At 37.2% G+C, this 72089-nt stretch overlaps 2 protein-coding genes and 1 pseudogene across 3 annotated transcripts; all 3 read left to right on the forward strand.

Moving 5' to 3' along the window:
• Positions 1–22477: 22477 nt before the first annotated feature.
• Positions 22478–46120, forward strand: LOC143610850 (uncharacterized). Its single transcript, XM_077085236.1, has 3 exons — positions 22478–22799; positions 22923–23080; positions 45410–46120. Exons 1-3 carry the CDS (start codon positions 22478–22480, stop codon positions 46118–46120), a joined length of 1191 nt encoding a protein of 396 aa, XP_076941351.1.
• Positions 46121–46400: 280 nt separating this feature from the next.
• Positions 46401–47700, forward strand: LOC143610944 (uncharacterized). The gene is made up of 3 exons (XM_077085308.1): positions 46401–46487; positions 46571–46999; positions 47443–47700. The coding sequence occupies exons 1-3, from the start codon at positions 46401–46403 to the stop codon at positions 47698–47700; spliced, it is 774 nt and encodes a 257-aa protein (XP_076941423.1).
• A 16579-nt stretch (positions 47701–64279) lies between these two features.
• On the forward strand, positions 64280–68350 carry LOC143611041 (bifunctional 3-dehydroquinate dehydratase/shikimate dehydrogenase, chloroplastic-like; annotated as a pseudogene). Its single transcript, XR_013149703.1, has 12 exons — positions 64280–64288; positions 64402–64584; positions 65527–65632; positions 65727–65945; positions 66023–66358; positions 66438–66501; positions 66585–66690; positions 67284–67427; positions 67513–67661; positions 67748–67910; positions 67993–68055; positions 68120–68350. The product of XR_013149703.1 is annotated as a bifunctional 3-dehydroquinate dehydratase/shikimate dehydrogenase, chloroplastic-like (transcript).
• Positions 68351–72089: the final 3739 nt, after the last annotated feature.

Raw genomic sequence — 72089 nt, forward strand, 5'->3', positions numbered from 1 at the left:
AGATGGAAGGATAAGTAGGCTAATTAGATGAAATTAATTATGGACCAAAAAGGAAAGATGGGCTTAAGGTCCATGGGATTAAGGGAGTATAAATACCCCCTAAAAACCTAATCCTTTTCATTTTTATACATCTCCACACCATAGCCTACACCATTAAAACACACACTTAACCCAATTCCCGTTTTTGAAAAAACCACCCATAAAGACACAAATATTCCCGGAGATCTAGCCGTTGGATCAGTCTCAAATTTAACTGAGTGTTCATGGTATATTAATTAAGGTTTCCACTGATTAGATCTTCGATCAGATGTAGGGAAGTCCGATTTTTATTAGCAAACCCATAGCAGCTCAAAAGTTAAGATTCCGGCAACTGTTCAGGTGTTCCGGCAACTGTAGTGGCGGCTTCCGGAGAAGGTGAACTGATGGATTTGTAGATCGGGACGAGACGGTTCCGAGGCCGCTTGAATGACTCAAATCGGAGTTCGTTTGATATGGTTTTGAGCATCTCGAGTGATTTCATACAAAAACCTCAAAGGTACGTTTTTGTTAAAAAGGCTTACTTTTCATGAACGGATTTACATGAAAATTGGTAGGATGATATATCGGGTCATGATTATTGATAAAGTAATGAACTTGATAGTAAACGGGTTAGTTGGTTCGTTTCGGGTAAAACGAGTATTGTTCGGTTTATGAAAAGGACGGGTAAACGAAGTCGGTTTTGCATGAAACTTGGTAGGATAGTAAATCGGACTCTATTATGTGAGAAAGATGTAAACTTTAACCTATATAAGTTTTTTTGAATGAAAAACGGGTAAATGGGGTAAGATCCCGGTTTTTCGGCGATGACGACGCCGGAAAGACGGCACCGGAAAAGCGTATACAAGGATGAAAAGAATATTAAAACCCTAACCCTAATTCGTTATGTGAAACTAACGAATTAAAGGTAATTCGTTAACGAACTAGCCTTAATTCGTGAACTGATTCATTAATGAAGGAATGGCTAACTAGCTTTGATTCGTTAAATAATTCGTTATAATGATTCGTTAAGGAAGAACAATGAACTAGCTTCAATTCGTTAAAGCCAGTTCGTTATAAAAGATCATTTCGTTATAGAGAGTCAAGTTCGCTATATTCTAAATCACGAATTAGAAGTTGAAAGAATGACATAAAGGTCCTTGGACTTAGAATAAATGGCTTAATTACATATTAGCCCCTGGACTTTATTAATTTATGAAAGATTAACGTGTAACAATTAACTAACCGGGTAATGACTCAATGGAAAAACATCGGCTTAGACACTTAATATTAGTTAAGTAAGCAGTAAGAAGGGCTAGAACAATATTTAATATTGTATCTATCAAACAGTTAGTCACGCACAGCAAAGGAAGGGAATAACCTTAAACGGCGGACGCAACCGAGATCAAGTGAGTTTCTAGCCCCATTCCTTGTTATGTTTTCGGGGTTGTCTGCATACTCAATGTGATAGTTAATACACTTACCTTAAGTGGTAAGTGTATGCCTCGTATGATTTATGCATGATGATTGTTTGACGGTGCGTGAACGATCTTCGGATATTGCATGTACCGACAGGTAGTAGTTAAAGATATGATTGGTATATATGTATGAATGACGTATGTATGATATATATTTATGATGTATGTAAGATATGTTGACAATACGTGAACGATCTTCGGATATTGCACGTATCGTCAAGGATAGTGTGTAAAGACAAGTATGGTACAGTGGCACGAAATGGAGGGTGACCGGACCCTAATAATATCCGAGGATTGAGGGTGACCGGACCCTAATAATATCCGAGGATGGAGGGTGACCGGACCCTAATAATATCCGAGGATAGATAGGCCAGTAAATATATAGTATGAAAATAATAAAGTATGAAAGTATGTACGACATTATGTAATGATAGTAAATCAGTATTGTAATTATTATGTATCTTCGGATGCATAATTGGTGGTAAGTGTATGTATTGTATGATGTGCGATTAACTAGAACTCACCCAGCATAGCTGACTTTTAGTATGCACGCAAGTGAATATGTTTAATGAGCTAGCTTGAGTAGGGCACATGGCATGGATCGAACGGCTGGCATATGAAGATGGAAAAAACGATGTTTTTAATATAACTTTTTATGTTATGACGTTAAAGAAAAGATTAATGTTTTGTATTGAATGATTAAAGTTAACGTTTCCGCGAAAGTTTTTAATGAACTCTGATTTGTAGAACTGTATTTATGAGTAAATCCAATGTTAAAGTAGGGCTACCGGGAACGGGGCCTTACAAAGTAACATATCAAACTGGCAAATCTTTGTATATATCAACAAACCTATGAGGATTTGTCAGTAGAATCGCATATGTTCTTAAAGCTTGCAAGCTTAAAAAAATGATATAAAATTCAGAAAAAGGAATACAGACATTGTTATAACACAATAAAAATAATGATATTAAATCAAAAACTTTAATTATATCTAGTGTTGTTATTTAATCCATTGACTTTTAGGTCAAATTCAACTAAAGTCAAACTATCCCATAACTCAACTTTTATTAAAACAAATTCAAAATTGCCATAATTTTTCCGATTATCATAATTCCAAATGTAACGAAGCTATAATCCTTCAGCCTCCTTATTTATCTATTTTTTGCTAGAACTCATCTTATCATTATTTTGTTTTGTAAAACTAAAATTGTTACTTATTATGAGGCTTCTACAACTTATTCTCTTGTTATCTTTCCAAAATGTTGACTTAGTTGCAAAATTCTTTTCGGCTAAATCTAGAGTTTACTCACACAAATACGCAATATTACCTATTTTGTGACATATAAAGAATGCAACCATTCAACAGCAACCCGTAGATCAAAGTTGTAAAAGAAAGACGACAATTGTACATTACACTTTTTACATATATGAAATGTAGAAACACTAATTAACATTTCTCATAATGAACTATAACATTAACTCTTCCAATCTCATTCAAGGCATAATAGAGATTAAACTTACAATACGATTAATTACATCAAGAAGATTTAATATCATAATAACCATCAAACCAGAAGCTTCCAATGGTAAACCTTGTACTACCTATCCATATGCCTTTCTAGCAAACGAATCAGATTCACCAATCAGGTTATGGCTAGAAACATAAAAGTAATTAAGACGTAGAATACATTAATAGAAAAAAATGCAAAAAAAGAAAAGGAAAAATGCTTACACGATCGTAAAACATCCTTTTTGTCCCCTTTAGAATTACATAATTGATGCATGAAAGAAAATAAATGAGTACTCAGATTGAGTAAATGGTTAACAAAAATCAAATGAAATCAAATAAATTACAACATTAACAAAAATCAAAATGAAAAAAGGACTTATAGTGAAAATAGTGTTGTGTTGCTGCAATATTATATTGGATGGTAAAGAAAATCATATTTTTGTTAACTTTTTTAAATATAGAAGTTCTTTTAAAAGTTTTTAAAATATATATAAATTGTGTTGAATTCAAGTCAACAATAGTAATTGTAATTGTAAAAGATGTGTCATTTGTTAAATATATGTCCGAGATTATAGGCATAACATTAAAACCATTGAAAACTTAATGCCTTTCTTAAATATATGCACAAAAAGTTGAAAATATTAAACAAAGATTTAAGTCATTTGTTGTCTTCAAAAACAAAATAAAAATATAAAGGTTCCATCTAAAAATTTAAGTCATTTATTGTCCATAAAAAATTATAATTTAATTTTGAATTATTTAAATTCCAAGAAAATCTATGAATACATAGTATATATGGAATCTATAGGAATTGATCAATATCATGAAATCAAGTATTCAAATCCCTATTAATTTAATAGTATATGTAATACATTAATTATTAGTAATTGATATTCTTTTCGATTTATTTTATTGTTAAGAAAATTAGAGAAGTGAATGATAAATTTGAAAACATAGGAAATAGACCAATAGGAAAGGGCCATGTGGAATCAATCTCAATTGTTTTAATAGTATAGGTAGATTATATGTATGTCATATATTTGTATCACAATTGTCTTTGTACATACACCTTAGACTGTTATTGTTATTGTATATAAATATAATAACAGCTAGATAAATAAATATTACATATTTTATCATATTATTAATATAAATTAAATATAACCTTAAAGAAAATGGTACAAACAAGTGAACAACAGTGAATAAACTATGTAATTTGATTATTGATATATTCACCAGCTGTAACAATACAGATGCATTAGCACGACAATATAAATTAAATACAACCTTATGACGGTTAATTTGCTCACCCCTAATATATGTTGTTCTATATGGATATTTTTTTGGATTTGTGAGTAACATTGTCTATATATGTGTAACACGACAATAAACACAAGTTGAAATTTTTTAATGCCAAAAATAACCAACATATTTGTTTTTATATTTTCTTTAGTTGCTTTGGACCTTATTTATTCATAATTGTCATCACTTATTTCTAATCTACTTTTTGCAATATAGATGTGATTGGCGTTGTAGCTAAATATGAACCAATTGAAGACAAAGTAAAATCTAATGGTGTTGAGACCAGGATGATGTATCTAACATTAAAGGGTTTGAGGTAACTTCATTTTTATTTAAAATTTTAATAAATGTTAACTTTTATATGATATAACTTGCTCACATTTTTTTAGAAACAACAATGTAAGGCCCCGTTACCGGTGCCCTACTTTGGACGTTGGATTTACTCATAAACACAACTCTAAATATCAGAGTTTATTAAAACTTTAGGCGGAATATAGAACTTTCATAACATTACAATAGTAATTCATAACATGTCTTAAAACATTCATCTTGTCTTTCAAAATCAAAACATTTATTATAAAACATAACAAGTATTCAGATGCCATGCTTTTATTCTTCTGCCATGTGTCCCGCTCACGCCAACTGTCTCATCATACTCACCTGTAGGGGTGTTCATCGGGTCAACCCGATCGGGTTTCGGGTTAATCGGGTCGGGTTAGTCGGGTTTTTCTTAAAAAATATCTAACCCGAAACCCGACCCTATTAAGGTTCGGGTTAGTCGGGTTCGGGTTATTCGGGTTTCGGGTTAGTCGGGTCGGGTAGTTGGGTTAATCGGGTTGACCATGTTACTTTATAAATTGAAGTTGATTTTTATGCTTGTAACTCGTTGGTTGCAAAATTTCTCATTCCACTCAATTTTCAATTTATTTCACAAGTAATTATCTTATAATTACATACATATAGGCTTGTAAATGAACCGAATAGACATGAACAAAGGCATGCGTGTGTTTGTTCGTTTCACTTTAAACGAATATGATCACGAACACTTAATCAAACAAATATTTGTGTTCATGTTCTTTCATTAAAAAATGAACATGTTCGTGTTTTTTTATGATTGTTCATTTACAATATAAACGAACAGTTCACGAACATAAATGAACACAATTAAACAAAGATAAATGAACTTGAAGAAACATGTACATACATTAACGAACGCAAACATACGTAAACGAACATTAATGAACGCATTTAAATGAACACAAATATAAACATATTGTGGTGATATAATTTCTAAATGCAAGTAATATTTAATAATTTTCTATTAATATGTGAACGAACATGAAAGAACGTAAACAAACTTAAATGAATGATCATAACGGAGTGTTCACGAACATAGATGAACGAGTGAAACATTTGTTCATGTTCGTTCGTTTATTTTAAAAGAACTTCTAGTCTAACGGTTCATGAACAAGTAGAAGAATAATTAACTCCTCTATAAAACTTTCAGTATTGACTTTTTAGTGCTTATTTAACATTTTCATTATTGTATTTGAAGTAAAGTATCATCAATAATCGCGTTACTCGGGTTAACCCAAAGCCCAATTATTTTCCAATAATAAACCTGAAACCCGGCCCTATTAACAATTCGGGTTATTCGGGTCCGATTAATACTTTTTGACCCTATTTAACCCGACCCTAATTAGCTTATTCGGGTTCGAGTCGGGTCGGATTAATAGGGTTCGGGTATTTGGACACCCCTACTCACCTGTGTGCATACTAAAAGTCAGCTACGCTGAGTGAGTTCTAGTTAATCATACATCATACAATGCGTATACTTACCTTCAATCATGCATCCGAAGATACATAATAATTACTTACTATTTACTTTCATTATATAATTTCATACATACTTCCATACTATATAATTACTGTCCGTTCTATCTCAGATATTATTAGGGTCTGATCCCTCTGTCCTTGTCAATCTTAGATATTATTAGGGTCTGATCCCTTTCTTGTCTATCGCAGATATTATTAGGGTCTGATCCCTTCTTCTGAGCTCGACTATCACATCGAGTATGCACACAGCCCCGCAAACATAACAAGGAAATGGGGCTAGAAACTCACCTGAATCCTGTTTCGTTCTCCGTGTTATTCCTTTCCTTAACTGAGCTCGACTGACTGTACATTAATTATTCGTATCGGTACATATATCATATCCATATTGTATTTCTAGTTTAGTTATTACCCTCAACGAACGGGGGTCCGGGGGCAGCACCCCTGGCAGCGGGGTTCTAGGGGCGGCAGCCCCTAGCGGGGTCCAAGGGGCAAAGCCCCTGGATGGGGTTAAGCTGCCAGGTCAGATTAGAAAAGTTTTATTTTCATTAACTGTCTTAACACATTTTCCATTAGGATTTTAATTTATTATCTAATCCCCTAACTCATTTGCTATAACGAATTAAGCCTGATTCGCTATCTGATTCGTTATCTTCTCATGACTTGATTCGTCATCTGGTTCGTTATCTTTTCATAACGAATTGGCAAGTATCGAATCACCTGATTCGTTTTCTGGGCATAGGCTAATTCGTTATCTAAGCATAGGCTAATTCGTTATCCGGACATAGGCTGATTCGTTATCTTTCATAGCGAGTGGATATGTAACGAATTAAGGGCTCATTCGTCATGCAGACGCACGAATGAGTCCAATTCGCTATGGTTTTCTAACGAATGACTAGCGATTAGTTTGGCATAACGAATTGATCATCAGACTTATCCAAAACTTTGACTCTAGGGTCAAAGTCAAAATTGATAAGAACAATAAACAGTCAATGCTCGTCTGATCTGCAATTAACCCTTCAAATCACGATGAAACAACATGATTTTAGTACCAATAAACTCGAAATACCAGCGCCAACAAACCCTAACCCTTCATTCATCCAAATATTCGTGTTTATATGGTGTGATTTATACATATATACCTACAGATCCTTTAATCAAATGATTAACCCATCAAATGTTAATGGTTTTCAGCAAAAATCGTCATGTTTGATTCGTTTTTGCCATATGTATACATATCTAAGATTACCTAGATGATTCCAAACCTAAATGAACAAATTGACGTTATAAACGTACCTTAAACGAGTCGGTTCACGAACACGCTGGTCTTGATGTAGGTTCGGTTCGTCACAACGTTCTAGCATTAACAAGCTCGGGTTTTCAACTTCGGATGTAGGCTCGGGTTAAAGGATAATGTTTGTGTGTGTTTTTTTGATGGTGTAGGCTATGGTGTAGATATGGATAAAATGGAAAGGTTTAGGGTTTAAGGGGTATTTATACTCCCTTAAGCCCATGGACCTAAGGCCCATTACATCTTTTATTCTATCTTTTAAAGTCCAAGCCCATAATCTTATAGTTTATTTATCTAAACCGATAAACGACACACTATTAAATAAACGAAACTTATTTATTAATTTTATCAAAATCAGGATGTTACAAAACTTACCTCCTTAAAGAGGTTTCGTCCCCGAAACCTAACTATTACATAAACAAACTCGGGTAAAACTAGCGCATCTCATCCTCAGCTTCCCAAGTAGCATCTGAACCCTTGCGATGCTTCCATATCACTTTCACTAATGGTATAACCTTGCGACAAAGTTGCTTCTCCTTGCGGTCAACTATCTCGATCGGTAGTTCAATATAGTTCAGTTTTCATCAACCTCAATGTCCATTAATGGCACATGAGATGTGTCATCCGCCAGACATTTCCTCAGATGAGAAACATGGAAGGTTGAATGAATTCCTTCCAAATCCTCGGGTAATTCTAGCTTGTAAGCCACTTAACCCACACGTTCCATAATCTTAAACGATCCAATGTACTTCGGACTCAGCTTACTCCTCTTTCGAAAACTAATAATTCATTTCCAAGGCGAGACCTTGAGCATCACATTGTCACCAACGTTAAACTCAATCGGTCGTCGCCACTTATCAGCATACGACTTCTGTCTGTCCTGATCAGCTTTCATTCTTGCCTTGATCTGATCGAACTTTGAAGAAGTTTCTTGCTCAACTTCTAAGCTTCCCATCTCTTCCTGACCAATCTCTCCCCAACATACCGGGGTTCTACATCGTCTACCGTAAAGCATCTGAAACGGTGGCATACCAATACTTGAATGGTAGATGTTGTTATAAGAGAACTCTGCTAGGTGCAGATGATCATCCCAACTTCCTCCAAAGTCTAAGACACAAGCACGTAGCATATCCTCAAGGGTTTGGATCGTCCTTTCAGACTGTCCATCTGCTTGAGGATGACACGCCGTACTGATGTTCAATCTCGTTCCCATAGCTTCATGGAACTTCTTGCAAAACCTCGAAGTACACCGAGTATCTCTATCGAACACGATCGATAACGATACTCCATGCTTAGACACAACCTCTTTAATGAACAAGCTTGCTAACGTTTCTAACGAGATGACCTCTCGCATAGGCAGAAAGTGAGCACTTTTGGTCAAACGGTCCACTATCACCCAAATGGTATCATGATGCTTAGCTGTACGAGGTAGCTGAGTTATGAAATCCATGGTGATGTGTTCCCATTTCCACTCTGGTATTTCTAGCGGTTGCATCTTCCCATAAGGCTTCTGGTGCTCTACTTTTACTTGTAAACATGTTAAGCACTTACTAACATAATCCACCACATCATTTTACACTCCTGGCCATTAGTAATCTCTCTTCAAATCTTGGTACATCTTTGTAGTTCCTGGGTGAATTGAATACCTTGACTTATGAGCTTTGTCTAAGATTTGACCTCTATGATCTCCATGGCGTCGAATCCATATACGGTCAAACCTAGTCTTAACATCATGAGTGTTTTCCATCAACTCATCTTGTTGACCGAAAATCCTTTCTTTCTTCATTTACCAGCACCTCTGACTGAACTTTGATGATTTCTTCAAAAAGACTTGAGTTCATAATCAATTGGTATGACTTCACTGTTGCAATGACTTCTTCATTCTTAAGACTTAGCGCATCGGCGACCACGTTAGCTTTACCAGGATAGTACTTAATGTCACAGTCATAATCCTTTATCAATTCTAACCATCTTCTCTGCCTCATGTTCAGCTCCTTTTGTTCGAAGAAGTACTTTAAATTTTAATGATCCGACTAAATGATACGCTTAGTACCATACAGATAATGTCTCCATATCTTGAGAGTGTGCACTACTGCTGCTAGATCTAAATCATGCATTGGATAAGTACTCTCATGGACGTTCAACTGTCTAGACGTGTAGGCTATAACCTTTCTTCATTGCATCAACACACAACCTAACCCACGATGCGAAGCATCAGTACAAACAACCAAATCCTCGTCACCATCGGGTAATGCAAGGATTGGAGCTTGCGTGAGTGTTTTCTTTAATTCCTCAAAAGCTTCTTCTTGAAACTTACCCCAACTGAATACTATCAACTTTCGGGTCATACAGGTCAGCGGTGCGGCTATCTTGGAGAAACCTTCGATGAATCTCCTATAGTAGCCAGCTAACCCTAAAAAGCTTCGTATATCAGTCGGATTCTGTGGAGCCTTCCAATTCGTTATCGCTCAATCTTATCTGGGTCTATAGTAATTCCTTCATGATTAATCACGTGACCTAGAAATTGCACTTCTCGCAACCAGAACGCGCATTTCGAAAACTTAGCATGCAACTTCTCTTTCTTCAGTGTCTCCAATACTTCTCTCAGATGCTCGGCATGGTCAGACTCGCTCTTAGAATAAATCAATATATCATCGATGAAGGCGATAATTGACTTATCCAACATCGGCCGACACACCCTATTCATCATGTCCATAAATGCTGCGGGAGCTTTCGTTAGACCGAATGACATTACGAGGAACTCGTAGTGTCCATACCGTGTCCGAAACGCGGTTTTACGAATGTATGCCTCTTTCACTTTCAATTGATGATAGCCTGATCTGAGATCTATTCGTGAGAACCAACTTGAACCTTGCAGTTGGTCAAACAGATCATCAATCCTTGGCAACGGATATCTATTCTTTACCGTAAGCTTATTTAAATCGCGATAGTCTATGCACATTCTCATACTTCCATCCTTCTTCTTCACGAATAACACTGTGCGCTCCACGGGGAAACACTTGGTCTTATGAAACCTTTGTCGAGGAGTTCTTGTAGTTGGGACATCAGTTCTTTCATCTCGGACGGTGCTAGACGGTAAGGTGCTTTCGCGACGGGTTGGGCTCCTGGTACTAAATCTATCTGGAATTCTATCTCTCGCTCCGGTGGTAATCCCGAAAGATCCTCAGGGAATACTTCTGGGTAATCACGCACTATAGGAACATCTTTCATTTCTTTTTTCTTGGCCGTAGCGTTGACAACATACGCCAGGTAGGCACCGCACCCTCGCCTTAACAAGCCATCGGCTTTTATCATCGAAATGATGTTTTGCCCAGAACTTTCCTTATCACTATAAACCCTCACCGTACTACCATCCAAAGACTTTAACCTTATTATCCTACTCTTACACACTATCTGAGCATCATACTCAGACAACCAATCCATTCCCAAAACCACATCGAACCCTCCTAAGGTCATAACATACAAGGTAACAGGGAACTCATGTCCCTCTAATTCTATTTTACAGTCCTTAACTATTCTCATTATTTTAACAGAGGCGTCACTAGCGGTTTCTACTATAAAAGTTTCAGACACTCGGCAACATTTCATTTTAGCTATTTTACTAAATGGCGTGGCTACGATACTTTTGTTCGCACCCGAATCAAATAATACTGAAGCGAAAACACCGTTTACTAGAAACGTACCTGTGACAACATCTGGAATCTGCTTGGCTTGTTCCTGGGTTAACATGTAGGCTCTGGTCCTTGACCTATTTTGATCGACATCATTCTTTCCACTCCCTCCGGCTCCACCGTCGGTGCATTCCTTGGCAAAATGGCCCGGCTTACCGCACTTGTAGCATGCGGGTTTTGCGGTACCAATCGAGAGCATAATGTCCCACTTTTCTACACTTATAACTGGAATTCGATCCCAGCCTGCATTCCCCACCATGAGCTTTACCACACTTATAACAAAAATCCGATCCTTTACTCCACTTACACTCACCCCCATGCATCTTTCAACACGTCTTGCACAATCTCTTCTCCCACACTTTCTGCTTCTTGTCCTTGGGGTTCCACAACTGAGTACCAGGTCGTTTAACAGGAATGACCCATTTCTTATTATTCTTCTCTTCTCCCACCACAACATCATCCACAGCCAGGTCTTCATAAACCATCTCCGCGAGCTCGACAGCAGAGTCAAAAGTACCAGGTTTATTCGCCCTGACTAGTATGCGAACATTCTGTGGCAATCCTCTCACATAGCACTTGATTCTTTTAGCCACAGTGTTAACCATATCGAGCACCAACCTAGATATTCGGTTGAAATCTGTTGTGTATTCACGGTGTGTCTTCTTTCCTGCCTTCAAGTTCAGGAACTTCATCTCCGCCCTCTCAAAATTCGGCGTCAGCACAGAACCTCTTTATTACCAACTCTTTCAGATCCTCCCACCTCATTGCCTTAATCTCTTCCTGACTCTTCCTTTGCTCAATCGACTCCCACCAATACATTTCTTCATCACCGAAGGATTGGGTAGCATAACCCACATCTTGGTCGGGACGGCACTCGCTAATACGGATAACCTTGTCCATAGTGGTTATCCATTGAAGAGTAGCTATTGCGTCTCCCAAACCAGTCAGCTTTGGCAGATCGCAACCTTTGAAAGACTTATAGTTGCACCCACCTCGGCCTCTTTTCCTATCATCGACTTTCACAGACTTAACCACACTTGATTCCTCCCTCTCCCTTTCATCATCCTTCTTACTTTTCTCCCAGACTTCTCAACTCTTCCATGGCTTCTAGTAGACCCTTCAGGACTCAAGTTCTTCACAACAGCGGCTACAGCTTGAGCAATGGCTGCTTGAACTGCAGGGTCAAGCTGATACCCTTCGTTGTTGCTTGGGTTTTGTCCAGCTGCACTTCCTTCGTCTCCCGTGTTGGAAGCTGTTTCTACCGAAGGTTGTCGGACAATTCGTGGCCTGCCACGACGTCCAGTGCGACCTCCTGTTCCAACAACTTCCCTAGCTCCAGCCATCATATTCTGGAAGGGGAAAACACAAACATTGTCACTCAAGGAACTATTTAGTACAAGGAAAGGAACTATTTAGTACAAGGATAGTAGAATAACAGGTAATAATAGTGGCCAGCTGTGATTAGCTGATCACGTTACTTTCCGTGTCCTATACACTTCCTCTTATGAGTCTATTTGTGCTAATTCTACTTTTAAACAGTTAATCAATCAAACAATCAAGAAATACTATACCTACAAACACATATCCTTTCTTTAGAAGTTAAGCTAACATTAACATTCATTATTTTACCATACACTTTATCGTTACTGAGCTTGCTTGAGTGACACATGGTTATCTTGAACTGGCATCTTCTTTCTTTTCTTACTTTAATTCCATTCTCTGTTCGAGTCTAAGCTTGTAGGATGCTTAATTCTCTCGAACTTTGCTCTGATACCAACTTGTAAGGCCCCGTTACCGGTGCCCTACTTTGGACGTTGGATTTACTCATAAACACACCTCTAAATATCATAGTTAATTAAAACTTTACGCGGAATATAAAACTTTCATAACATTACAATAGTAATTCATAACATATCTTAAAACATTCATATTGTCTTTCAAAATCAAAACATTTATTTTTCTGCCATGTGTCCCTCTCACACCAGCTGTCTCATCATGCTCACTTGCGTGCATACTAAAAGTCAGCTACGTTGAGTGAGTTCTAATTAATAATACATCATACAATACGTATACTTACCTTCAATCATGCATCCGAAGATACATAATAATTACTTACTATTTACTTTCATTACATAATTTCATACATACTTCCATACTATATAATTACTGTCTGTTCTATCAAAGATATTATTAGGGTCTGATCCCTTTCTTGTCTATCGCAGATATTATTAGGGTCTGATCCCCTCCTTCTCTATCTCAGATATTATTAGGGTCTGATCCCTTCTTTTCTTCTCTATCTCAGATATTATTAGGGTCTGATCCCTTTCTTCTCTATCTCAGATATTATTAGGGTCTGATCCCTTAATTCTTCATCTTCGTACATACTGCCTTTACATACCCGTAACATGCATATAATTTCTTTAATCATTCATACATATTCATATGTTGTACATATATATATCATACACATTCATCTTTCATATACATACCTCCCTTGTCAATACATGCAATATCCGAAGATCGTTCACGTACCGACAAGCTTTCATTCGCATACATAACATAATATCTATCACATAAATCATACATGGAATACACTTACCATTTAAAGTAAGTGTATTAACTATCACATCGAGTATGCACATAGCCCCACAAACATAACAAGGAAATGGGGCTAGAAACTCACCTGAATCATGTTTCATTCTCCGTTTATTGTTATTCCTTTCCTTAACTGAGCTCGACTGACTGTACATTAATTATTCGTATCGGTACATATATCCTATCCATATTGTATTTCTAGTTTAGTTATTACCCTCAACGAACGGGGGTCCGGGGGCAGCACCCCTGGCAGCGGGGTTCTAGGGGCGGCAGCCCCTAGCGGGGTCCAAGGGGCAAAGCCCCTGGATAGGGTTAAGCTGCCAGGTCAGATTAGAAAAGTTTTATTTTCATTAACTATCTTAACACATTTTCCGTTAGGATTTTAATTTATTATCTAATCCCCTAACTCATTTGCTATAACGAATTAAGCCTGATTCGCTATCTGATTCGTTATCTTCTCATGACTTGATTCGTCATCTGGTTCGTTATCTTTTCATAACGAATTGGCAAGTATCGAATCACCTGATTCGTTTTCTGGGCATAGGCTAATTCGTTATCTAAGCATAGGCTAATTCGTTATCCGGACATAGGCTGATTCGTTATCTTTCATAGCGAGTGGATATGTAACGAATTAAGGGCTCATTCGTCATGCAGACGCACGAATGAGTCCAATTCGCTATGGTTTTCTAACGAATGACTAGCGATTCGTTTGGCATAACGAATTGATCATCAGACTTATCCAAAACTTTGACTCTAGGGTCAAAGTCAAAATTGATAAGAACAATAAACAGTCAATGCTCGTCTGATCTGCAATTAACCCTTCAAATCACGATGAAACAACATGATTTTAGTACCAATAAACTCGTAATACCAGCGCCAACAAACCCTAACCCTTCATTCATCCAAATATTCGTGTTTATATGGTGTGATTTATACATATATACCTACAGATCCTTTAATCAAATGATTAACCCATCAAATGTTAATGGTTTTCAGCAAAAATCGTCATGTTTGATTCGTTTTTGCCATATGCATACAGATCTAAGATTACCTAGATGATTCCAAACCTAAATGAACAAATTGACGTTATAAACGTACCTTAAACGAGTCAGTTCACGAACACGAGCTGGTCTTGATGTAGGTTCGGTTCGTCACAACGTTCTAGCATCAACAAGCTCGGGTTTTCAACTTCGGATGTAGGCTCGGGTTAAAGGATAATGTTTGTGTGTGTTTTTTTGATGGTGTAGGCTATGGTGTATAGATGGATAAAATGGAAAGTTTTAGGGTTTAAGGGGTATTTATACTCCCTTAAGCTCATGGACCTATGGCCCAATCCATCTTTTATTCTATCTTTTAAAGTCCAAGCCCATCATCTTATAGTTTATTTATCTAAACCAATAAACGACACACTGTTAAATAAATGAAACTTATTTATTAATCTTATCAAAATAAGGATGTTATAAACAAGGAATTACCTTTAACTCTATGGGGATCATACGCGGTTAACATGTCAAATTATATTTTGTCAAATCCAGATCAAGCACCCGTAGTTGTGGTGTTACAATTTGGGTTATTCAGGATACATGAAGGTTTGATACGTTGATTATTTCTTATTGATAATGTTAAACTTAGATACCTTTTAAATTTATAATTTTTTTGACTACTTTATTATTTTTGTTTATTTCAAGGGCGTCCCGCTGTTTCCAATTCACATAATGTTAGTAAGATGTACATCAATGAAGACATACATGAAATCAATAAATTCAAGATGAGGTTTTGTTTTCATTTATAATTACTACCCGTTGTTTTTTTGTTAATTAGTATAAAATTTATTTCACATTTTATATAATATTTATTTGTCATTTATTAGGTATCTTGGTTCATTGCCTTCTGAACCTTCATCAAGTAGCCGTCTTTCTGCACCAACTATTCGTGTTCCGTATCGCGAGGAGTTTCTTAACTCAACCGAGTTCTGTCAAATCATTGAACTCGGAGAATTTTATAAGGTAACTTGATTTGTTCAAAACACTTTTAATACTTCATTACTAAAATTTGTGTTTCTATGTTTTTTCAGCCTAAACATGTTATTATATGTGGAAAGATTCTTTCTATGTCCAAATATATGCAACGGTATTACGTGAGTTGCAAGGTTTGCACAAAGTTGGTCAAAGATAAAGTCAACGAAGGTGAAATTGAGGGATCACCTATTCTGAATCAGTTTCGTGTTAAGTATATTTGTAAGCAAAAGTGCAATGGCGCTATTGTTGAAGCTGTACCAAGGTTTTTAAATTTTGTCCTAAATTCTACTCTTTTAATAATATATCTATGGTACAACTACTTTTTTTTAATCTTTGCTAAAATAAATATTTGTCCATATATGTAGGTATCGTATTAATCTTGCAGTCCAAGATGCCACTGGGGTTGTCGATTTGAGTTTTTGGGAGGGGCATGCTAACAAACATCATAAGATTAGTGCTTTTGACTTGCTGCTTAAAGTCATAAATGTATGTTTTTTAAAGAATTAAATATTTTTTTATGTTCGTACATTATACATATCAATTGTTATTAATAGTTAATTACTAAATTATACGTAGGGGGCTCCTGATTCGGACCTATTTCCTGAGGAACTGAAGAACCTTGAGAATAAACTGTTTGCTTTCAAGATTTCCGATAATCAGTTTAATTTGGATAATCAAGGCTCTCATATTAATATATCCAAGATAACTGAACTTCAAAAGAAAGTTAACTCTAACCAGGTACTAACCATCAGTTTCGTTCAACAAAATTTGTCTCGTGTTTTGGGTAATAATTATTGACAAATATTTTCCCCAATTTTATACATTTCTACTATAATTTGATCAACATTCCTTCAATATGTCCGAGGGAATCTTAAAATCTATTAAAAATATTTGGGAGTGGATTGAATTGGAAATGAAATCCATTACTATATTTACCTAATGTAAATTCAAATGTAATTATTTATTTTACATTAGGTAATTCAACTCCCACTTTTGGTTTTTTTTTTATTTAATTTTTTTTAATAGCTCCTGTATTTGTGGCTTTTAACTTTAATTTACAAAATTAATAGTCTTTTATTTTCATCAATATCTTAGTATGCTTCAATTGTTATTTTAAAATTTCCATGGTCAACCAACGCTTTAACATATAGATTTTTTATAAATTTCAATCAATTGATATTCAAATATATAATCTTTCTTAAATTCATTTGTTTAATTCATTCAATAGCATCAAGAATCCGACTCCACTGTTGTTGATGCGTCCACTGACACATTTAGTGTAAAGGTATGTCACTTTTCATTTTAAGTACTTTCCTCTGTTATACAAAAACAATAAACTAATATACAAGATTTGTTTTTACCACGTCCATTTATATTTAGTATTTAAGAGATTTGTTAATACATCTTTTTCGTATTTATTTTAATAGGATGTTATCTCGATGACCGACGACAATCTAAAAACAGTGGAAAAAAGAACAGGAAAGACCATCGCATCCAACAATGAGAAGACTTCCCCGACCTGCTCAACTCCAACTTTAAAAAGAAATCTTATTGATGTGTATGATGTGGATAATCCTCCGACTCAGTCTACAACCAAGTCTCAGTCGGTGGCAACTGTTGGTCGTGAACAAAATGGCAAGCCCAAGCTCTTGATCCCCAAAATGGAAAAATGAGGAAAACCCACATTTAAACATTTTTAATTTATTCGTACTGTCTGCATTGAATGCTTTGAATTTTTAGTACTTATCGACAGTTGGGTTTTTTTGGTTTATGCATGCACTATTTTAAATTTAAAATTCAAATGGTTTATGTTTTAATTATTTCATTTTTTAATTGTTATGGTTTATGGTTTTGTTATTTCTTTACAAAATGTTGTAACGTTCGATAACATGCTTTTATATTATAATAAAAAATTACCAATTGGTAAACAATAAATACTACTATTATGTCTTCCTACTAAGAATTGTTTATTTTACAATAAGTAGGAGTATACTATTTGACTTTACATTAATCAACAAAAGTTCATAACACAAAATTTAGTTATCTAATTTTCACAAAATAAGTATAATACTTCAATTTGTACACTTATTATTGCAAAAACTTTTGTTTTGTTTTGTTTTTTGTAGTTGGAACTTCAAGAAGGCCTTTTTCATGACATTACCAATGGTATTAGTTCTATATTAAATCTTATTAAGATTACTTTATCACTTTCAATAACTTATTTGTTAATTATGATCTATACATAAACAATCGGAAAGTCAATATAACGAGATTAAATCTTATTACAAAAATTATTATCTATACTTAAACTTAGATTATTTTTCCATTTAGCCATCGAAAACATAAGAAAACCTTTTCAAGACATTACCAATGGTTAGTAATTTACGTTACTGTTTATTATACTCACTATTGGTTATCCATTTACCATCTACCTTTTTTCATGCAAATTCAAATATTTACGTGTTTTAAATTTAATAAATCTAAACCTAGATTTTTTTGCCTTTAGCTGTCAGAAATGCACGAAGACCTTTTGAAGACACAAGTACCAATGGTTAGTAATTTGTCTTTTACGTTATAGTTTATTATACTAACTATTGAGTATCAATATACCATTTACATTTTTCACGCAAATACAAACATATAGGTAATATATTGGGTATTACACGTGCTCAACATGCACGAAGGGTTCAAAAGCTAAATTTAGACAACAAGAAACGAAAACGTATCTCATCGTCATCAAACATTCAACCAACAACTCTACGCCAGTCTCCTGCATATGTCACACAAATAAACAAGAGTAACATAATTATTCCCATCAAATTCAATCTTTACTTATAATCGAACTAAAACTAACTAATCCTTTTTTTATTTATTCGAATTCTAGGTATCCAAATTGATGTTTCCGTCTCACAAGATAATCGTAGATCGAGGAAAACATTAATGGATATGAAAAGGGGTAGAAAAATATCAACACATCAAATATCCAGTCTTCAAGTACAAGTCAGTCTTCTCTAACGACACAACAGTCAAATCACCAGCCTCAAGTAATTGTTGTTGATATTTTTTCCGGCGTGTCTAAAGGTTGTTGTAAGGCCCCGTTCCCGGTAGCCCTACTTTGGACGTTGGATTTACTCATAAACACAGTTCTACAAATCAGAGTTTATTAAAACTTTCGCGGAAATAAAACTTTAACTGTTTATTACAAAACATTTAATCTTTTCTTTAAAACCATAGAATAAATCATCATATTAAAACATCATTTCTTCCGTCTTCAAATGCCAGCCGTTCGATCCATGCCATGTGCCAACCTCATGCTAGCTCTTTAATCATATTCACCTGCGTGCATACTAAAAGTCAGCTACGCTGAGTGAGTTCTAGTTAATCAGGCGTCACACAATACATACACATATCTTCATACATACATGCATATCTTAACCTCGTATAAATATCCATAAGAGGAACGTCACATAATATCCATTAAAAGAACCATGGCTATTGTCCATGCTATATATATTTTCCATAGAAGGACACTCTGTATAAATTCTCCATAGAATGACACTCTATATACTTCCATAGAAGGAACATTCTATATATTTCCATAGAAGGAACACTATGCTTTCCATTAAAGGAACACTATGTTTTTCATTAAAGGAACATTGTACTCTCCATTAAAGGAACACTGTACTCTCCATTAAAGGAACACTATACTCTCCATTAAAGGAACACTGTACTTTCCATTAAAGGACCATTATGCTTTCCATTAAAGGAACACTATACTTTCCATTAATGGAACACTCTATATATTATCCGTAGAAGGAACTCGGTACATAATTTATTATTTAATAACCATATAAGGAGACAATCACTATTCTTGTCAATACATGCAATATCCGAAGATCGTCCGCGTACCGACAAGCAATCATCTTTACATTACATACAACATTAAAATCTATATTTATAACCTGATAGTACGTGCAATATCCGAAGATCGTTCACGTACCAAACAAGCAATCATCTTTACGTTACATACAATATTCAAATCTATATTATTAACCTGACAGTACGTGCAATATCCGAAGATCGTTCACGTACCGACAAGCTTTCATTCTCATTCCAGACATATATAGATATCATATAATCATATATGGCATACACTAACCAATTAGGGTAAGTGTATTAACTATCACATCGAGTATGCACACAGCCCCGAAAACATAACAAGGAATGGGACTAGAAACTCACCTGAACTCAGTTGCTTCTTCCGTTAATGGTTACTCCTTTCTTTGGCGGTGCACGGCTAACTGTATAACAATTACGCGCATCGATTACTATCACTCTCCATATCTCGTTTCTAGTTTAATTATTACCCTCAACGAACGGGGGTCCGGGGGCAGCGCCCCTGGCAGCGGGGTCTAGGGGCGGCAGCCCCTAGCAGGGTCCAAGGGGCAGAGCCCCTGGCTGGGGTTAACACAATTTCCACTAGGATTTTAATTTATTTTCTAATTCATATGCTCATTCTTCATAACGAATTAAGTCTGATTCGCCATCCAACTCGTTACCTTGTATTTATGAGCGGACATACATGTTAAGCGAACTTAATCTTAAGCGAACTTAATCTTAAGCGAACTTAATCTTAAGCGATCTTAATCTTAAGCGAACTTATCATCAGGCGAACTTGTATGAGGCGAACTTATATGGGTGCGAACTTAGCTGCAGCGAAGTTGTCTATGGGCGAACTTGCTTACAGCGAAGTTGTCCCGCGACGGGATGATTTTCATCATTCTAAACAAGCATCAGCGATTTTTAATACCCTGGTTACGGCTCGACATCAACCACATCGTCTCCTAAACGTTTTCGTTCATATATATATCCTGTACATACTATAAAGTTTGGACCTTTAAGCTTAAAACGTTCAATACTAGTTTTAAGGGTTCATTTAATCGAGCCGCACAGGTTTAGGGATTTATTAGCATCAAGTTTACAACTTTACGTCTCGTTTATACCCGATCTATTCCCGTTCAAAGTTTCAAGACTAAACGTTTATAAAAACGTAAACTTTAAAGGTAAAAGGCTTACCTTTATATGTTCTTCATCCTTGGCTAGCTTGTTTATGAACTCTAAATCTTGTATGTGGCTCGTATAGCAAAGATCTACCAACACCAAGGTTCGATCGATCTCGCTTCTCCTCTTTCTCGCTCGCGACCAGATGTGGTGTAGGTGTATGTGTGTGTTTTTGAGTGTGTAGAGAATAAGATGGAAAGAAATGAGGGTTTAGGGTTTTAGGGTGGTTTAAGGGAGTATTTATACTACTAAGGCCTATGGACCCTAAGCCCATCCCCCTATCTTGGTCCATTTTAATTACCCAAGTCCATAATTCTTTCTATATTTAATATTAATTAAATATTAACACTCGTTTTTAAATCATAGACCTCTTTTATTTATCATTACAAAATTCGGGATGTTACAGTTGTTAAACAACTACTACTTATGTTGTTCCTTATATAGTTTGTTCTTTACATTATTTTATTAACATTATAAAATTATAATCAGATTACTTGGATAATGGTGATCAAAATGTTGTGTGTGTGATATGTCATGCAAAACTTTGGAAAGATGAAGCGAAGAAGGGACAGAACAAAATTGCAAAAGGAAGTTACTCGCTATGTTGCCGTTATGGGAAGGTCGAATTACCAGAATATATCCCATCCAACCCTGGATATGAAAACCTATTTCGAGGCATTGACGCAACAAGCAAATATTTTTTGAAAAACATTAGACGTTACAACTCGATGTTTTCTTTTACTTCAATGCGAGGTAAAATCGATACAGCCATTAATCGAGGAAAAGGTCCATTTGTATACAGGTTGAGTGGTAAAAATTATCATTCGATTGGAAGCCTTCAACCTGAACCTGGATGCAAATCCAAATTCTCACAATTGTACATGTATGACATCGACAACGAGCTTACAAACCGACAAAAAATATTTGGGTATGTAATCACACTTACAACTATACAACAAAATATCTTTGTTTTAGTACCACGTCACTTTCTTATGCATGCGATATTACATTAGTGAAAATTTGGGTATATATTCATATTTATGTGTTTCATGTTATTTTTCAGTGACTCTAAGAATATGTCAACTGAGGCTGCAAATGCAATGGATCTTCAGATTATTCAACGTTTGAAAAAAATGTTAGATTCACAAAATGTTTTAGTTAAGATGTATAGAATGGCAAGAGATTCTTTGCAACAGAACCCTCATATTGATTTAAAATTACGTCTTATTGCAAACCGACAAAAGGATGGAAGAACTTACAACCTACCAACAACATCTGAAGTTGCGGCTTTAATCGTAGGAGACATTTCTGACTTCCTTCAGCCTCATGATATTCTTGTAACTACTATGGGCGGTAAAATAATACCTATAAGTGAACTACATCCTTCATATGCCCCTCTTCAATATCCAATCATATTTACTAACAGTGAAGATGGCTATCGAGTTGACATATATCATAGAGGTGTTAACGAGGGTGATGACAGCAAACGACCTTTTACTACAATGAGGGAATGGTTCGCCTTTAGGATTCAGGATAGGCTCAATCAGTTCTCAATTATTTTAAACTTAAGGAGGTTGTTACAACAGTTTTTAGTTGACGCTTATACGATGATTGAAAGCGAAAGACTTTTTTTATACGTATTCAACAAACAAAACTAAGATCATCAACATACGAGAACCTCATGAATCTAAAAGATCAAGGAACATCCAGTGTTTCAAAAGTGGGACGCACCGTCATATTACCTTCGTCCTTTACAGGAGGTGCTCGGTATATGACTCAAAACTACCTGGATGCTATGACACTATGCAAATGGTTTGGATACCCTGATTTTTTTATAACAGTAACGTGCAACCCAAAGTGGCCCGAAGTTACAAGATTTCTTAAAGACACCGCTCTTAACTCAGAGTATAGGCCCAACATCTTGTGTAGATTGTTTAAAATCAAGCTTGAAGCCCTGTTAAAAGACCTGAAGGATAAAGCGGTCCTCGGCAAAGTACAAGCAGGTATCAATCCTTTACATATGTTTCTTTCATCGTATTTTCTAATATAAGAGTATTACAGTTTTGTAGAAACATATAACTGAAACCCGTTAATGTTTTTATTTATAAACAAAACTTTTCATGCAGTTGTTTATACAATCGAATTTCAAAAGCGTGGTTTGCCTCATGCTCATATGTGCTTATTTATGCATGCCAATCATAAGCTTCCCGATGTAGAACACGTTGACCCTTTTATTTCTACGGAGATTCTAGATAAGAATGAGGATCCTGAATTACATTACCTTGTGAGTGAATTGATGATTCACGGTCCATGTGGTGCCCATAATCCGACCTGCTCGTGCATGTTTGACAACCAATGTTAAAATAAATTCCCAGAGAACTTTCGCGATGCAACATCTGTCGATTCATGTCACACCCCGTAACCGCAGCGGAAACGTACACGGGATGCAACAGACACATCTGATATCAACAGCATTGCTTATAAAGAAAATACCACTACATTAATTTATAACATATTACATTGTTGCGAGTTTCATTACTGTCTAGGTGTTACACACATATTTTTACCGATAAGACATTAATAAATTCATTACAAAACATAGAGCAGCAAGCTTCCAACAGGTAGCACAGATAGTTAAGCACATATCAATCATTCCAACTTGGGCATACCTAGAAAACATGTAAAGAAAACGGGTCAACTACGAATAGTTGGTGAGTTTCACTAATTTAAATAAACACTGACAAATCATTTTAATAATCATTTATTAACAATATAATCATGCTGGGAACTATGTTACCCCAGGACATTTCCATTAACTTTCTGGGAACTATGTTACCCCAGAACAATAATAACCCCTGGGAACTATGTTACCCCAGAACAATAATAACCCCTGGGAACTATGTTACCCCAGAACAATAATAACCCCTGGGAACTATGTTACCCCAGAACAATAATAACCCCTGGGAACTATGTTACCCCAGAACAATAATAACCCCTGGGAACTATGTTACCCCAGAACAATAATAACCCCTGGGAACTATGTTACCCCAGAACAATAATAACCCCTGGGAACTATGTTACCCCAGAACAATAACACATGATAAACATTTTATATATTCTGTGCATCAGACCATATATATATAAATGTACAAGTATTTCCATACGATCGGTATGTACTTAAATACTTTAAATAAGACATGTTTTCCGCCCCGGGAAAATATAATTAAAACAATTCATTAAAAGGGGCTCGTGAAAACTCACCTTTTGTGAGTCGGTGAGTAATACAAGGAACAGCTACGTGCCTGGATCTGTAATATAATATCTAGTCGTTACTATATAATTCCCATAACTTAAATACGTATCAATCGGTACATCTGGGAACATTGTTAACCCAGTACTGTACTCGATTCGGGGACTATGTTAACCCCGTGACACTTCTAAGGACTCAGATTGTGACATTGCTTAGAGTTTGACAGTCAATTTAGTTAAGGTGATGAAATTATAGCTCGGTTTGACACCCCGTTTGGCCGTGGGGCCCGTTTCCGTCATTTCGGTGCCGGAAACGGTAAAATCGGGTAAAATTACCCAAATCATCGGAATTATTTTCGGATGATTTATTTTTACTTAATTTACTTAGATTTATGAAATAGTCCATTTTTAGAGTTTTCATGTACCAGTCAGCTCGCTTATGCGAACTTTGCCGGTTTACACGTTTTAAGCTTTAAAAACTTGTTTTTATGTTCTTTTTAGCACAAATAATTACCCGATTAGTCTCGGGTCTTGAAATTTTGCACAAAACTTAATTTGACAGTAAGGAATTTTGTAAAAATTTTCCAGATTTATTTTCTTATATTTACATTTATTTATCTATTTTTAAATCTTATTAAAACACTAAATATATCAAAAATACCAAAACACTTTAGAAAAATCCCAAATTTTTCTGGAATGATCCTTGTCATCCTCATAACTTTCTGGAATTTTTACAGATTTATTTTCCTATATTTACATTTATTTATCTATTTTTAAATCTTATTAAAACACTAAATATATCAAAATACCAAAACACTTTAGAAAAATCCCAAATTTTTCTGGGATGATCTCTATCATCCTCATAACTTCCCGGAATTTTTCCAGAATTTAAAACTTATTTTTCAAGCCATTTTCACCCAAAACCGAGCTAGAAAGCCCTAGAACTCGTTTCACCGAAAAGCCTACTTAGACTTTTCCAACTGAGCTAAAATTTTGTGGGTGACTTTTATATGTTATAAAAAGCTTATCTTAAATTTTCCGGAATTTTTCATCATGTTTTGCTATTTTTCACTATTTTTGGCCAAAACCGAGCATTAAATTCACCAAATATTCATCTTTTATTCAAAAATTACCAAAAATTCACAGATCTCTTATTTTCATGTGTAGATCATCTCTGTGAAATTTCGTGACCCAAATCTAAGCACACAACAATCTGTCCATAATTCATACACACACGAAAACCGAACTATTTTGTGTTTTCTAGCTTTAGATCGCAAGGATCTCGGTTTCTAGCCTTTGCTAGCCGCTAGATACAACACTTACAAGCACATCAACACCACACCAAGCAAGTTATACCCACAATCAAGCCATTTCTTTCCTAGTGTCGGTTAAAACATCAAAACAACGATTTTGACCGTAAATATCCGTTCTCGACTCTTTTTATTCATTTCTTGGACCAAGATCCCTTGTATAACTTGTATACATCTCTTGGTCATGCAAGAGTCGGTTTCATCTTGGATTTTCACCCGTCTTTCACATGGAAAATTCATTTGACAAGATTTCAACCGTAAAAATTCATTCTAAACACTTTTAACTAATTACTTGGATCAAGATCCTTTGTATAACTTGTATACATCCTTTGATCACACGAGAATCGGTTTCATCTCGGGTTTTCACCCATTTTTCACATGAAACTTCCTTTTCTCAAGAATTATGAAATTAAAAACAAGATTCAAGCTTCAAAACAAGTGTTATACCTTCAAGTCTTTGGTAGAAATCAAGGAAATGGATGGATGTTTGAAGGTTGAGAGAGTTTGAGAGAATTTGTGTGAAGAAAAAAAAGAAAATGTAATGTGTAAAGGGGTGAGGGTGGCCGGCCTAAAGGTGGTGTGGGGGGTGGGTCCCACAAGTTCAATATTAGCCACACATTTGGATTACACAATCCGGATAATGTTGTGGATAGTCTGGTTCAGTTCGTTTCTCGTTTAAACTCGTAATTCGGCTTAAAATGAGCCTAAAATGGTCGTTTTTCGGGTTAAAACAAAATTTACATAAAACTGATTTAAAAACTTTAAAAACTTAACCCATGACGTTAAAACATCATATTATTAATAACTACGCATCTTTTTCGGCTTAATTGATCGTCTCTTGCTTGGTTTGGTGTTAAAGGTTTCGTTTAGCGTACCGACGTACCATTAAATCGAAATCCCTTTTCTGTGCTATATTTCACTTATCCCGAAGCATTAATACTTCGTGAACATCACTAAACATTATATACTTCGTCTATAATGTAATTCCCGATTCTTTCGGGTTTCAATAATCGTTCATTGGTTAGTTGTAATTCCAATACGTTTCACTATATACTCGAGTATGATTCGTACTGTGAATCATATATACTCGTATAAACGTACTATAACACATATAGTCAATATTAAATAACACGTAAATAGTATATTCCGGCTAGGGTATACCTAGATTTGCCGGAATCGTTACATTCTCCCCCCGTTATAAAAATTTCGTCCTCGAAATTTTATGCGTCAACTACTTCCTTTTGAGGAAATAGGTGGGGGTATTTCTTCCGAAATTCATCCTTTCGTTCCCAAGTAAATTCTGGGCCTCGTTGCGAATTCCATCTAACTTTGACCAACGAGATCTTATTGTGTCTAAGTTGCTTGATCTTACCGTCCACTATTTCGATGGGCTCCTCTACGAAGTTGAGCCTATCACTTATTTGAACACCCTCTAAGGGTAACACCGATGTCTCATCCGCCAGACATCTTTTCAAATTCGACACATGAAACACGTTATGAACTGCACTTAGTTCCTCAGGCAGTTCTAGTCGGTAAGCTACCGGACCGATCTTTGCAGTGATGTTGAATGGTCCAATGTATCTAGGGGCCAACTTCCCCGCCTTTCCAAATCTGACCACTCCTTTCCAGGGTGATACTTTCAAGTATACCTTTTCACCCTTCTCAAATGACAACGGTTTTCGACGGGTATCAGCATAACTCTTCTGCCGATCCCGCGCGGCTTTCAGGTTGTTCTTAATTTCAAGAATCTTGCTGGTCGTCTCCTGGACCAGATCCGATCTAATGACCTGCGGGTCACCCACTTCAGACCAGCAAAGTGGTGATCGGCACTTCCGCCCATACAATGCTTCATAAGGTGCTGCCTTTATACTGCTGTGATAACTGTTATTATAGGAAAATTCAACGAGTGGGAGATGTTGATCCCAATTTCCCTTAAAGTCCAGTACGCAAGCACGAAGCAAATCCTCCAAAGTTTGAATGGTCCTCTCAGACTGACCATCGGTCTGAGGGTGGTAAGCTGTGCTTAGGTCAATACGTGTTCCCAATGCTTCTTGGACAGCTTGCCAAAGTTTGGAGGTGAAATGGCTATCCCTATCGGAGATGATCGAGATGGGTATGCCATGACGAGACACTATTTCATTTATATAAATTTGCGCAAGTCTCTCAGTGTTAAAAGTATTCCTAATTGGAATAAAATGTGCCGATTTGGTTAATCGATCCACGATTACCCAAATCGCATCATGACCTCGGGGTGTCTTGGGGAGATGTGTCACAAAATCCATTGTGATCTGCTCCCACTTCCATTCGGGAATTTCCGGCTGTTGTAGCATTCCCGAGGGTTTCTGGTGTTCCGCCTTAACTCTCGCACACGTCGTACACTTGCCGACGTATGTGGCTATATCCTTTTTCATACCTGGCCACCAGTAAAATTCTTTCACATCCTTGTACATTTTATCTGATCCCGGATGTATGGAATATTTCGATTTATGTGCTTCATCCATGATCAAATCACGAAGGTCATGGAGGGTCGGGATCCAAATCCGATTTTTGAAATAAAGAATTTCGTCCACACGCTGTTCGAAATTCTTCTCATTCCCGTAAAGTCCTTCTTTATCCAATTGGCCCTCTTTCAACGCCTCGCGTTGAGCGACTCGAATCAAATCTGAAAGGTTCGACTGGACTATCATCCCCAACGCTCGCACACGTAGTGGCTTGACTCGATCCTTTCTACTCAAGGCATCGGCTACAACGTTAGCCTTGCCGGGGTGATATCGTATGTCACAGTCATAGTCACTCAGCAACTCGACCCATCTTCGTTGCCTCATATTCAGTTCTTTCTGATCGAATATGTGTTGCAAACTTTTATGATCAGTGAATATGGTGCACTTTGTACCGTAGAGATAGTGTCTCCAGATTTTAAGTGCAAAGATGACTGCTCCCAGTTCCAAGTCATGAGTAGTGTAGTTTTTCTCATGAACTTTTAACTGTCGAGACGCATAGGCTATGACCTTTTTATTTTGCATTAACACGCATCCTAACCCTTTACGGGATGCGTCACAATATACAATAAATCCATCGTCTCCGTCGGGGAGACTTAAGATTGGCGCTTGGCACAATCTTTGTTTTAGCGTTTGAAACGCCGTTTCCTGCTCTTCACCCCATTCATATTTCCGATCCTTTTGAGTCAGGAGGGTTAAAGGTTGGGCGATGCTGGAAAAGTTCTCTATAAATCGACGATAGTATCCAGCTAAGCCTAAGAATTGGCGGATTTCCTTCGGAGATTTAGGCGCTTGCCAATTCTTAATAGCTTCAACCTTACTCGGATCAACGTGTATTCCTTGGTGGTTTATAACATGACCGAGGAATTGCACCTCTTGTAACCAGAAGTTACACTTGGAGAATTTTGCATATAACTTCTCCTGATCCAGGAGCTCTAAAACTAACTTTAAGTGTTGCTAGTGCTCCTCTTTACTCTTCGAGTATATCAAAATATCGTCAATAAATACAATGACGAACTTGTCGAGATAGGGTTTACAGACTCGGTTCATGAGATCCATGAACACCGCTGGCGCATTTGTTAGCCCAAAAGGCATAACTAAAAATTCGTAGTGGCCGTAGCGAGTCCGAAACGCGGTTTTTGGGATATCCTCCTCTTGAATTCTAACTTGGTGGTATCCCGATCTAAGATCAATTTTTGAGAAATAGCTCGCACCTTGTAGTTGGTCGAACAAATCATCGATTCGGGGAAGAGGATATCTATTTTTGATGGTTAATTTGTTCAATTCCCTGTAGTCAATGCACATTCGAAGGCTTCCGTCCTTCTTTTTCACAAATAGTACAGGTGCACCCCACGGGGAATAACTGGGACGTATAAACCCCTTATCCAACAATTCCTGCAACTGGTTGGATAGTTCTTGCATCTCGGACGGTGCAAGTCTGTAAGGGGCCTTAGCAACAGGGCCGGCTTGAGGTAATAAGTCGATTCTGAATTCGACTTGTCGGGTTGGCGGTAATCCAGGAAGTTCCTCTGGAAAAACTTGTGGAAATTCGCGTACCACGTGAATATCGTCCACCCGTTTTTCCTCAGAATCAGCGGCCGTCAGGCTCGCTAGATACGCCACACATCCCTGACGTATATATTTCAACACCTTGAGGTGGGATATAAATGGTATCATGGTGCCGGATTTTTCTCCCTGCACTAATACCTCCTCGTCATCCGACACCCGGATCTTGACGGTTTTCTTTTCACAGTTTATTTCTACCCTATTACGTGCCAACCAATCCATTCCCACTATCACGTCAAAACTACCCAATTCTACCGGTAACAAGTCAATCAGGAAGGATTGTTCGCTTAGAATAAAAGGGCAATTCCGAACAATCCGATTAACTATCATGGTTTTACCGTTAGCGACCTCTACGGTGTAGGGTTCTATGGTTTCACCAATAGGAAGGTTTGCTATCGAAAGGAATCTAACGGAGACAAAACTTCTATCGGCGCCTGTATCAAATAATACAGAAGCGTAATGATCAGAGACGAGGAAGGTACCTGTCACTACGCTGGGGTCCTGGCGCGCCTCGTTCGCTCCCATCACAAATGCCCGGCCTCGCGCCGGATTGGACGCCGATGGCTGACCCGCGAGTTGTCTCCCGTTTCCTCCCTGATTCAGTTTCGGGCAGTTCCTTTTGAAGTGATCCGTGCTGCCGCATTCGTAGCAAGCACGGCTAGTGGTCACCATCTGGTTTCCTTGCGGGTTCTGCTGTCGGGCTGGTTGAGTTCTAAATGGTTGCGCACGAATAGGTTGCGGTTGACGGTTCAGGTTGTTCAGATTTGTCTTACAATTTGGTGCGTAGTGTCCAACCCGGCCACACCGGTGGCACACCACCTCCTTGCACACGCCACTATGGTGGTAACCACATTTCCCACATTTAGGAAACGTTCCCCTCTGCGGTTCTTGCCTTCCGCCCGAACTAGTCATGGCATAGCTCTGGGCAGCGGGCCTAGCTCGTTTACCTTGCTGTTTCTCTCGGACCCTATTGTCATACGTACCTCGCTTTCCCCCAGCCGACTCCCCCGTCGTCTTTATCGATCCGCTCCTTAAGAAATCATACGTGACAATACCAGCCTGTGTCACTGCACCCTCATACGTCTGGTGCCCTCCCGCGTTAACTATACTCCTCACTACTGGAGTAAGTCCCCAAATATAACGTTCCACCCTCTTTGACTCTGGGGTGACCAACCACGGCACTAATCGTGACAGTTCATTAAACCGGTTGGTATATCCCAAGTGGTCCGCCCCATGCATCTCTAGGTTCCACAACTCATGTTCCAGTTTCTGCAATTCATTCTTTGGGCAGAAATGTTTCAAAACAAGATCCTTAAGCTCTGCCCAGGTCATGCGGTTTGTCGCCGCCTGACCTCGAGTCTGTACTATGGTGTTCCACCATGTCAAGGCATGGTCTGTGAACGTACAGGTGGCGTACTTAACGACACAATCCTCGGGACAGTTGCTGATATTTACCACTGATTCTATTTTCTCTAACCATTTCACTAACCCATTCGGTCCTTCCGACCCGTTAAATTCTAAAGGCTTGCATAACATAAAGTCCTTGATTGAACAACCCCTGGATGGTCCAGTGCGGTTGGTCTCTACAGTAGGGATAGGGCCATTACTGTCGGTAGCGACCACCGTAGGCGGTGCGTCATTACTCGGCATAGTGTTGTCATTCCTTGGAGGATTAGCATTTTGTTCCCCGTCATTATTTATGGGCGTTTGATTGCTCGGAGGGGTTGGATTGGTCGAGTTATTAATACTGGCGGCGATGCGCGATACTATATCCGGTATCGCCGCCTCCAACTGTTGAGCAATCAAACGGCTCACATCTACTTCCGATATTTTCGTTGATCGTTTCGGTGCCATTCTACACAATCATCAAAGAAATACATATAATCAATACCATCTCAAATCATAAAACACAATACATATTTCATTCATTAGTAAACATGGATACATATTACACAAACATCAGTTTACATACTTTCCAGTCAACATTACCTAACTAAGTTTTATTACAAGGGCCCTATGTCGGTATCATCTCGACATAACCCGCAATGGGTCAGTGCTTGAATGATACCCAAAAGTATCGATAATGATATGCCCTCCAAGAGACCCCCTATGGGCCAGTGGTTGTACTGTAACTAAACAAGATTCACTCCGTGTTAGTATCACCACTAACTACTTACACGGAGTATCAAAAAGCGGTTCAAAATTCTACCATCTAACACATATACACATGGTGGTAAACCAACCCCACCAACACCGCCACCAGCACTACCAACACCGCCACCATGACCCGCATTCGGGTTTCCATCTGGCCGATCAACCAGTGGGAGTATGAACACTCCCTTTTTAACTGGTCAATAGCATACTGGTGATCCAGTATGCAGTCCCCGAGGTACGTCCGCCTCTGTACCCCCACGACCAGGGCGGCAGAGTGCTCGTTCACCTGTTCGGTGAGAACACGTAGCCAAGCCGCCAAGTCCCGCTCCTGCCTTGGAAGACCCCACACAGGTAGGGTCGCAGGCTCGGGTTGGGGGCGGGAAGACTCGCCCCGGTGGTATGTGGATCTGGGTGGGGTAACAGTGGGCGGAACATACGGGGCACTGATCCGCGCCGTGAGGCGGGGACCGTGTCTGGGGGGAATCGGGGCGGTCTGTGGTGCGGGCGGGGTAGGAGACCTGGTAACCCTAGCATGGGAGGGTAAACTAGCACTCCTAGCTGGGGTGGTCTGTCTAGAAGTACTATGACTAGCCTCCGAAGGCTCGGAGCTGGGTGCTACACTTGGGCTTCCAGAGGCCCCGGAACTGACCTCTTCCGGGTCCTCTTCCGTCGACACACTAGGTGTTCTTGCCATTTTTACCTGCACACAAGTTAACAAACATATAGTCCCTTTTTATAGTGTAATTCAAAATCAAATTAACATGCACTTACTTATACAATTTTACCACATAATAATATTATCATATACTTACACATATGTTGCCAATTTTACCTATTTAAATTCCCCGTGACTTCCCCTTAATTCCCTCGTGCAGACAAGTCTGTTATTATGTTCCGGACCATAATAACCCACTTGTCCATCCAAGTTCATCCCGATCTCGTCACTATATATTATTAGTTGATATTCAGATCCTATAATACTTGAGCTACTGGTTATATTTTAGGTATCTTTTTCAGACATCCTAATTCTTTATAACCAATGGCTCTGATACCAAGTTCTGTCACACCCCGTAACCGCAGCGGAAACGTACACGGGATGCAACAGACACATCTGATATCAACAGCATTGCTTATAAAGAAAATACCACTACATTAATTTATAACATATTACATTGTTGCGAGTTTCATTACTGTCTAGGTGTTACACACATATTTTTACCGATAAGACATTAATAAATTCATTACAAAACATAGAGCAGCAAGCTTCCAACAGGTAGCACAGATAGTTAAGCACATATCAATCATTCCAACTTGGGCATACCTAGAAAACATGTAAAGAAAACGGGTCAACTACGAATAGTTGGTGAGTTTCACTAATTTAAATAAACACTGACAAATCATTTTAATAATCATTTATTAACAATATAATCATGCTGGGAACTATGTTACCCCAGGACATTTCCATTAACTTTCTGGGAACTATGTTACCCCAGAACAATAATAACCCCTGGGAACTATGTTACCCCAGAACAATAATAACCCCTGGGAACTATGTTACCCCAGAACAATAATAACCCCTGGGAACTATGTTACCCCAGAACAATAATAACCCCTGGGAACTATGTTACCCCAGAACAATAATAACCCCTGGGAACTATGTTACCCCAGAACAATAACACATGATAAACATTTTATATATTCTGTGCATCAGACCATATATATATAAATGTACAAGTATTTCCATACGATCGGTATGTACTTAAATACTTTAAATAAGACATGTTTTCCGCCCCGGGAAAATATAATTAAAACAATTCATTAAAAGGGGCTCGTGAAAACTCACCTTTTGTGAGTCGGTGAGTAATACAAGGAACAGCTACGTGCCTGGATCTGTAATATAATATCTAGTCGTTACTATATAATTCCCATAACTTAAATACGTATCAATCGGTACATCTGGGAACATTGTTAACCCAGTACTGTACTCGATTCGGGGACTATGTTAACCCCGTGACACTTCTAAGGACTCAGATTGTGACATTGCTTAGAGTTTGACAGTCAATTTAGTTAAGGTGATGAAATTATAGCTCGGTTTGACACCCCGTTTGGCCGTGGGGCCCGTTTCCGTCATTTCGGTGCCGGAAACGGTAAAATCGGGTAAAATTACCCAAATCATCCGAATTATTTTCGGATGATTTATTTTTACTTAATTTACTTAGATTTATGAAATAGTCCATTTTTAGAGTTTTCATGTACCAGTCAGCTCGCTTATGCGAACTTTGCCGGTTTACACGTTTTAAGCTTTAAAAACTTGTTTTTATGTTCTTTTTAGCACAAATAATTACCCGATTAGTCTCGGGTCTTGAAATTTTGCACAAAACTTAATTTGACAGTAAGGAATTTTGTAAAAATTTTCCAGATTTATTTTCTTATATTTACATTTATTTATCTATTTTTAAATCTTATTAAAACACTAAATATATCAAAAATACCAAAACACTTTAGAAAAATCCCAAATTTTTCTGGAATGATCCTTGTCATCCTCATAACTTTCTGGAATTTTTCCAGATTTATTTTCCAATATTTACATTTATTTATCTATTTTTAAATCTTATTAAAACACTAAATATATCAAAATAGCAAAACACTTTAGAAAAATCCCAAATTTTTCTGGGATGATCTCTATCATCCTCATAACTTCCTGGAAGTTTTCCAGAATTTAAAACTTATTTTTCAAGCCATTTTCACCCAAAACCGAGCTAGAAAGCCCTAGAACTCGTTTCACCGAAAAGCCTACTTAGACTTTTCCAACTGAGCTCAAATTTTGTGGGTGACTTTTATATGTTATAAAAAGCTTATCTTAAATTTTCCGGAATTTTTCATCATGTTTTGCTATTTTTCACTATTTTTGGCCAAAACCGAGCATTAAATTCACCAAATATTCATCTTTTATCCAAAAATTACCAAAAATTCACAGATCTCTTATTTTCATGTGTAGATCATCTCTGTGAAATTTCGTGACCCAACTCTAAGCACACAACAATCTGTCCATAATTCATACACACACGAAAACCGAACTATTTTGTGTTTTCTAGCTTTAGATCGCAAGGATCTCGGTTTCTAGCCTTTGCTAGCCGCTAGATACAACACTTACAAGCACATCAACACCACACCAAGCAAGTTATACCCACAATCAAGCCATTTCTTTCCTAGTGTCGGTTAAAACATCAAAACAACGATTTTGACCGTAAATATCCGTTCTCGACTCTTTTTACTCATTTCTTGGACCAAGATCCCTTGTATAACTTGTATACATCTCTTGGTCATGCAAGAGTCGGTTTCATCTTGGATTTTCACCCGTCTTTCACATGGAAAATTCATTTGACAAGATTTCAACCGTAAAAATTCATTCTAAACACTTTTAACTAATTACTTGGATCAAGATCCTTTGTATAACTTGTATACATCCTTTGATCACACGAGAATCGGTTTCATCTCGGGTTTTCACCCATTTTTCACATGAAACTTCCTTTTCTCAAGAATTATGAAATTAAAAACAAGATTCAAGCTTCAAAACAAGTGTTATACCTTCAAGTCTTTGGTAGAAATCAAGGAAATGGATGGATGTTTGAAGGTTGAGAGAGTTTGAGAGAATTTGTGTGAAGAAAAAAAAGAAAATGTAATGTGTAAAGGGGTGAGGGTGGCCGGCCTAAAGGTGGTGTGGGGGGTGGGTCCCACAAGTTCAATATTAGCCACACATTTGGATTACACAATCCGGATAATGTTGTGGATAGTCTGGTTCAGTTCGTTTCTCGTTTAAACTCGTAATTCGGCTTAAAATGAGCCTAAAATGGTCGTTTTTCGGGTTAAAATAAAATTTACATAAAACTGATTTAAAAACTTTAAAAACTTAACCCATGACGTTAAAACATCATATTATTAATAACTACGCATCTTTTTCGGCTTAATTGATCGTCTCTTGCTTGGTTTGGTGTTAAAGGTTTCGTTTAGCGTACCGACGTACCATTAAATCGAAATCCCTTTTCTGTGCTATAATTCACTTATCCCGAAGCATTAATACTTCGTGAACATCACTAAACATTATATACTTCGTCTATAATGTAATTCCCGATTCTTTCGGGTTTCAATAATCGTTCATTGGTTAGTTGTAATTCCAATACGTTTCACTATATACTCGAGTATGATTCGTACTGTGAATCATATATACTCGTATAAACGTACTATAACACATATAGTCAATATTAAATAACACGTAAATAGTATATTCCGGCTAGGGTATACCTGGATTTGCCGGAATCGTTACATTCTCCCCCCGTTATAAAAATTTCGTCCTCGAAATTTTATGCGTCAACTACTTTCTTTTGAGGAAATAGGTGGGGGTATTTCTTCCGAAATTCATCCTTTCGTTCCCAAGTAAATTCTGGGCCTCGTTGCGAATTCCATCTAACTTTGACCAACGAGATCTTATTGTGTCTAAGTTGCTTGATCTTACCGTCCACTATTTCGATGGGCTCCTCTACGAAGTTGAGCCTATCACTTATTTGAACACCCTCTAAGGGTAACACCGATGTCTCATCCGCCAGACATCTTTTCAAATTCAACACATGAAACACGTTATGAACTGCACTTAGTTCCTCAGGCAGTTCTAGTCGGTAAGCTACCGGACCGATCTTTGCAGTGATGTTGAATGGTCCAATGTATCTAGGGGCCAACTTCCCCGCCTTTCCAAATCTGACCACTCCTTTCCAGGGTGATACTTTCAAGTATACCTTTTCACCCTTCTCAAATGACAACGGTTTTCGACGGGTATCAGCATAACTCTTCTGCCGATCCCGCGCGGCTTTCAGGTTGTTCTTAATTTCAAGAATCTTGCTGGTCGTCTCCTGGACCAGATCCGATCTAATGACCTGCGGGTCACCCACTTCAGACCAGGAAAGTGGTGATCGGCACTTCCGCCCATACAATGCTTCATAAGGTGCTGCCTTTATACTGCTGTGATAACTGTTATTATAGGAAAATTCAACGAGTGGGAGATGTTGATCCCAATTTCCCTTAAAGTCCAGTACGCAAGCACGAAGCAAATCCTCCAAAGTTTGAATGGTCCTCTCAGACTGACCATCGGTCTGAGGGTGGTAAGCTGTGCTTAGGTCAATACGTGTTCCCAATGCTTCTTGGACAGCTTGCCAAAGTTTGGAGGTGAAATGGCTATCCCTATCGGAGATGATCGAGATGGGTATGCCATGACGAGACACTATTTCATTTATATAAATTTGCGCAAGTCTCTCAGTGTTAAAAGTATTCCTAATTGGAATAAAATGTGCCGATTTGGTTAATCGATCCACGATTACCCAAATCGCATCATGACCTCGGGGTGTCTTGGGGAGATGTGTCACAAAATCCATTGTGATCTGCTCCCACTTCCATTCGGGAATTTCCGGCTGTTGTAGCATTCCCGAGGGTTTCTGGTGTTCCGCCTTAACTCTCGCACACGTCGTACACTTGCCGACGTATGTGGCTATATCCTTTTTCATACCTGGCCACCAGTAAAATTCTTTCACATCCTTGTACATTTTATCTGATCCCGGATGTATGGAATATTTCGATTTATGTGCTTCATCCATGATCAAATCACGAAGGTCATGGAGGGTCGGGATCCAAATCCGATTTTTGAAATAAAGAATTTCGTCCACACGCTGTTCGAAATTCTTCTCATTCCCGTAAAGTCCTTCTTTATCCAATTGGCCCTCTTTCAACGCCTCGCGTTGAGCGACTCGAATCAAATCTGAAAGGTTCGACTGGACTATCATCCCCAACGCTCGCACACGTAGTGGCTTGACTCGATCCTTTCTACTCAAGGCATCGGCTACAACGTTAGCCTTGCCGGGGTGATATCGTATGTCACAGTCATAGTCACTCAGCAACTCGACCCATCTTCGTTGCCTCATATTCAGTTCTTTCTGATCGAATATGTGTTGCAAACTTTTATGATCAGTGAATATGGTGCACTTTGTACCGTAGAGATAGTGTCTCCAGATTTTAAGTGCAAAGATGACTGCTCCCAGTTCCAAGTCATGAGTAGTGTAGTTTTTCTCATGAACTTTTAACTGTCGAGACGCATAGGCTATGACCTTTTTATTTTGCATTAACACGCATCCTAACCCTTTACGGGATGCGTCACAATATACAATAAATCCATCGTCTCCGTCGGGGAGACTTAAGATTGGCGCTTGGCACAATCTTTGTTTTAGCGTTTGAAACGCCGTTTCCTGCTCTTCACCCCATTCATATTTCCGATCCTTTTGAGTCAGGAGGGTTAAAGGTTGGGCGATGCTGGAAAAGTTCTCTATAAATCGACGATAGTATCCAGCTAAGCCTAAGAATTGGCGGATTTCCTTCGGAGATTTAGGCGCTTGCCAATTCTTAATAGCTTCAACCTTACTCGGATCAACGTGTATTCCTTGGTGGTTTATAACATGACCGAGGAATTGCACCTCTTGTAACCAGAAGTTACACTTGGAGAATTTTGCATATAACTTCTCCTGATCCAGGAGCTCTAAAACTAACTTTAAGTGTTGCTAGTGCTCCTCTTTACTCTTCGAGTATATCAAAATATCGTCAATAAATACAATGACGAACTTGTCGAGATAGGGTTTACAGACTCGGTTCATGAGATCCATGAACACCGCTGGCGCATTTGTTAGCCCAAAAGGCATAACTAAAAATTCGTAGTGGCCGTAGCGAGTCCGAAACGCGGTTTTTGGGATATCCTCCTCTTGAATTCTAACTTGGTGGTATCCCGATCTAAGATCAATTTTTGAGAAATAGCTCGCACCTTGTAGTTGGTCGAACAAATCATCGATTCGGGGAAGAGGATATCTATTTTTGATGGTTAATTTGTTCAATTCCCTGTAGTCAATGCACATTCGAAGGCTTCCGTCCTTCTTTTTCACAAATAGTACAGGTGCACCCCACGGGGAATAACTGGGACGTATAAACCCCTTATCCAACAATTCCTGCAACTGGTTGGATAGTTCTTGCATCTCGGACGGTGCAAGTCTGTAAGGGGCCTTAGCAACAGGGCCGGCTTGAGGTAATAAGTCGATTCTGAATTCGACTTGTCGGGTTGGCGGTAATCCAGGAAGTTCCTCTGGAAAAACTTGTGGAAATTCGCGTACCACGTGAATATCGTCCACCCGTTTTTCCTCAGAATCAGCGGCCGTCAGGCTCGCTAGATACGCCACACATCCCTGACGTATATATTTCAACACCTTGAGGTGGGATATAAATGGTATCATGGTGCCGGATTTTTCTCCCTGCACTAATACCTCCTCGTCATCCGACACCCGGATCTTGACGGTTTTCTTTTCACAGTTTATTTCTACCCTATTACGTGCCAACCAATCCATTCCCACTATCACGTCAAAACTACCCAATTCTACCGGTAACAAGTCAATCAGGAAGGATTGTTCGCTTAGAATAAAAGGGCAATTCCGAACAATCCGATTAACTATCATGGTTTTACCGTTAGCGACCTCTACGGTGTAGGGTTCTATGGTTTCACCAATAGGAAGGTTTGCTATCGAAAGGAATCTAACGGAGACAAAACTTCTATCGGCGCCTGTATCAAATAATACAGAAGCGTAATGATCAGAGACGAGGAAGGTACCTGTCACTACGCTGGGGTCCTGGCGCGCCTCGTTCGCTCCCATCACAAATGCCCGGCCTCGCGCCGGATTGGACGCCGATGGCTGACCCGCGAGTTGTCTCCCGTTTCCTCTCTGATTCAGTTTCGGGCAGTTCCTTTTGAAGTGATCCGTGCTGCCGCATTCGTAGCAAGCACGGCTAGTGGTCACCATCTGGTTTCCTTGCGGGTTCTGCTGTCGGGCTGGTTGAGTTCTAAATGGTTGCGCACGAATAGGTTGCGGTTGACGGTTCAGGTTGTTCAGATTTGTCTTACAATTTGGTGCGTAGTGTCCAACCCGGCCACACCGGTGGCACACCACCTCCTTGCACACACCACTATGGTGGTAACCACATTTCCCACATTTAGGAAACGTTCCCCTCTGCGGTTCTTGCCTTCCGCCCGAACTAGTCATGGCATAGCTCTGGGCAGCGGGCCTAGCTCGTTTACCTTGCTGTTTCTCTCGGACCCTATTGTCATACGTACCTCGCTTTCCCCCAGCCGACTCCCCCGTCGTCTTTATCGATCCGCTCCTTAAGAAATCATACGTGACAATACCAGCCTGTGTCACTGCACCCTCATACGTCTGGTGCCCTCCCGCGTTAACTATACTCCTCACTACTGGAGTAAGTCCCCAAATATAACGTTCCACCCTCTTTGACTCTGGGGTGACCAACCACGGCACTAATCGTGACAGTTCATTAAACCGGTTGGTATATCCCAAGTGGTCCGCCCCATGCATCTCTAGGTTCCACAACTCATGTTCCAGTTTCTGCAATTCATTCTTTGGGCAGAAATGTTTCAAAACAAGATCCTTAAGCTCTGCCCAGGTCATGCGGTTTGTCGCCGCCTGACCTCGAGTCTGTACTATGGTGTTCCACCATGTCAAGGCATGGTCTGTGAACGTACAGGTGGCGTACTTAACGACACAATCCTCGGGACAGTTGCTGATATTTACCACTGATTCTATTTTCTCTAACCATTTCACTAACCCATTCGGTCCTTCCGACCCGTTAAATTCTAAAGGCTTGCATAACATAAAGTCCTTGATTGAACAACCCCTGGATGGTCCAGTGCGGTTGGTCTCTACAGTAGGGATAGGGCCATTACTGTCGGTAGCGACCACCGTAGGCGGTGCGTCATTACTCGGCATAGTGTTGTCATTCCTTGGAGGATTAGCATTTTGTTCCCCGTCATTATTTATGGGCGTTTGATTGCTCGGAGGGGTTGGATTGGTCGAGTTATTAATACTGGCGGCGATGCGCGATACTATATCCGGTATCGCCGCCTCCAACTGTTGAGCAATCAAACGGCTCACATCTACTTCCGATATTTTCGTTGATCGTTTCGGTGCCATTCTACACAATCATCAAAGAAATACATATAATCAATACCATCTCAAATCATAAAACACAATACATATTTCATTCATTAGTAAACATGGATACATATTACACAAACATCAGTTTACATACTTTCCAGTCAACATTACCTAACTAAGTTTTATTACAAGGGCCCTATGTCGGTATCATCTCGACATAACCCGCAATGGGTCAGTGCTTGAATGATACCCAAAAGTATCGATAATGATATGCCCTCCAAGAGACCCCCTATGGGCCAGTGGTTGTACTGTAACTAAACAAGATTCACTCCGTGTTAGTATCACCACTAACTACTTACACGGAGTATCAAAAAGCGGTTCAAAATTCTACCATCTAACACATATACACATGGTGGTAAACCAACCCCACCAACACCGCCACCAGCACTACCAACACCGCCACCATGACCCGCATTCGGGTTTCCATCTGGCCGATCAACCAGTGGGAGTATGAACACTCCCTTTTTAACTGGTCAATAGCATACTGGTGATCCAGTATGCAGTCCCCGAGGTACGTCCGCCTCTGTACCCCCACGACCAGGGCGGCAGAGTGCTCGTTCACCTGTTCGGTGAGAACACGTAGCCAAGCCGCCAAGTCCCGCTCCTGCCTTGGAAGACCCCACACAGGTAGGGTCGCAGGCTCGGGTTGGGGGCGGGAAGACTCGCCCCGGTGGTATGTGGATCTGGGTGGGGTAACAGTGGGCGGAACATACGGGGCACTGATCCGCGCCGTGAGGCGGGGACCGTGTCTGGGGGGAATCGGGGCGGTCTGTGGTGCGGGCGGGGTAGGAGACCTGGTAACCCTAGCATGGGAGGGTAAACTAGCACTCCTAGCTGGGGTGGTCTGTCTAGAAGTACTATGACTAGCCTCCGAAGGCTCGGAGCTGGGTGCTACACTTGGGCTTCCAGAGGCCCCGGAACTGACCTCTTCCGGGTCCTCTTCCGTCGACACACTAGGTGTTCTTGCCATTTTTACCTGCACACAAGTTAACAAACATATAGTCCCTTTTTATAGTGTAATTCAAAATCAAATTAACATGCACTTACTTATACAATTTTACCACATAATAATATTATCATATACTTACACATATGTTGCCAATTTTACCTATTTAAATTCCCCGTGACTTCCCCTTAATTCCCTCGTGCAGACAAGTCTGTTATTATGTTCCGGACCATAATAACCCACTTGTCCATCCAAGTTCATCCCGATCTCGTCACTATATATTATTAGTTGATATTCAGATCCTATAATACTTGAGCTACTGGTTATATTTTAGGTATCTTTTTCAGACATCCTAATTCTTTATAACCAATGGCTCTGATACCAAGTTCTGTCACACCCCGTAACCGCAGCGGAAACGTACACGGGATGCAACAGACACATCTGATATCAACAGCATTGCTTATAAAGAAAATACCACTACATTAATTTATAACATATTACATTGTTGCGAGTTTCATTACTGTCTAGGTGTTACACACATATTTTTACCGATAAGAAATTAATAAATTCATTACAAAACATAGAGCAGCAAGCTTCCAACAGGTAGCACAGATAGTTAAGCACATATCAATCATTCCAACTTGGGCATACCTAGAAAACATGTAAAGAAAACGGGTCAACTACGAATAGTTGGTGAGTTTCACTAATTTAAATAAACACTGACAAATCATTTTAATAATCATTTATTAACAATATAATCATGCTGGGAACTATGTTACCCCAGGACATTTCCATTAACTTTCTGGGAACTATGTTACCCCAGAACAATAATAACCCCTGGGAACTATGTTACCCCAGAACAATAATAACCCCTGGGAACTATGTTACCCCAGAACAATAATAACCCCTGGGAACTATGTTACCCCAGAACAATAATAACCCCTGGGAACTATGTTACCCCAGAACAATAATAACCCCTGGGAACTATGTTACCCCAGAACAATAACACATGATAAACATTTTATATATTCTGTGCATCAGACCATATATATATAAATGTACAAGTATTTCCATACGATCGGTATGTACTTAAATACTTTAAATAAGACATGTTTTCCGCCCCGGGAAAATATAATTAAAACAATTCATTAAAAGGGGCTCGTGAAAACTCACCTTTTGTGAGTCGGTGAGTAATACAAGGAACAGCTACGTGCCTGGATCTGTAATATAATATCTAGTCGTTACTATATAATTCCCATAACTTAAATACGTATCAATCGGTACATCTGGGAACATTGTTAACCCAGTACTGTACTCGATTCGGGGACTATGTTAACCCCGTGACACTTCTAAGGACTCAGATTGTGACATTGCTTAGAGTTTGACAGTCAATTTAGTTAAGGTGATGAAATTATAGCTCGGTTTGACACCCCGTTTGGCCGTGGGGCCCGTTTCCGTCATTTCGGTGCCGGAAACGGTAAAATCGGGTAAAATTACCCAAATCATCCGAATTATTTTCGGATGATTTATTTTTACTTAATTTACTTAGATTTATGAAATAGTCCATTTTTAGAGTTTTCATGTACCAGTCAGCTCGCTTATGCGAACTTTGCCGGTTTACACGTTTTAAGCTTTAAAAACTTGTTTTTATGTTCTTTTTAGCACAAATAATTACCCGATTAGTCTCGGGTCTTGAAATTTTGCACAAAACTTAATTTGACAGTAAGGAATTTTGTAAAAATTTTCCAGATTTATTTTCTTATATTTACATTTATTTATCTATTTTTAAATCTTATTAAAACACTAAATATATCAAAAATACCAAAACACTTTAGAAAAATCCCAAATTTTTCTGGAATGATCCTTGTCATCCTCATAACTTTCTGGAATTTTTCCAGATTTATTTTCCTATATTTACATTTATTTATCTATTTTTAAATCTTATTAAAACACTAAATATATCAAAATACCAAAACACTTTAGAAAAATCCCAAATTTTTCTGGGATGATCTATATCATCCTCATAACTTCCTGGAATTTTTCCAGAATTTGAAACTTATTTTTCAAGCCATTTTCACCCAAAACCGAGCTAGAAAGCCCTAGAACTCGTTTCACCGAAAGGCCTACTTAGACTTTTCCAACTGAGCTCAAATTTTGTGGGTGACTTTTATATGTTATAAAAAGCTTATCTTAAATTTTCCGGAATTTTTCATCATGTTTTGCTATTTTTCACTATTTTTGGCCAAAACCGAGCATTAAATTCACCAAATATTCATCTTTTATCCAAAAATTACCAAAAATTCACAGATCTCTTATTTTCATGTGTAGATCATCTCTGTGAAATTTCGTGACCCAACTCTAAGCACACAACAATCTGTCCATAATTCATACACACACGAAAACCGAACTATTTTGTGTTTTCTAGCTTTAGATCGCAAGGATCTCGGTTTCTAGCCTTTGCTAGCCGCTAGATACAACACTTACAAGCACATCAACACCACACCAAGCAAGTTATACCCACAATCAAGCCATTTCTTTCCTAGTGTCGGTTAAAACATCAAAACAACGATTTTGACCGTAAATATCCGTTCTCGACTCTTTTTACTCATTTCTTGGACCAAGATCCCTTGTATAACTTGTATACATCTCTTGGTCATGCAAGAGTCGGTTTCATCTTGGATTTTCACCCGTCTTTCACATGGAAAATTCATTTGACAAGATTTCAACCGTAAAAATTCATTCTAAACACTTTTAACTAATTACTTGGATCAAGATCCTTTGTATAACTTGTATACATCCTTTGATCACACGAGAATCGGTTTCATCTCGGGTTTTCACCCATTTTTCACATGAAACTTCCTTTTCTCAAGAATTATGAAATTAAAAACAAGATTCAAGCTTCAAAACAAGTGTTATACCTTCAAGTCTTTGGTAGAAATCAAGGAAATTGATGGATGTTTGAAGGTTGAGAGAGTTTGAGAGAATTTGTGTGAAGAAAAAAAAGAAAATGTAATGTGTAAAGGGGTGAGGGTGGCCGGCCTAAAGGTGGTGTGGGGGGTGGGTCCCACAAGTTCAATATTAGCCACACATTTGGATTACACAATCCGGATAATGTTGTGGATAGTCTGGTTCAGTTCGTTTCTCGTTTAAACTCGTAATTCGGCTTAAAATGAGCCTAAAATGGTCGTTTTTCGGGTTAAAACAAAATTTACATAAAACTGATTTAAAAACTTTAAAAACTTAACCCATGACGTTAAAACATCATATTATTAATAACTACGCATCTTTTTCGGCTTAATTGATCGTCTCTTGCTTGGTTTGGTGTTAAAGGTTTCGTTTAGCGTACCGACGTACCATTAAATCGAAATCCCTTTTCTGTGCTATAATTCACTTATCCCGAAGCATTAATACTTCGTGAACATCACTAAACATTATATACTTCGTCTATAATGTAATTCCCGATTCTTTCGGGTTTCAATAATCGTTCATTGGTTAGTTGTAATTCCAATACGTTTCACTATATACTCGAGTATGATTCGTACTGTGAATCATATATACTCGTATAAACGTACTATAACACATATAGTCAATATTAAATAACACGTAAATAGTATATTCCGGCTAGGGTATACCTGGATTTGCCGGAATCGTTACAATTCACAAGGTTATCCCAAGTATAGAAGACGCGATTCTGGTCAATTTGTTCAAAAAGGATACATTCAATTAGATAACAGAAGTGTGGTCCCCTACAACAAGTACCTATTAAAACGATATAAAGCACACATTAATGTTGAATGGTGCAATCAGGCATCATCTATAAAGTATTTGTTTAAATACATCAACAAAGGACCTGGTCGAGCTACTGTTTTTTTTTCAAAAAACAACACACAAGCAAACGTGGAACAACCAGAGGTCGATGAGATCAAACAATTTTATGATTTTCGTTATTTATCTGCTTCTGAGGCAGCTTCGCGTATTTTCGGCTATGATGTCCATTACAGGATGCCTTCTGTTACCCGCCTACCTTTCCATCTTCCTAGACAACAACATGTAGTTTATGGTGCGGATGATAATCTTGATAATGTCTTGGAAAAAGTTGAGAGCGTCTCCTCTTCCATGTTTACAGGTTGGATGAAGTGCAACGAAAAGTATGCTAGCACACGTAAATTGACTTACGTTGAATTACCTACTGAATTTGTTTGGCATGCTCAATCCCATCATTGGGAACGAAGAAAATCGGGATTTTCCATAGGAAGAATTCATGCCGTGTTTCCTGCAGCTGGGGAAGCGTACTTCTTACGAATTCTTTTGAACAGAGTTAAAGGTCCACAATCGTTCGAAGAAATCTGTACCGTTAATGGTCGTCTTCAACCTTCGTTTAAAGATGCATGCTACTCTCTTGGATTGTTAGAAGACGATCAAGAATACATTGAGGCAATTGAAGAGGCAAGCCATTTATCGTTGGTTCACGGAGTACGCACGTTGTTCGCTAATGTTGTCAACTGGCAGCCTTTCTAGACCAGAGCATGTATGGATAAATACTTGGAAATGGCTTTCTGATGACATTCTTTACAACCAACGACGTCTTTTAAATTCACCAGGTATCAATATTTTGGAAGTTAGTTTTACAATATTTATATCTATATATATATATATAGTCATTAATATTTGGAAATTGATTTTTTATTCAATTTTAACAGAGTTATCGCTACCCGAAGATCAAATCAAGAACCTCACCTTATTTGAAATTGAAAAAATCTTGCTGCGCAACAACTCAAGCTTAAGAAAATATCAAACCATGACTTTCCCCGATGCCGAGTATATATCTATTGCATCTAATAGTTTGATTCAAGAAGAGTTGTCATACGATCAAAACTTGCTAAAAGTAGAGTTCCAAACTCTATTTAATTCAATTACCAATGAGCAAAAAAAAATGTTTTTGATCGTATAATGATGGTTGTTCAACAGAATAAAGGGGGTGTGTTCTTCGTATATGGTTATGCTAGAACAGGTAAAACATACTTATGGAAGACCTTATCAACTGCCATAAGATCAAAAGGCGAAATTGTCCTAACTGTTTCTTCAAGTGGAATTGCTTTGTTATTGTTAATCGGAGGTCGCACAGCACATTCCAGGTTTCATATTCCGATAAATCTTAATGAGGATTCTACTTGCTACATGGATCCAGGTACAGATGAGGCGCAATTATTAGAAAAAACCAAATTAATAATTTGGGACGAGGCTCCAATGCACCACAAACATGGCTTTCAAGCTCTTGACAGGTCTTTAAAAGTTGTTGTATCTTCTAATTTGCTATTTGGAGGAAAAGTTGTTGTATTTGGAGGAGACTTTCGACAAATTCTACCTGTAGTTCAAAAGGGCACTAGACAAGACATCGTAAATTCCTCTCTATGTTCTTCTTACATTTGGAGTGAATGCAATGTCTTGACATTAACAAAAAAACCTAAGGTTAACTATGGGTACGTCGTCATATGATGTTGAGGAAACCAGATTATTTGCTAAATGGATTTTAGATATAGGTGAAGGTACTATTGGCGGTTCTAATGATGGTGTTGCAACGATAGATATACCTGACGATCTACTTATAAAAGATTCAGTTGATCATATATCAAAACTTTTTGACTTTGTATATCCTGATATTCAATAGAATTACTAGAACCAGCATTACTTTCAGGATAGAGCAATACTTGCACCCACAAATGAAATTGTTGATGAGATTAATGATAGTTTGCTCAAGTTTTTTCCAGGTGATGAAGTTGAGTACTTAAGTTCAGATACCATATGCAGTTCAGAATATATCAATGACACTGTTGATACAGCTTTACTCTCCTGAACTGCTTAATGGTCTAAGAATATCCGGACTACCAAACCACAAATTGGTGCTAAAAGTTGGTGTTCCTGTTATGCTCCTTAGAAATCTTAACCAGAAAGATGGCTTATGTAACGGTACTCAACTACATATTATATCTTTAGGTACTCGTGTAGTTGAAGCCAAAATTATTTCTGGAACAAACATTGGTCATAGAGTTTTGATTCATAGATCTCCACTGACTCCATCAGACAACAAAATAGCCTAAAAATTTCGAAGACGACAATTTCCCCTTGCACTATGTTTCGCGATGACGATAAACTAAAGCCAAGGTCAATCGTTATCAAGGGTAGGTTTGTACTTAAAAGAACCCGTGTTCTCACATGGACAACTATACGTCACCTTGTCAAGAGTTACAAGCAGGAGTGCGCTAAAGATTCTTGATAAACAAGGTAATCTGACCAATACAACAACAAATGTTGTGTACATGGAAATTTTTTCTTATTTATAAAATACTTGTGTAATGTTTGTTTTATAATTCTTGTAATTTTAATGTAATTTGTAATTGTATTAACAATATATGAAAACGGTGTTATTGATTATATTTTGCTTAGTGTTTAAATATTAAAATTCTCATTAATTGTCCGTTTAATACATGGGTCTCAAACTAGTAACATATATATATATATATATATATATATAATGTTGTAGGTTTTTTTTTCTTTTTATCCAAGTAATAGCCTCACAACAACAGGCTCTCACCATTAATCTATTGGTCTGAATCGGTATTTCTCTTTACTTTGAAAGTCCATGTGACCAAACATAAGCCCAACCTTCCTTGATTTTGTGGGCCCCAAAACAATAAAAATCGATCGTTTCTTTTGTAGCTCAAGTCCATGAATCCGTCACCTACATCAAAGGTGAAATAAATAATAATCAATCAGTATGATCTAAATTTGGATTAGAATAAACTATTAAATCAAAATGAACGTGAATCAATTTATATATTAATAGTAATAATATTCGTTCATCGGACTCAAAGTTAGTAAAAATGTCTCTTTTAGCTTGTTGTCTAATGAACTCTTTAAAATTCAAAATATAAGCCACCAACGAATATATTTGAATAAAAAGCACCCAAAAGCTACTCAAAGTGTAATAAATATTAATATAAAAATATGTATAATAAAACCATATCAAATATCCCCACACTTAAATCTTTTTCATCCCTGAAAAAGTAGTCTGCACAGGATCATAACCGATATACAAAATATAAACCCACAACTCTTGAATTTTTGTATATATTTTTATTTTATATTCAATATTCAAAAACCATCAAACACATTAATCACGATTACCGATATCCTTATCCACTTTAAACTCTGGCAACTACATAGTTGCCCATTATCGGAATTTGACTTATAAGATAAATCCATTTGATTGCCAATATTGTTGTCCACCTAAACCCATGCCCTTTAATACTTACCGAGACAAATAAGATGCGACAAGTTTATTAGTTTATATGATCTAGTGGGACCCACAACTGAAACAATTTTATATATGGTATTACCGGAACCGAGCCACCCCAACTTGACTTAAACCTTATATCTAGTTGATCAAAACATGTTATAGCATTTTTAAGAATAGTTAAAGACGATCAAGGATTTTGTTTATCCACCTAAGTTTAAGCATCAAGGTCTACCAGGCAGCCATTAGATATGATTACGGTATGTATTAAGTAACTAACTAATAAGTGTTCCCCACTACATGACATACCCCCGTTATCAAGCAATACCCCAAAATCCATCACCATAGGTGAATATGCACGAATTCATCTGTAGGATTACATATGGCGTATCCCTTGTGGTCAATTTCTTAATGGTAATAGGACGCGAGCAAGGGGACCCCATATGGCTAACAGTGTGGATGATCAAGTCAGTAGTGTATTTTGTACTTTGAAGTACTAGATGATCAAGTTTAATGACATATGTTTGGCAGAAAAACTACGGGTTTGCTCTTTGAACTCTTTTTAATATTTATAAATCCACTTAGGATATATGAATACCCAGATGATATACGGCATATAGACCCATGGTCTCCGAACCCTGAGGCATCCCATCAATACAGGATTTAAGGTTATAAAACCATACGCCTATGAAGTGTTAACCACTAATACTAGAAGTATGAAATTTATGTTTATATCTCTGGCTACGTAGGCATACCTAACATTAAACCTACCTTAGTGTATTATGATTTCTATAAAATTTTAACTTTTGCAGTCCAACTAAACATAAAGCTTGAGTATGACCCGACCTTTCATCCCATTTTTTTAACAATGATTAACATATATCCCACTAAAATCAATCAATTTAAGTTCAATTAAGTCTGCAAGCATACTGTACTTTCATTCTTAAGAGGCTGAGCCTACTGACACATCAATTACGGAGTCTACCTGTTCAGTCACATCCCACTATATGCGTTGATTAAAAACTCCTTTTCTTTTAAAATTTCTTAAAAATATCAAGAGTGTTGTCAAAATCATCGGTAATAATATCATCTCCTGTTTAATGCAGAAAAACAATTTCAAGGGAAATTTCAAAACTTTTGTAAATATTTTTTTTTAACTTTTTTTTAAATTTTTAATATTTAATATTTTTTAATTTTTTTTACCAAAAAAAAACGTCAGTTCCCATCCCCACACTTAAAATCTACATTGTTCCCAATGTAGAAATAGAAAAAGACAGAAAATAAAGCAGAATAAAAAAAATTAAGCAAATAAAACAATAAAGTGGAATAAACTCCCCTGGTAATAATGCAGCTATCTTCACAAGTCTCGTTCCTAGGCGACCGTATAGCATTTCATTCGCGGTCGTAGCTTCTGGGTGTCCTCTACAATATGATAGGCTCAGAAAAATCCTCATCCGAATGGAGATTCAGTACGAACGAGAAAATCCAATCCTGCAAAATGAAACTCAAAACAACCCAAAGCAGACATCAAACATACTCTAAGGACTAAAACAGACTCAAAGGAAAATAAAATAAAGAAGAATAAAAATAAAATAAAATAATGCAACTAAGTTTTATACAAACTCTACAACTCGGGCAAGGTCCTGAGTGTGCTCTCCTCCTCTACTCTCCAGGTGGATCAAGGTATATCGCCTTCTCCTCGTGATCACCAAGTGGACCTCCAACATAATGTTTCAGCCTATGCCCATTCACTTTCCAAGAATTTCCATCATCAGCCTCTATCTCAACCATTCCATAAGGAAATGCCTCTTCACAACGAACGAACCAGCCTATCGGGATTTCGATATACCCGGAAACAACTTCAACCGGGAATTATACATAAGCACCTTATCCCCATACTTAAACTCTTTAGGCCCCTTAATATGTTTATCATGGTGTTACTTTGTTCACTCCTTATACCCCCAACTTCTTTCATATGCCTCATTCCATAGCTCCTCAACCTCATGAATCTGAAGAAAACGACTCTTTCCCACCGCAGATAAATCAAGATTTACGGCTCTTAGGCCCAATACGCACGATGTTCTAACTCAACAGGTAGATGACACGCCTTTCCATAAACTAGCCGAAAGGGAGTGGTCTCGATAGGCATTTTGAATGCAATACGGAAGGCCCAGAGTGCATCATCTAGCTTTTCAGCCCAGTCCCCGCGACTGTTCCCAACTGTTTTCTCTAAGAACCTCTTAATGCCACGATTGGTGTTTTCCACTTGACCGCTAGTCTAAGAATGGTAGGCCGTAGAAAGTCGATGGGTGACCCCATAACGTTTCAGAACCTTATCCATCTGAGCATTACAAAAGTGGGTACCCCGATCACTTATCAGGGCCTTAGGAGTACCGAATCAAGCAAAGAGTTTTCGAAGGAATCCCACTACAAATCGTGCGTCATTTCTCGGTAAGGCTTGAGTCTCCACCCATTTAGACACGTAATCAACAGCAACGAGGATGTATCTGTTCCCTCTAGACATAGGAAACTGACCCATAAAATCAATGCCCCATATCGAAGATCTCAACCACCTGGATGGGGTTTTGGGGCATCTCATTTTGGGATGAGATGTTACCAGCTCTCTGACACGTGTCACATGAATTAACAAACTCATGTGCATCACGAAAACTAGTCGGCTAATAGAATCTCGCATCAAATACGTGTTTGGTGGTATAAGTCGCACCAAAATGGCCACCAGTCAGGCCCTCATGACAATGTCGAAGAATACTACGAGCTTCATCACCAAAAACACATCGTCGAATCACCTTATCCGAGCAAATACGGAATAAGTACCGATCCTCCGAAATATAGAACTTGATATCTGCAAAGAACTTCTTCTTTTATTGATATGTCAGTCTAGGCACTAACTCACCAGAGGATAAATAATTAGCAAGATCAGCAAACCATGGAAACCCCTCTTCACTCGCATTTAAATATAATAGAGTCTCACCCGGGAAATCATCACCAATTCCCTATTCCCAAGTCTTGCCCGTGTCGGAATTTTCTAGCCCTGAAAAGTGGTCAGCGATGACATTTTCAGCTCCTCTTTTATCTTTAACTTCTATATCGAATTCTTGAAGCAAAAGGATCCAACGAAGGAGTCGAGGATTCGCATCTTTCTTAGCGAACAGGTACCGCAGAGCCGCATGATCAGAGAAAATGATAGTCTTAGAAAGCACGATATATGAACGGAATTTATCGCACGCGAAAACAACCGCAAGAAGCTCCTTCTCTGTCGTGGTGTAATTCTCCTGAGCATCGTTAAGGGTTTTGCTAGCATAAGAGATGGGATGAAAATGTTTTTCTTGACGCTTCCCTAACACAGCTCCAAAAGAAAAATCGCTCGCATCACACATGATCTCAAATGGAAGTGTCCAATCGGGAGCCACAAGAATAGGAGCACTCACTAACCTCTCCTTAATCAACTCAAAGGCCCTCAAACACTCCTCATTAAATAGAACGGCCTATCTTTCTCTAGAAGCTGGGTTATCGGACGGGAGATTTTCGAGAAATCTTTTATAAATCGGCGGTAGAATCCCGCATGACCTAAGAAACTACGAATAGACTTCACGGAAGTGGGCGGTGGAAGTTTGGAAATGGTGTCTACCTTAGCTTTATCTACCTCAATCCCCGCACTAGAAATCATATGACCTAAAACAATACCCTCACGAACCATAAAATGACATTTCTCCCAATTAAGCATAAGGTTCGTCTCTTCACATCTAGCGAGCACTCGATCTAAGTTACGCAAACAGTCATCGAAGGAATTCCCAAAGACGGAAAAATCATCCATAAAGACTTCCATCGAATACTCGATTAAATCATGAAAAATGGCCACCATGCACCACTGAAATGTGGCTGGAGCGTTACATAATCCAAATGGCATGCGTCGGTACACGAATGTGCCAAAGGGACATGTAAATGTGGTCTTCTCCTGATCATCCGGGGCGATTGGGATCTGGAAATAACCAGAAAAGCCGTCAAGAAAACAATAGAACTGGTGTCCTGACAAACGCTCAAGCATCTGATCGATGAATGGAAGCGGGAAGTGGTCCTTTCGTGGAGCCTCGTTAAATATGCGGTAGTCGATGCAAACTCGCCACCCTGTTACAGTCTGTGTCGAGCTCATTCTTTTCATTCGAGATAACTGTCATACCGCCCTTTTTAGGGACCACCTGGACTGGACTAACCCATGCGGATTCGGAGATTGGAAAAATCAAACCAGCATCGAGCAACTTAATGTCACACCCCAAAATCTTAATTTAAACAGCGGAAGACTTTGACCAAGTCTTTCAGGTGGTGACAGACGTCGTTTCAGCCAATTACATTTAAGAATATATTTCAAATGAAGGTTGAACTTTATTTAACTATCAGGGCTATTACACGATTTTTATTCAAATTACAAGTTCAGCATAAAGTCAACATTTTTCATTCAAACACACGTCACCATTTTCCCACACTCTTCGCGAAGCTTCCATACTTCATTTAATTACCTAAAAAGCATATTAAAATAATGGTCAACACAATGTGTTGGTGAGTTTCCCTTTATAATATATATATATATATATATATATATATGAATCGAAAACACATCCATATAATGATCTTCTATCATTATATCCGATATCAATTCGTGTGTAATCGTCACTACACCCCGAATTATATCCAAATTTCCATGTATAATGGCTTACCACCATTATAACACCAAACCGTGTGTAATGATCTACCGTCATTACATCACAAAAACAATAGGCATTTAATTTCTTAAACAAATTGTGTTGTTGTAGACGAGCAAAGAATACAACATTACGTATGACTATCATAGTTGATAACTCGATACATACCATACTCAAAATATACCTACTTTTAACCCAACGCGATTGGAAGTGGGGGGCGTCACCCCGATAGATCTACCCATATTTATGTGCCCTTACTAATTCGGTTAACAGTTATTTAGTCAACTAGACTCATCCCGCATTAGACACAGTTTGTAAAATAAAATGCCTTTACAATATCAAATGAATTCCATATGAAATGAAGAATATGTTTTTCCCCCAAAACACAATTAAATATCGATTAAATCAATTCCAGTTAAAAACGATGGGGTTCGATAGAGAAACTCACAGCTTGTAGCTTTTTGTTCCAAAATCTCGTGTCCTATATTAGTACACGTTTTGTTAATAAAAACTTGGTTTTACTTTTTGTATAAAGCCCTTTTTAGATTATTAATCCTAGTTTTAGTGTTCACATAAGCACATAAGCAAATAAGCGAGTACAAATAGTTCATCTTTCCGTTAGCTATTATTTAAATAACTATGTCAAATAAATAAACACTTAAAATATATAATAATATTTTAAGTTTCAGTTGCTGAAAAGTTTAAGAAAATGTTAATCTTTTATTTTTCATAATTCTTGTCGGTTTTGTCGATATTATGTTTAAAATGAACCGTTTCGGCTTTTCGTGCAAAATGTGACTTTTAAATCATGAAAAGTACTTATTACATATATATTAGTCAAGTTTTATAGGTTACTTTGTAAAAATATATTATTTTCATTGTTGTAATATTTTCTTAAAAATAGCAACTTTTTAACGTTTTCGTGTCGGTTTTCGCGACACGAACCGTTTAGGACTAAGTTTTATCATCTCGTCCTTTTCTCATATATTAACTTATGTTACATACGAGAATTTTATAACTTTAGGGGATGTTCTAAAACAGTCCCTAAGAGTTTTTGTCAGTTTCGTTTAAAAAGCCGATTTTTCGACCGTTAACGTTACCGACAAGTCAAATAAGTTGATCAAGTTTACACTAATCATCTTATGAGCTAATCACACATATAATAACACATAATTCACCATAAATTCCCGTTTTGATCAAATCGTTTCACAATACACGTTTAACCCAATTTTCAAGTTTCTAGTTCATATTCTAAGTTTATTAATAATGTTACTAATCAAGTTTTGTTATTTTTATATGAACAAATATCATATTTCTACCTAAATTTCCAGGTTCGAATCATCATATCATTTATTTATAAGTTCAAGTAGTTCATTAACCAATCAAATTATGAATTTCCTAAGTGTTTAACTAACAAAGTTTCCGATTATAATAACTTTTAATTTTTGATAATTCTATCTAATTCAATCTTTCAAATTTGATTAAGTATGGATCTAAGTTTATATTATCCAACTTTTTTGATATAGTTTCATGCACCCTAGTGCTCTATTCAAATTTGATCTTTCAATTAGTTAAGCAACAAAGTTTCTATTTTTAGTAAGTAATTGATAATTTTATCAATGCGTTAACTAATCCATTCTTTAATCATGAACCCTATCTTAGTTTAAAGTTGTAATTCATCACATATTGAATACATTCCTTCCAAGTATTTACCTCAAAATCAAATATTCAACTTTTCTTAAATTAAAGTTTCCTTATTTAGTAAGTTGTTTGCTAGTTCCATCAATGTGTTAACTAGTCCATCTTTTTAATCATGCATCCTATTTTAGTTCAGGTATGCAATTTATCACAAATCAAACACATTCATCATAAGTTTTCACATCAAAATCCAAATTTATTCTAATATCAAATCCTAATATCAAGTTTATTCAAGTTTATAACAAACAATCAAGAGATTCAATAACACTTATAATCAAACTTAGCAATCAATATATGATTCTTAAGATGAACATATGTATGTGTAAATGGTTTTGATCTTTCGTCTTACACATACATATATACATACGGTCCACACATACATACATCACCATCCATATTATCAAACTTTCAAGCTTCAATAAAACTCGAGAACAACTAATCTTATGCATTTCAATCTAGTAATCAACCTTAATTTAAAGCTTACTTGTTGTTCTTGATGATTTGGAAGATGAGAATGGTGGTGTTATGGGTGTATCGATGATGTTCTTCTTCCCTAATTTCTTCCTAGCTTAATCTTCTTACTTTTTCATTTAAACCTTCATAATTCTTAGTTGTTGATTAATATGTGTGTGTGTGTGTGTGTTGGCCGTGGGTTTTAAGGAGAGAAAAGGGGTGAGTGGGTTGGAAGATGTGTGGTGGTAGGGATGCCAACACATAAAGGTAATTATTAGGGTAATTATTGGAAATGAAAGGTGTGTGGCTGAGAATGCTACAACACACATGCTTCTAGAAGATGTAATAATTGGTAAGTGACATGTGTGTTGGTTTTGAGAAAACAATGGGTGGGATGGTTAATGGATATTTAAACAATAATCTTAAGTTTCTGTTTTAACGTCAAACGAATGTTAGCTAATCAAACGATACCCGTTTCTAATAATTTTTGTCAGAATTTAAACGAAATTGGATTCTTGATAATACAAGCCTAAGAAACTAATTTTTGGAAATAGTTGACGTTGGGTCCTTACCGGGTCATCCACCGACACTTAGTTACTTATTTTGCAATTTTTGTGATTCGTGCCTTCTAAAATTAAGTTTATACATCGTCTCGACTACTTTAATATGTATTTTGATTTTTCGAGATCATTTAGTCTCGTTAAGGATTTATTTACTTTTTGACTCGTTACCCGAGGTTATTCCACGTCAGTCTCGTTTCGTGGCGATTTTTGCACTTTTTGTTGACTTTGAAATGTCTAGATCACTAATAAAGAAGATTTTTCTCATAATGATGAAATTTTATTGCTAATCAAGATTATATTAGTCGCGGTTTAGGCTAATTTTTAGCCGGGTGACACACTTAATAACCTCCTTCTTGACAACCTCTTGCATGTTCGGGTTAAGCTTCCTCTGCGGCTGCACCACAGGTTTAAACTCGTCCTCCATAAAGATTTTATGTGTGCAGAATGATGCATTTATACCTTTGATATCCATAAGCTTCCATGCGATGGCATGCTTATGAGATTTCAGAACAACCATCAACTTATCCTTCTCCTCCGTCTCCATACTTGAAGAGATGATAACGGGAAGTTGAGACCCCTCCCTAAAAACGCATACTTGAGGTGAGATGGTAAATCTTTTAGCTCTAAAAATGGGGGGTTCTCAACAGATGGTTTTTCGATCAAAAACTCTCGCTCTTCAACCGCAAGGACATTAGAAAAGATTTGGGAACTCATGATCGGCTCGTGTCCTCTTATCTCAGGTAACTCCTGCTCTTACTGCTACTCCAACTCAAAATCAAATTTTGTCATCTCGAATGATTGATTCTCTACGTAGATGATTTGGGTGTCGGATGTGTCTCTTTCGCAGACCTTCGTAAGATAGTCGCCTACATGCATCATGAAAGTGTCTATGAAATAGAGAGTGCCATCATGCTGTTGAGTATGACTCGTGGATTTCTGCACGTCGAATGTGATCGTGTCATCATGAACTCGAAGAGTCAAAATTGCCATCGGCAACATCGATGAGAGCGCGTGTGGTGGCTAAGAAAGGACGACCGAGGATGAGTGGAACGTTCGAGTCCTCATCCATATCGAGAATGACAAAGTCGACCGGAAAGATGAATTTGTCCACCTGCACCAACATGTTCTCTACAATGCCCCTTGGGAACTTCACAGATCGGTCTGCCAGCTGGATACTCGTTCGGGTGGGAAGTTTGGAAGACATAGAATAGGTCATGAGGTTAATGCTTGCACCGAGGTCGGCCAAAGCATTGCTAACATAAAAATTACCAATCAAGCAAGGAATGGTAAAACTGCCCGGATCTGTCATCTTCTTAGGAAGCTTGTTCCGTACGGCGGCAAAACACTCCTCACTAAGAGTAACAGTCGAAAGTTTCTCAAGTTTCTTCTTATTAGTGAGCAAATATTTCAAAAACTTGGCGTGTTTTGGCATGTTCGCGAGAGCTTCATTAAATGGAATGTTCACATGGAGCTTCTTAAGCATGTAGAGAAACCTAGAGTACAGCTTCGAATCATTCTTCTTCACCAGACAACCGGGATATGGCGGTTTTGGCTTATAGACACGCACTAGTTCCTGCTCAACCTGTTTCTCCTTCTCAACTAATGCACCGCCTGACTGTGAGGTACTTGTTGGGCCTCGCCTCTGGTTCACCTTATCAGACGGTGTCTCTAACTCCAGCTCCTCATCAACTTCCTCCTCCTCACTTGGTGTATCTCTAACGACACCTCGCCCACTTTGGGTGGTCACTGCCTTGGCCTGAGCATTTTGAAATGGTTTAGAATAGGTGGGACCGGGATTAGGGACGGTGTTACTTGGAAGACTCCCTGAGGGTCGTTGATCAATCTTTGCCGACAACTCACCAAACTTGGCCTCGAGATTCTGAAAGGCGATCTGTTGTCCCTTCATAAACGTCTCCTGATGCAAAAGAGTGGATTTGTTGTGGGCATCATTTTGTAAGAGCTGATTTAACAATTGAGAATTGTTTGCCAACATCTCCTCGATATTGGAAGTACTATTTGGTACAGGATCAGGTTCGGGGGCGGGTTCTTGGAACAGATTCTGGCGTTGCTAATAACCGGAGTTACCTGCCCGCCGATTAGAGTTAGAATTATTGTTTCGCCACCTGAATTGAAGGAACGGTTTTGATTAGCAAGAAAATCTACCTCCTCTTGAGAATCAGTGGGACAATCGGTTGTCTCGTGATTTCCACGACATATCTCGCACCTACGAGCTTGCAACTTAAGCTCTCTGAGCTCCCTTTCCAGTGCCTTCACATCTGTCGACACACTCGTATTCTGATCAACATGATGCACTCCACGTGATGCTGAAATGGGTGTAACCTTGGTAGCTAAGACGGATCTTCTACTCGGTGTATGCTGATCCCCTAATGTCATGCTCTCGAACATTTAGTCGGTCTCCTCTATGGTGAGTTTATCGAGCATGTTTCCTCTAGCGGCAGTATTGAACCGTTGTTGGGTTTCGGGAGTAAGACCGTTATAGAATTTCTCAACCATAGCCCAATCGTTTAGGCCATGTTGAGGACAACGGGTTATGAGAGTTTGGAAACGCTCCCACGTGGAATAGTAGGACTCATCATGGCCCATATGAAGTGAACGGATTTGCTCGCATAGACGCCCAGCCTTTGATGGAGGGAAATACTTCCTAAGGAACTTGGATTGCAAGTCGGCCCATGTGGCGATTGAGGCGTTTGGTAGAGATTCGAACCATGACGCAGCACGACCAGAAAGTGAGAATGGGAATAACTTAAGATGAATGACGTCGGACGAGATATTATTAATATTAAATGTTTCGCAGATTCGCACGAATCGAGACAGGTGTCCCGGAGCATCTTCGTCATCCAAGCCGTGGAACTGAGCAGAATTGGTGATAGAATTCATGACGTGATAAGGAATTTGCCAATTTTGGGTATTTGTCGCAGCAGGTCGGACAATTGCAGATCGGGCTCTCACGATGCCATCGTTGGCTCTAGCATGAACAGTTTGTCTCGGCAGTGCAACGGCGTTGCCCATATCTATTCTAGGAGTAGAGACGTGTACCTGGATGTCGGGTGAATCGCTCTCACTATCTGCAGGCTCTTTAAGTCGTTCGTGAAACTCTCTCTCAGGCTCTTTTGATGCAGAGAATAATGGTGGGCCTTGAGAACGGGTATTATGCATAAACTAAAACAAAAAATTATTTAATTAATTTTTATTTTTATTTTTATTTTTTATGGAAAAACTAAACCTAAAGGCACAATTAGCAAGTAAAGGCACCTAAAGGAATAAATGACAACTAAAAAGCAAATAAACAGATCAGATAATCAACTCATTTGAAACAAAAAATTTGCAGTGTCCCCGGCAAAGGTGCCAAAAACTTGATGTGTGAAAAACGTATATATTATTAAAAACCAAGTTTTACCGAATTCACCTAAAAAACCACACACAATCGGCAAGTATACCGGTCGTAATGTAACTAGCAAGTAAGAACGGATATCGAACTTATGACAATATGGGTAAACTCGAATTATTAAACCTAATGATTACTAACCTAGACTTTCTTTTTTGATTTTTAGAATTCTTTTTTTATAACAATTAAACTAATAATACTTGACTAATTATAATTTAAACTAAAAACAAAACTTTATAAAAAATGGGTTTAAAAAAAATATGAGAAACGACTACCTAGGTAATGGAATCCTACTAGTTAAATTAATAGCTAACGAACTTGACTTGGTTGAAAAACAATATCTTAAAAATATGACACTAAAGACCACTAAAGTACGCTAGATCGTCTCCCGGCCTCACCAACGACACCCTAGAACTCTAATGACATGTGAAGCTCAGTTGTTAAAGGTTTGGATCACCTCCCGGTCTCACCTTACCTAATAATACTATGGTACTCCAAAACCCAAATCACCTCTCGGTCTCTTTGAATACAATATATATTAATATAAGGGGGTATTAATAATTATTCTAACACAACTTGTATCACAATAATCTAAGGGACCTAGGATAACTCACTCCCGTGCAATTACTACCCAAACCTGCAAAAGACAGATAACACAACACTAAATTGCCGGCCTCTCTAAAGATAGAACAATAAAATCTAATAAACTTTTATAAATTATTCCTACGGTTATTTCGACCATAAACCGCATACAAGTTGAAAACACAAAGTAGACATCCTAATCATGCATCTAACAATCACAAAAAACTATTAAACACAAGTGGAATAAATATTAAATTAATAAACTAGATTCAATTACTCAACAACATTATGACCAAACCAATTAAAAACTTTTGCCATAGCATCAAATCAACCAGCATCCAATAATTATTTGTCAAACCATTAATATAACATAGTATTCAACCAAAATATAGGTAGTGTAAAATATTTAGCTACTCATATAAAAGTATGAAACAAAAATAATATATAGTTTATTGTTTATCGAAAAAGAAAAATATAATTGACCTACTAGCTTGCTTATTATTTTCAGTCGTAACCTTTTGATTTTACCAGTAAGGAAGCTTGCTTTCTTATTCTTCTATTCACCTCGTTGCACACACAATACAATAATTATATATAGATGTGCACACTAGCCTTCCTTTTCCCAATGTTCACTTGTCTTTCGTCCACATTAGCCGTCCTTTTTTTTTATTTCACGATCACTCCACCCACAAAACAAAACCCTTTTAATATTCTAATATAATTTTGCTTTCTTTTTGTTTGACCCCCTCGACCAAAATAACAAACCACCAATCTTATAATAACATACATATATATATATATATATATATATATATATTTAATGTTGTAGGGTTTTTTTTTCTTTTTATCCAAGTAATAGCCTCACAGCAACGGGCTCTCACCATTAATCTCTTGGCTCGAATCGGTATTTCTCTTTACTTTGAAAGTCCATGTGATCAAACATAAGCCCAACCTTCCTTGATTTTGTGGGCCCCCAACACAATAAAAATCAATCGTTTCTTTTGTAGCTCAAGTCCATGAATCCGTCACCTACATCAAAGGTGAAATAAATAATAAAATCAGTATGATCTAAATTTGGATTATAATAAACTATTAAATCAAAATGAACGTGAATCAATTTATATATTAAAAGTGATGATATTCGTTCATCGAACTCAAAGTTAGTAAAAATCTCTTTTAGCTTGTTGTCTCATGAACTCTTTAAAATTCAAAATATGAGCCACCAACGAATATATTTGAATAAGAAATACCCAAAAGCTACTCAAAGTGTAAGAAATATTAATATAAAAATATGTATAATAAAACCATATCAACCATTACACCAGAGTAACAAAAACTCACCATTTACTGACTGGAGGTCACATGACGCAAATCGCCTAATTTTGTAGTCCTTCACTACACATAGTCTAACACCATAGGTATATGAGATTCCACTACCTTGAGGGGAGTGTTGAAGAATAAGAACCACAACACAACTATGATTAGAGAATCAAATTATGAAAAATCTAGAAAATCAATATGATAGAAATTAATTTATTTAGAAATCCAAGGCTTGTAGGAATGAACTTATTTAGAAATCTACAAGCCTTGGATTTCTAAATAAGTTCATTCCTATCATAGTGATTTAGGCTCAATCATTTGTGAATAATATGGGGAAAAGTTCTCTTCGTTTAACTCGTTACTTACAATTTCTCATATCAATGCTTAGATTTAGCCAACTCAACAAAAATTAGAGGACAAAATGAATCACTCTTAAAAGTTAATACATTAGAGTACCTTAAAATGAGTATGAATGGGCGAGAAAACACACACAACCATTATTGGTTTCCATCACCATTCCCATTGGTTGTTGCATCCACCACCTAATAGCCACATCCGCCATCTACACAACCACCACCACCCTTCGCCAAGGTTTACATTGCCACCGCCACTAATTGTCATTACTATTACTAATAGATATAAATGACAACATTGATGCCGCAAATGTCCTATTTGGTCACTTGACGTCACCTTAGTAGAAGAAATTTTTGTTTGTTTGTTTTGTTATTTAGGTCCAATACCATAACAAACATAATGTAAATCGACCGAATAACAATTTTGTTTTTTTCTTTTATGTTTTAGTTTCGGTACCATAACGAATGTAATAGAAATCAACTGAATTTGCATAACCTCACTACATTTTGTTTTAGTTTCAGTATGGTAGCAAAAACCGATAGAGTGCCAAATTTGTTTTGATTTAGTTGTGATATGTAACAAACGTAACGAAGACCAACCGAATTTGTGTCGACTCACGTGCTCAACGCTGGGGTTTTACCTACCGGAAACCCCATTGGGCCACATCAATTTTTATATATATTTTTGTTTTAGTTTCAATACATAACGCATATAACCAAAATCGACTAATTCGCGTTGGCTTACTGCATCAATACCCGCGACTGGCAACATTTAGGTTTTACCATCGTTCGGGTTTTACCAATTTGTCCCGACGCAACACGCCGAATGAGCTACTAGTTAAAATACAAAAGGCAATTAAACAATTTTTATTTTTTCTTTATATTGTTTGAATTGCAAAATTACATCAAGTCCACCTTCAGTGTAGCTTGAACCCTTGTCCTCCCAAAGAAAACAATTCCACATGCCCAAGTAACATTAATAAGAATAAATTGTTGGAAGTTTAAAGTGTATGAATGAAGTCTTAAGAATGAAGTGGTAAAAGTTGTCCCACATCGGATTGGGAACAAAATAAAGAGTGATATATAAGGTAGAGTATTTACCACTTACTTGAATTTTTATCACATGTTTTACCACAAGTCCTACGCGCGCAGGGAGGGGGGGTGCAAATTTGGGTTTCTGGACTAGAAATTCATCGAACTCATGCGAAAAACCCGAGCCCATGTTAGGCAATTTTTTGAATTTGTTTTTGAGATTCAAATTCTGTTGGTCTGGTCAATACCATTAATAATCATTATGAGAATGATTATTATTTTCGGTTTTGTAATCTGCACTAATGATATTATTATCATTTAATGGTCATTATCAGTATTGATTATGATTTTGTGGTTATATAACCAAGACCATCTCTTCAGTTTAGACACACCAGAATACACACAACTTCTTCTTCTTTCTGCTGCAAAATATTTACGATTTTTGTTTCAGCCAACTGGTTAAGTCCGGCAGTGCTACGCTTCTGCTTCGAACCAGCACCCTAGGAACAGACCATGAATCTGTTTAAGAGAATTGTGTTAAACATAAGCCCAGTTCACTGTTTTGTTTATTTCTTTTCTTTTTCTGGATTTTAATTATACAAGATTCACCACATCAATGATCAAAAAGTCCGTATTTTTGTTATATGAATGACTCCAAAACAAACAAGATAACATTTTATTTTATCATGGTAATAAACCAGTTGTCGAATAATAAAGTGAAGTGATCCAACGTTGAAGACTCTTTCCTCCACCTAACCCCTCCTTGTTTCCATCCCACAAAGCACAGCAGCAGTAGTTTGGGGGTGTTTGGCCTAGCTTTTTTAACCAAGCTTTTTTAGCTTTTTTTTACAAAATAAGTTTAATTTAGTGTTTGGTTTAGCTTTTTAAGCTTATGCTTATAAGCTTATATAAAGCTCATTTAGAGAAGCTTATGTGAAGATGGTTTTTAGCTTATTTAAATAAACTTATTTGTTAAGGTTGTATGTTACTCATTTTTCCTCAAATGGTGATGGATTAGTAATTATTGAAACAACTTATTACTCTAACATATTAACAATGGTAAATTTAACAACTTATTAAGACACATAATTAACTATAAGCTAATTCAAACACTTAAAAATAGATTATCAAATATTAGAAAATAAGCTATAAGCTAATTTAAAATATATATAAGCATAAACTAAAAAAAAAAAAAAGCAGGCCAAACACCCCCTTAATATCACACTGAACTAACACACCAGCTGCTGCTGCTGCTGCAATGGAGGTCGTAAGTCCCAATCCATCATTCATTTACCTTCTCTTTCATTCTTTCTTTCTTTATGCAGCAGCATTTCTATTAATCAATTAATAATTGAGTAGTGATTATGTTTAACTGGTCAGGTGGAACGGAAGTCAACTCTAATATGTGCACCCATCATGGCGGATACCCTGGATCAGATGCTGACTCAAATGAATTTGGCTAAACCTTGTTGAAATCAGATTTGATAGCTTAAAAAAAGGTGTTAAAGAGGATATCCAAACCCTAATTCAATCTACTCCTCTCCCCACACTTTTCACTTACAGGTACTGTTTTACTATTTCCCACAACTTTAATATTAGTTACCCCCCTAGGCGTATTGTATTTGTATTGTATGAAGAATGCAGTCTAAATTAGAGTCATTAGAAATTGGTTCAAGGCAGGGTTAGGACTACTACGCTTCGGCTTCGGGTTATGCTTTCCTAGTTCCGTTTACACTTTGGAACTGCCACATTAATTGAGGAGTAGTTTGGTCATTTCACCTTCACACCCTATTAACTGAAAATTTTAACAAAATATTTATTTCATGTAAACAAGTCTAATAATTACACTACACATTAATATTTTTAGTTTTAACTTTTAACACACATGAATTGTTAATGTAACTGATTTTGTACTTTAGGCTCTTTCTCACATTTTTTTTGTTTGTCCTTTTTAAAAAGTCTATCATTTTACTGAACTTTTGTCCCATGGTTGGCGCAAATGTTAAAGCAAATCTTGGACACTTAAGGAATATGGACCAAGACCGGCTCGATTAAACAATAAACGTGAGTGATATTTGAGAGATTATATAAAACACATAGTTAAAGGTGAAATGATATTCTTTGTATTCATATATCATATGTATCGTTACAGACATTCGAGGTATATATATAGGACAATATGGCATCTACACTTGTACTATTGTTTTCCAGCTCTTCTCTGCTGTACAACCATCTTTGTCTTTAGTGAGCCCTTATGTTCTCTTAATCTCCTTTCGTAACAATGTTCAGAGCATAGCTCTCTTGATCTCATTCATACCAATGCTCCTTTCCGGGTGTTACCCTTACATAACCGTTTTGGCCAGTTCAGTTTACTTTCTCCAAAAACTGTAGTTACTGGTTCGTCCCATAAATTCGGTCAAAACCAGCTGAACCAGACCATGAACATCCCTAGTCTTAATAGTTAATCTGGCTTAAAATGTTTTCTGACTCTGTGTTACTTTGTAGGCCAAAATGGGAAGGTGGTCAGTATGATGGCGATGAACGGAGCCGATTGTCGGCTCTTCGGTTAGCCATGGAGTTAGGAGCTGATCACATTGATGTTGACCTTCAGGTTCCTTCTACGATACAGCAACTGTCGTTATCTGCTATAAAACATATTGTTTAAAGTTTCATTCAGATTTCTCATTTCAGTTACTCACTTGCAGGCTGTTGATGATTTCAAAAACTTAACCGGTGGAAATAAGCCTGCAAAATGCAAACTCATTGTTTCTTCACACAATTACCAAAATACCCCGTCATTAGAAGACCTCAACAACCTTGTCAACAAAATACAATCAACAGGAGCTGACATCGTGAAGATTGCAACAACTGCTGTAGATATAACAGATGTCGCACGCATTTTTCATATAACTTCTCAATCTCAAGTAAGCACATTTCACTGGTCATGTTATTATTACCATTGGCGCGACATTTTATTTAAGTAAATTGATTAATGTTACAGGTTCCAATTATATCAATGGCAATGGGTGAAAGGGGTTTGATATCTCGATTACTTAGCCCGAAATATGGCGGATATTTGACGTTTGGTACCATTGAACGCGGAAAGGTATCTGCACCCGGGCAGCCTACAATCCAGGATCTTTTGGATGTGTTCAATTTCAGGCAAATCAGGCCCGACACAAAAGTGTATGGTATTATCGGGAAGCCCGTTGGGCATAGTAAATCACCTTTGTTATACAATAAAGCTTCAGATCAATTGGGTTTGATGGAGTTTATGTGCATTTGTTGGTGGATGATGTAAAGAATTTTCTTGACACACGGATTTTGCTGGGTTCAGGTTGAATTATAATGTGTTTTATAAAAGTTATTTTTTTTTGTTTTTGGTTGAAAATCTTATGTATTGTTGTTGGATGCAGTTGTACCATTCCTCATAAAGAAGCTGTAGTTCAATGCTGTGATGAGGTTGATCCGACTGCAAAGGTAAATAATAATATAATTTTGCTAATAACATAAAAAACATAGCTATTAATGGTGTGATGGTGTTATTGATTGTCTTTTAACAGTTAATAGGAGCGGTTAACTGTGTTGTAAGGAGAGATGATGGGACGCTTTATGGTTGTAATACAGATTATGTAGGAGCTATTACTGCTATTGAAGATGGTCTACGAGGTTTCCTTCTAACTTAAGGCATTACGGGTCAGGTCAAAGCTGGTCCGGGTTGGGTTGAGCTCGAAACGTCAAACTGAACCAAACCGAAAAAAACAGATTATAGTAATTTATGTGAAATTAAAAAATGTGTGATCCAAAAGTTTTAAGTCCAAATGTTTAATAATCAATATTAACTTAATTTAAGCCCAAATTCATTTTTTTGGCTTGAAATTTTCAGGCCCAAATGGTAAAACCGAAACCGAACAGAACCCAATGTGAAAACCAAATAACCGAAACCAAACGGTTTTCAAAAATATAATTTTAGGTTTTTGGTTTGGGCCCAGAACCCACCCAAACCAAACCGACCCATATACACCCCTATTTATGACAACAATATCATTACAATGATAATCGATTCGCTGAATAAAGATGATATTTTAAGAGGTGTTATGCGAAAATAATAGTAATAATAATAACAGATTTGAGGGGACTTTTAGCCCGTTTGATCCATTTGTCATTGTCCGCTTTAGATGTTTTTTCATGTAACCCGTTTAAGATAAAACACAACCAAATTGACCTATTGAAAATTTGAATTTCCACTCGTACTCTTGCAGCTTCAGGCGTTCAAGATGGTGCAAGCGGGTCCCCCTTGGATGGTAGACTATTTGTGGTCATTGGTGCTGGCGGTGCGGGAAAAGCATTAGCTTATGGTGCTAAAGAGAAGGGTGCACGGATTGTGATAGCTAACCGAACTTATGGTTACTCTCACTGCCAACTAAATTGCAGATTGCACATAATGCTAAAATTATTTGCTTAAAATTGTTCCTTTATTAAACCGTGTAGATCGCGCTAGAGAACTTGCTGAGATAATAGGTGGAAAGGCTCTGTCTCTTGCTGATTTGAACACTTACAACCCGGAAGATGGTATGATACTTGCAAACACTACTTCAATTGGTATGCAACCAAATATTGATCAAACTCCTGTTTCCAAGGTATTATATGTTCTGATTATGTGTGTGTTGAATTTATAATGTTTTGCACTTGGAATTTAATGATGATCTGAGGTGAATATGTGCAGGAAGCTTTGACGTCGTATGCATTGGTATTTGATGCGGTTTACACGCCAAAAATCACCCGATTGCTTCGTGAAGCTGGAGAATGTGGGGCCTTGATTGTCACAGGGGTGGAGATGTTTATAGGGCAGGCTTATCAACAATATGAGAGATTTACAGGATTACCTGGTAAGATTTAAATGAAAATTTACAATGTGGAATATTACCATATCGGTTTTATTACAAGCTTTGTAATATTTTTTAATTGCAGCACCTAAGGAATTGTTTAGGGAGATTATGGCAAATTATTGAATCACTGATCGTCTCGGTTAAGGTACGCGTCTCTTTTTTATCTTGTCTTGTTATGTTATAATTTTCTAACGCTGGACTGTTTTTAGGTAAACGGGTCGACAAGGGTGCTCTAATTTTCATGATTTAGGTTTGAATGAAATGTTATCTTATGTACTATACAGAAACTGAAAGTTTCAAAGCAGCAACGAAGCAAGGAGGCGGTATTTTCAGTTATTGTTTATGCATCATTTGTACTTTCTGATGCTAAATTTAATTATTGTTGTATTTTTGTTATTTGTAAAATAGACTTGGGTATTAATTAAGACGTATCTTTTGAAAAGTAATGGCTCCCAATGTATTTTTGGATGGAGTGGGATTTAATACTATAGAAGTTCTATAATAATTACTAGACTTGTTTCATGGCTTTGAACTATTATCATACCGTGCAATCTTTAATCCTAGCTGAAGAAACACGGATCTAATCCCCTTATGGGTCCTAGATTCGATAAGTCCACAGGGCACAGGTCAAGTACAATACTACCAACGATATGAGTCCAATCTCCCAAAGTCCACTGACGGAAACCTGCGAAACAACCACCGTGAGCTCGTTACAGGAAGGACAAAAGGGGGGGGGGGGGTCTTCTCATAATCATCCTCCGGCGTGAGAATAAATACAGTTTTGATAGAGAGAAAGTACTTAGGTATTTAGAGTAGATAGTGGAGAGTGAATTTGTTACCTCATGAAGATCGTGAAGTATTTATAGCCAAAGAATGTAAAAAATTATGAGTTGAGTTAAGTCAGCTCCTTTCATATACAATCCCATGAAATGAAATGTGAAAAAAAAGGTGTGTAACAGGTGGTTTCATATTTCATACTTAAGAACATGTGTTTTGTTAGATTCAAATGGTTTCATATTTCGTACTTATAAACATGTGGTGTTAGATTGAAATATGAAATGTGGTGATGATGGGTTAAGATGAATCTAAATAAACGGTTTATTAATTTATAATTACAGAAATGAAAACTAAACCACCTTGAAATGACTAGTATTACATATAAGACAAGGGAGAGAGATTGAAATGGTTTGGACATGTAAAGAGGAGACAGTCGAGGATTCCTGTCTGATCAATGGAGACCTTCATTATAGAAGGGAAGAGGGTAGACACTGGCCCAAGTTGACTTGGGATGAGAAATTTAGGCACGGTTTGCGAGACTTAAACATCTATAAGAATATGATTGATGATAGGATCTTTTAGAGACGTAAAATTAATACTGAAAACCTTTAGGAGGAGAATAGAGGTTTTGCTTTAACTTTATCTTAAAGACTTAATTTACCTAAACTTAGATGACCTTTATATTATTTACACTATTCTATTATTCTAGTGCATCTCGTTTGCAGAAGATTTTATGGTATTAATGTATTATAGCATTTTATGTTATTTCTATGTTTATTTAGTTATTGTTACTATATTTTATTTATTAAAATGTTTTTCTATTTATAATTTTTAGTAATAATAATAACAAAGAATATTATTATTATTAGTAATAATAATATTAATAATAATATGAATATTCATAATAACTAGTTTTTAAGACATCCGGTGTTGTCACTATATCGTTAAACCAAATAAAAGTAATCATAAAAATGCTAAACACGTACGTGTGTTTTGAAATATTAACCCATCAAATTTATAATAATAATAATAATAATAATATACAAAACAATAAGATGATAATATAACAATAATATAGTAATTTAATAATATGATAATAATTATAACATAGTAATACTTAAAATATATTTATAATTATTATTATTGTTGACTATTTTTTATTTTATGAAGAAAAAAAAACTCTATATCTAAAAGAATGAAAATGCTACAAATAAAACGAATTTCAATCCCAGTGAAATGATCGATTTCGTTAATCTATGACAATTGAACCTGTTTTATTTTATTTCATTGGAATGATTCATTCCATTTTACTTTCTATTCTTTCATACTAAACGCTACCTTGATTATAGTTATAATTCATGTTTTTAACTATCATTCGTTTTTTAAGATAAATCATTTGATTCTAACTTATAATTATTTATATTTTTGTAATTCTTTTTCTTAACTTACATCATGTAAATTTATCCGTGTAATTATGCAAATATTTTTTTTAATTTAAAAAGTCGTCTCATTGTATATGGGTTATTTATTCTATATGCAAGATAATATTTAAATATAATATATTAGTTTCTAAAATATATTAAATAACTTTAACTTGATATGGTGATGTATATAACAGACTTCTAACTTTTATTTATTTTGTTTAAAAGCAATTTACATTTACCAAAATAAGCATTTTAATGGTGATTTTTCAAACCCAATTTTGCTTATATTGCCAACTTACTTTTGCTTGATCTTGTTTGTTGTCTTAGTGGTGCTTAAAGGATTGCGTGGAGCATTTCATCGGCTATGCCAACTTAGTTAGGAACAATTTCTTTGTTTATATATCGTAATCTTTTTATCAAAGATGTATATTTTGGTAAAAAAAAAATTATTTTAAACATATCAAATAACTTTTAACTTGAAAATTAAAAGTTAGATAACATTTAATAATAAAATTATGGTTCATTGGTAGATAATATTTGACACTGACAAATTAGTGTCTTTAATATTTCTAAATTTCGTTTATGTTGTTTGAAAATAGTTAGACAAAAGTTTCGACTAAAAGAAACTATTCAATTGATCTTTAGAGGCTTGTAAAGTTACTTTCCAGTTAGTTTGGCAATTTCATTGAAATTTGAAAACAAAATGAAATTACTCTTAACTTGACTGTAACTTTAAATCTCGTTATTATAGTTTTCGAGTCGGAGATCTCTCTAACATAAGCCTTGAATAAAGAGGTAAATCCTATCCTTCTCACGCTTTGTTAATAACTTTGCTATTCTTGGAATATACGTTGCCCCCACGTCTTGCAAAGAAAGCTACATTCCCATGGGCACACACCTCGTAGGCGCCATTGTAGCCTTGTAGGCATTGTTCCCTGCTTTCAGCCCATATCTTGTTGTGGGCGACTGGTGTCTAAGTATAAATATTTGGAACCACACCTGTAAGCTACTCAAGTGTCTCTGATTCTCCAACTCAATCAATCGTCTGGTAAGCAAGCATATGTGCTTTCACTTCATAAACCCTAATCCACTTTTACCTTCTTTTTATTATTGTATGAGATCATTATCCTCTGTCTCTCTCTCTCTATAGATTCAAAATTAAGTTTGACTGTATAATTTTGTTTATTGTAACCACCTGTGCCTTGTTTTCAGATAATTAATTAGATACGGCAGTTAATGTTGGAGAAGACAAATGGTTCTGGACATGGGAGGAAGATGACATGCTAGTTGATTCAATCATGTATCAGGAAAATATGTACATGAGCATATGCTCAAGCAGTGCTAGCCTTGATGGACCCTAAAGTGGTGCAGTCACCTAAGCCTGTCAAGATTAGGATGATAAGAATGAAGACAATATTCTACATTGTGCATAGCATGTTAATTGCTAAACATATGAGTGGTTTTCGTTGGGATCACGAGAATTCGCTTGTTGTTGCGGATGATCGGCTGTGGGATGAGTACATCAAGGTATGTTTTTGTTGGAATAGTTGTGGAAAAAATGAGGTTTTTTAGTAGGTGTGAAAGTGTATTTTTCATTGACTTTGGATATAAATATTTGGATGTAACTGTGGTTAGTGTATAAGTGTTATTTGTTTGTTTTTGTGTTCTATGGTGTGAGAGCTTCGCAACGAAACAAACGGCGTCTGGAATGGAGCTAAGATGAATGAGATATCGATTCTTGAACTTAGGTGTTTGTGGCTGTTAGAGCTGCCAAAATAAATAAAAAATAAATTGGGAGTGGTATATAATTAGAAGCCTTCCTGAGATATTGTTCTTCTTACAAGGAGAAACAAGTGAGGACCCTAAAGGATACAAAGCACCCTAACTTGCACACACGCGCCGACGCAATGTGACACTTTGATAGCTTATGTTGCAATTCACATCACTGCAAGCCACTTGACAGCTACCTTTATCTTGT

Source organism: Bidens hawaiensis, unplaced genomic scaffold, assembly GCF_021521415.1.
Source record: "Bidens hawaiensis isolate Kalapana, Puna unplaced genomic scaffold, B.hawaiensis_p1.1 tig00000237_1, whole genome shotgun sequence".
Lineage (NCBI taxonomy): Eukaryota > Viridiplantae > Streptophyta > Magnoliopsida > Asterales > Asteraceae > Bidens > Bidens hawaiensis.

Bases quoted from the DNA above. Each gene is read 5' to 3' on its own strand.
- LOC143610944 (XM_077085308.1), top strand. From the start codon at position 46,401: ATGACTTTCCCCGATGCCGAGTATATATCTATTGCATCTAATAGTTTG. The intron at 46,488-46,570 runs GTAGAGTTCCAA...GTTGTTCAACAG, and splicing joins ACGATCAAAACTTGCTAAAA to AATAAAGGGGGTGTGTTCTT. The intron at 47,000-47,442 runs GTAAATTCCTCT...CTGTTGATACAG, and splicing joins AGGGCACTAGACAAGACATC to CTTTACTCTCCTGAACTGCT.
- LOC143610850 (XM_077085236.1), top strand. From the start codon at position 22,478: ATGAATCTAAAAGATCAAGGAACATCCAGTGTTTCAAAAGTGGGACGC. The intron at 22,800-22,922 runs GTATCAATCCTT...CTTTTCATGCAG, and splicing joins CCTCGGCAAAGTACAAGCAG to TTGTTTATACAATCGAATTT. The intron at 23,081-45,409 runs GTGAGTGAATTG...TGGTGCAATCAG, and splicing joins ATCCTGAATTACATTACCTT to GCATCATCTATAAAGTATTT.